Source organism: Arachis ipaensis, chromosome B5, assembly GCF_059453495.1.
Source record: "Arachis ipaensis isolate K30076 ecotype BB chromosome B5, ASM5945349v1, whole genome shotgun sequence".
Classification (NCBI taxonomy): domain Eukaryota; kingdom Viridiplantae; phylum Streptophyta; class Magnoliopsida; order Fabales; family Fabaceae; genus Arachis; species Arachis ipaensis.
Genome location: NC_142440.1, coordinates 19461081 through 19532529, shown reverse-complemented (window position 1 = coordinate 19532529; position 71449 = coordinate 19461081). Strand labels below are relative to the sequence as shown.

The 71449-nt window shown below is 33.5% G+C and overlaps 6 protein-coding genes across 14 annotated transcripts; 3 read left to right on the top strand and 3 right to left on the bottom strand.

The window, feature by feature from the left end:
• Positions 1-12926: 12926 nt before the first annotated feature.
• LOC148563525 (uncharacterized) lies at positions 12927-14235 on the bottom strand. The gene is made up of 3 exons (XM_088486841.1): positions 13849-14235; positions 13541-13717; positions 12927-13073 (listed from the first exon to the last, which is right to left on the bottom strand). Exons 1-3 carry the CDS (start codon positions 14233-14235, stop codon positions 12927-12929), a joined length of 711 nt encoding a protein of 236 aa, XP_088342967.1.
• Positions 14236-27411: 13176 nt separating this feature from the next.
• LOC107643216 (uncharacterized) lies at positions 27412-31017 on the top strand. Its single transcript, XM_016346805.3, has 6 exons — positions 27412-28012; positions 28763-28928; positions 29223-29399; positions 29492-29575; positions 30147-30228; positions 30322-31017. Exons 1-6 carry the CDS (start codon positions 27621-27623, stop codon positions 30756-30758), a joined length of 1338 nt encoding a protein of 445 aa, XP_016202291.1. The 5' UTR covers positions 27412-27620; the 3' UTR covers positions 30759-31017.
• Positions 31018-33731: 2714 nt separating this feature from the next.
• Positions 33732-39469, top strand: TZP (zinc knuckle (CCHC-type) family protein). Of its 8 annotated transcripts, none has more exons than XM_088488069.1 (8): positions 33732-33955; positions 34143-34270; positions 34832-35188; positions 35363-35485; positions 35668-37771; positions 38469-38584; positions 38730-38842; positions 39177-39469. In XM_088488069.1, the coding sequence occupies exons 3-8, from the start codon at positions 34867-34869 to the stop codon at positions 39282-39284; spliced, it is 2886 nt and encodes a 961-aa protein (XP_088344195.1). In that variant the 5' UTR covers positions 33732-33955; positions 34143-34270; positions 34832-34866; the 3' UTR covers positions 39285-39469. The 8 variants fall into 8 exon arrangements, with proteins under 8 accessions (XP_088344195.1, XP_088344193.1, XP_088344192.1 ...); XM_088488067.1 differs by having other exon boundaries at positions 33819-33955; positions 35665-37771; XM_088488066.1 differs by having other exon boundaries at positions 33819-33955; positions 34700-35188.
• Positions 39470-39839: 370 nt separating this feature from the next.
• LOC107643213 (gamma-tocopherol methyltransferase, chloroplastic) lies at positions 39840-43318 on the bottom strand. Its single transcript, XM_016346799.3, has 6 exons — positions 42740-43318; positions 42484-42653; positions 41471-41575; positions 40963-41166; positions 40764-40866; positions 39840-40253 (listed from the first exon to the last, which is right to left on the bottom strand). Exons 1-6 carry the CDS (start codon positions 43110-43112, stop codon positions 40150-40152), a joined length of 1059 nt encoding a protein of 352 aa, XP_016202285.1. The 5' UTR covers positions 43113-43318; the 3' UTR covers positions 39840-40149.
• A 2393-nt stretch (positions 43319-45711) lies between these two features.
• LOC107640298 (uncharacterized) lies at positions 45712-46689 on the top strand. The gene has a single exon (XM_016343832.1). The coding sequence runs from the start codon at positions 45712-45714 to the stop codon at positions 46687-46689; it is 978 nt and encodes a 325-aa protein (XP_016199318.1).
• Positions 46690-56107: 9418 nt separating this feature from the next.
• On the bottom strand, positions 56108-59758 carry LOC107643212 (gamma-tocopherol methyltransferase, chloroplastic). 2 transcript variants are annotated; one of them, XM_016346798.3, is made up of 6 exons: positions 59252-59758; positions 58996-59165; positions 57809-57913; positions 57302-57505; positions 57103-57205; positions 56108-56604 (listed from the first exon to the last, which is right to left on the bottom strand). In XM_016346798.3, exons 1-6 carry the CDS (start codon positions 59622-59624, stop codon positions 56501-56503), a joined length of 1059 nt encoding a protein of 352 aa, XP_016202284.1. In that variant the 5' UTR covers positions 59625-59758; the 3' UTR covers positions 56108-56500. The 2 variants fall into 2 exon arrangements, with proteins under 2 accessions (XP_016202284.1, XP_088345141.1); XM_088489015.1 differs by having other exon boundaries at positions 58996-59168; positions 59252-59735.
• Positions 59759-71449: the final 11691 nt, after the last annotated feature.

The following is a 71449-nucleotide window of genomic DNA, read 5'->3' as shown; positions in this document are numbered from 1 at the left end:
TGGAACTCAGCTTTGGTGGCGGGGACTTGTTGATTTTTGGTTTAGAGGTCTGAATCTTGTAAAAGACAAGTTTTGTGGTGTTTTAAACTTGGGAGAAATCGACCAAGGTATAGTTTCGGTTTCTAGTAGTTAATATATAATATTGCGTGAAAACTTAGGCTAGCTGCCATAAGATGGGCTTGAATGTTTTGAATTGTTGATTTTGGTGGATTAAATGTGTATATGTGTGCATTTGATTTTGAGATTGGACATGTGTATGTAAATTTAATGGAATTATGAAATATGATGATGATATGAATTGAAGAGGATATGTGTTGGAATTATTGTGAAGTTATTGAATGTGTTTATATGTGATGTAGGATGACTATGATGATGAGTTAAAAATGGAAAATTGATAATATAGGTGTTTGGGTGACTAATAAGTAGGAGGTTAGTATTTGGTGATGTATGTAAATGTTTGGAATTGAATTTGGTTGTGGTTTGGTTAGTTTTGGATTGAGAATTTTGGAAAACTAGAGGATTTGTAAGTTTTTGGTAAAAGCTGATTTTTTGCCAATTTTAGCTGGCCATAACTTGGCTTTTGGACTCCCAAATTTTGTGAAACTTGTTTTGAATAAAAATTGGGTTCGTGAAGTTTATGACATTTGAATAACAGACTAAAAATAATTTTTAACAAAAAAGTTATGCGCGTTTGAAGTTTGGTGTAAAAAATTGATTTTTGTAACTTAACAGCTTTTCTTAAAAACCTAAGGCATGTGTATGCGGAAGGCTCCACGCAACGCGATTTTTGGGCTCTGCCCAGCACTCTTACGTACACGGCACTGTTTTGCATACGCAACTTTGTCAATTTTTAAGCCATGCGTATGCAAGGGCTGGGATGCGTACGCATGACCATCCTGTTTTACAAAAGTGATATTTTTTAGTTTCTAAGTATTTCTCTAGCTTTTCAAACCTCTGTAATCCCTATCTAAGGTCCGATAGCTAGTCTTTAGGCTTCGAAATAAGAGTGAACACATTGAAGAAGTTAGATTGATATTGAGAGAGATTGTGGAGTGACGAATTGAGTTAATGATGAACTAATACTGTTGAATGAGGTAATGATGATGTGAATTATGTGAATAAAGATATTATGAATGTTGAAACTTTGAGTGACGATCGATAGCAATGATGATATTGATCGATTATGATAGTGATTATGGACGGAGTCAGATAAGATTACGAATGAAATGGATAAAAAGACATTGAATGTGATAGGTTTGGCAAGGACGGTGGATGATTCCGTTTGTCTATAATTTTTCTCTGGTTGCAATGGTGACATGGCACATATTCCCTTTAATAGCGACAGGGCACGTATTTCCTCTAATGGTGACAGGGTACTGTCCCTCTAATGTCAGTCGATGTGCTGAGTTATTTGTGCGCAATAGAGAGACAATGTCCGGGTTAGCTATCGGACATGTCGGGTTTAGCTGTATAACCGACAAATGAGCTCATTAGCCATAGGGCAGACATGCATCATATGCACTTGTATATTTTGTTTGAGTTCACATTTGTTATGGCTTGCCTAATTGTTTAACTGTAATTAACTACTACTTGATCTAATTGCTGTATCTGTTTTTTATATTTGTGTTTTCTTTGTTTGTCTTGTTTGTCTTGTTTGTGTTTGTTTCTGAGAGATCCCTCAGTGGTGGATGAGTGTTGAGGGTTGTTCCATTTGGCGATTGAAAGGTTTGCAAAGAACGGAATATGAAGTGTTATACTAGAATCTTTAGATATAATCACCCTAATTCTAGTTTAGTGCGAACTCTAGGCTTTGATCTGAGTTGTAGAAGTTTAGGATTGCCTTCGGCTTCCCAGATCCTTATATCTTAACTATTTGGGAACTGTTACCATACTGAGAATTCCCGATTCTCATTCCATACATATTCTATTATTTTTCAGATGAAGGACATGAGGCACCTCGCTGGACGTACTGGAGACTCTTTTAGAAGCGAAGATCTACTTTTGGGACTTTTATTTTATGTACTTAGCCTGTGTGTGCGTGCGTGTGTGCGTGCATGTGTGTGAGTATTCTCCACTTTGTATACACTTGTATTTTGTTCCTCTTAGAGGTTTACTTGGAGAATTAGAACTTGTATTTTCTTTTGATTTCCTTTTAGGTTATATATATATATTCTAGCCGGCCTTTGCTTCGTAGGTCGAGTTTAGAGCTTGATTATGTATCTTTGTATTTGGAATTCTATGTATGTTATGTCTCTTCTTTTGTTTTATGTATAAGCCTTCTATCTTAACACTTTTCAAGTGTGACGTTATTGTCTGGTCTTGGTTTGGCTTAACTTTTTTCCTTCAAGGCTCCTAGTTAAACTATTTTTCATATACGTCTATGTATAAATTTTGTTTTTAGAGGTCGTAGTGCCTCACCACCTTTGATTTACGAGCTAGGTGTAAATATCTTTATGGTAGGGTGTTACACTAAACAGATATTTGTTACTAGCAATCAACTATCACAAGATTCTCATGAATATTTAAGCTATTGTATATCACAAAATGCCTTTAACAGTTGTCTCTGAAGCAAAAGAGTTTGCAAGGAGGTCAGGTCTCATCGCTAAGAGGATTGATTGACATTTTTGGCATCAGGGGGTATTGTTTTCGTGTCTTCATGTGATCGATGAACTATCAACGTGAGTCATTTTCTGGAGCCGAACCTCTTCGACAGTTCGTTGGATGGTTCTGGATCTGTTGGTGACTGGACATTTTGCGCCCTTCTAGGCATCATAACGGCATGTTCAGAAAAGATTGAGAGCTTTTAGGTTAATTCCAAATTTATCCTTCACTCATGAATTTTCCCTTTTACCCCTGTCTTTTTATATTTCAGTTTGATTGGGGGAGGGTTTTATTTCTTATTAATTGTTACCCCTTTTATTTATTTCGTTATTCTTCTTCCTCTCTATTTTCTCTTTACTCTTTTTTCTCCATACTTGTGAAAACTGTTTCTTCTCCTTCCTTTCTTTCTTCTTCTTTTTCTCTAGGATTTTTTCTATCGTTGTGCGTGATTCTTCTTTCTGTTGCCATTTTTCTCCTACTATTTTTTAGAAAAAGGTACACACATCCTTCTTCTTTTGTTTTGTATTCTGCTTTGTATTTTACTTTCTATACATATGGGCATTATTTGCTTCGTTTGTTGTGTATAGAGGGAAGAGACTTGACCAAGAAAATTGGGATCCATTCTTCCCTATAGGGGGCGTCCCCGATCGTTATTACTAGGTGACTTTTGATATATCGAGGACGCCCTCTAGGTTGGATGAGAACGACCTACAAAAACTGCAGGACGAGGGTGCCATATGTGGCGACGGCGAGGTGAAACGTCAATATGAATTGGTGCTTCCCGGGGGGGACAAGAGAGTTTGCTACCTTAATTTGAAGTCTCCCCTGGTCCCCGATTAGATCTGGGTTCATGAACCTTTGTTACAAAGACCAGGGTTTGTTTTTCCTTCTCTGACTTTGTTTAGTCACTTTTGAATAGATATTCTATGGCGCCATCTTAGTTGCATCAAATAGTTGGGCGGTTATTCATACTTTTGAGTTGGTATGCGAATTTTTAGAGATGTCTACTCGGGTCAAGGTTTTTCTATACTTATTTCTCTGTACCATTCTGAACAAGGAAGGGAAGCATCGGAAAGGCTATGTGGTAATACGTTGAACCATTTAATGGCTGGTTCGAATAAAGTCCTTGGGAAGGCGTAACATTGGACTGCATCTACTGCACCTTCAAGGTTCATCCTCGCCTCGAACGCGATGATATGCTCTTGAGGATCTTTGGTACCGTCGTACTTCATGTCTATTGGTTTGTCGAAGTTTTTTGGTATTTTGACTCTCAAGATTTTCTTGGTAAAGGGGGTTTCCCTCATCACTACATGCTCATTTCTTCTCCATTTTGGGTCCCTTTGGGATTTTCCATTATTCTTGTCTCACCGATTGTTGGATTCCCGTGAGTAGTTACAATCTCTTCGTCTTCCATGATGCCTAATTGGAGATCTAGTTCTTTAATATTTATGGAATGCAGTCTGGGAGACCGCTTCACTTGTGTGCTCTACTTGATAGCGCTTATTGGTGGCAATTCTCCCTTCTAAAGTTTGGACTTGATGACGAAGCTCTTAAATTATATGATTCGTGGTTTTGCCTAGGTCGTCGAAAGACCTGCTTCTGTTTGATCTTCTGTCATCATCTCATGAATGCTGTCTTTGTTGGCTGGGGGTTACTTATGTGTGGATCATAGTAGGGGTGGCAATGGGGTGGGTATTGCCCTACCCGACCCCACCTCGCCTTATGATAACTTGCATAGAACCTGTTCTATTCCTACCCGTACGTAGTAAAAAGTTGAACCCTAACCCACTCCTATAATTATTAAAATCTAACAAATAAAATTAAATTTCAAAATTTATATAGCCATCATCACATACATAACATAAATTAAAAACTTAAATACGATACAGTATTATTAATTATTTTACTAATTATTTTATATATTACATATATTATATATATTCTACGACAGGTATTACCTAAATCCGACCTAGCTCTGCCTAAGACCCACCTTGCTAAAAACCCGCCCTACACCGAGGTAGGAACAGGGTGAATACCCGTAGGTTCGGATAGTGTTGTCATTCCTAGACCGCACTAGCAAACCTTCCATTTCCTTATGGGCCACCGTTGTTCTGAAGATCTTGTTCTAGAAGTGGTGTGTGATGGCTTTGGTTTTGGTGGTGATTTGATTCTGGTGGTGTCGGGAGTTGGTCACCAGCCATATCACCAATGTTCTAGATAATAGGCAGGAATCCTGCAATAGTGGATATGCCTGACAAGCTCTAGAATAGTGTGGGAGTGGTACCTGCAATGACACTCTAACACCCAAATAAAAAATTGTAGAGGTATAGAATTAGAGTTTTTAGGTGGGATGATCATACCTGAGGGAGAGTAGAACTCTCCTTTTATAGGATACGGATAATAACGTTTGAATTTTAAAATAAAGGTGGTTATAGACATGTGCTCCCTAAGGCTGTATTTGGTTGGTGTCCTCTAGACACAAAAATATAAATACAAACACACAAGTAGACATAGAGACAAGTATACATAAATATTTTTATCATGTTTGGTAATGATACATAGGACACAACTATCTAATTCCAATGTCTATTTTACCGCAAGTATAACCACCACCATCACCATCATTATCCCTTATTTCTACCATCAATGCTAATTTTTCAACCTCAATCGAAATCAATATCATCAAAAAAATTTAATCACTGGTTCAATAATTCAAATTAAAATTTGAACCAGAATAAAGAACTTCAATTATTTTTTAAAAATAAAAACTTATCCGAAATAAATAAAAAAATAGAAATGAAGATGAGAGGGATGTGATGAGGGTTAAAAAAATGACAGAAGCAAAGAAGAAGGTGTGCAAATCTAGCTTAAAAAAATGAAAATAGAGGGAGCTGGAATTGATCTGGAAAATGACGGCAGTGATGCAGTGAAATCCGTGGCGGTGACGCAGTGAGGCCGTGGCAGTGGCAACCTGCCATGGCGGGGATGGAGCGATGTGGTAACCTGTAACTGCGAGAGAAGAAGGCACAATGAGATGCAATGGAGGAGGAGGAGCGACAATTCGCGAAAGTGAGAATGGGACGACGTGGTGACCTTTAACTGCAGGAGAAAATGGAGCGACGCGGTGACCCGTAATCACGAGAGGAGGAGGAGGAAAAAGAAGAAGGTGGAAGAAGAAGAGGCTAAATGATGGGGATAAATTTGGAATTTGAAAAATATTAAGAGTATATTTGTTTAAAAATAAAATTTAAGTTGTGTTGTAAGTTAAATATTTGTGACTTATTATTTTAGAGAAACATAAAATACATGTATTTTATGTGTCTTTGTGTGTAACTGTATTTTTTCTTTTTTATGTCTCATCAAACAAATATTAAACGTGTGTAACTATGTCTAGACATGGATGCTTACCAAATAGGTTTTAAATGTAGAGGAGCTGACGTCTCATGAGTAATTGCATGAACTCTAGACTGACGGAAGATTAATGTCGGTTAGGAATTTTCACAAAAATAATCACATTGCAAGTATAGTTCCAAACCAACAAACAATCCTCAATCAAAGTTTAATTTGTTTGTCACAAGTACAAACCCCAATAAAAATAAACTGAAGTATTCAAACCTCGGGTTGTCTCTCAAAGAATTGCAGAGAAGTGTGCATATCATAGGTTATGATGGACAGTATTTTTGGGATTTTATAATAAGAGGCAAGAAAATAAAATGGCAAGAAAATAAACTAATAACTAAGAAAGCTCTTAGCAAGGAAAGAGAATTAGAAGTCCTATCCTCATTATCATCTTCGATTGTGATGGTAATTGTCTCTTACTTTCACTTAGTTAACCTCTAACAAATGAAGGAAATTCAAATGAGCAAAATTGACTCTAGTCCACAAGTCTTAATCAAGGATTAACTTTTGTGGAATTCAAGCCAACTAGCAATCCTCAATCACCAATCAACAAAAGAGTTTGATAACTCAAGAGTCTCTAATTACTCAACCCAAACCAAGAGTACAAAATTCTACGCTAAAACCAAGCCAAGCATTTTATCAAACATTTGGAAGGCATAAAATAAAAGTATAGAAAATTAACAAGAAATATAAAATCTATGACTTTCCAAACCAAGAAAGTAACAATAACAACTCAATTAAACAATAAAAGACATAAAAACATAAATTGTATTAATTGAAATTAAAATCAACAAAGTGCTCATAAACATGAAAGTAACAAATAGAAGAAATTAACAAGAAGAACTAAGAAAGCAAGGATGTAGTAACAAGAAATTGCAATGAAAACTAAATCAAGATAAGAAATAAAAGCTAAATCTAAGAGAGATTAACCTAATTCTACCCTAAATTCTAGAGAGAAGAGAGAGCTTCTCTCTCTAGAAACTTAACCTAAAACATGCTAAAACCAATTATGACTACTTTTGTCTTCCCAGCTCCATCCCCAACCTCTTGTCTTCATTTTCGGGCTTGAAACTGGGCCAAAAGCAGCCCAAAAATCGCCCCAAGTGTATTCCCTTTATTGCAGCATGTGACGCTCGTTACGCGTACGCGATGCTTGGACAAAGCTCCTGTGCACTCGTACGCATCAGTCATGCGTACGCGTTGGTTGGAAGATGGCATGATCACGCGTATGCTTCAGCCACGCGCACGCGTCGGTTCCAACTTCTCAAATCTTCAATTTCTTGTGTTCCTTCCACTTTAACATGCTTCTTTTTCATTCTCTATGCCATTCCTGCTCTATAAATCCTGTAATCACTTAACAAATGCGTCACGGTATCGAATGATAATAATAGAGGGTTAAAAATTAGTGTTTTTAAGGCCTAGGAAACATGTTCTTAGCTATAACACAAAATTCGGAAGAAAACTTAAAAATATGCAAATTATATGGATAAGTGTGAGTAAAATTGATAAAATCCACTCAATTCGATCTAAAATAAGCCATAAAATAGTGGTTCATCATAGACCGACCGAATTGGGCCAACGAGGTCGGATCGATGGTCAAGTCTAGAACACTTATAATCTTTACTCTTTGTAATATGAGAATTTATCGTGTGATATGGGAACCGATGAATGGTTTTTCTCTGCAATATTTATTCTATTCTATTTTAACAATGTGGATCAATTTGAGATTAAATTTTATCTTATTGATTTTTTAAAGTTTTAAGTTAAAAATAATAATATACCTATAATGTTAACATGGGAGGCAATTAATGAATCGGAGCATGAACATCTATTTGCTCTCTCACAGAGGAAAAATGTCAGTAAATATTTTCACAAAAATTATCGTGTTGCAAGTATAGTTCTAAACCGACAATTAAACCTCAATCAACGTTTAGATTGTTTGTCACAAATACAAACCCAATAAAATAATCGAAGTATTCAAACCTCGGGTCGTCTCTCAAGGAATTGCAGGGAAATATGTTTCTTATTGGTTATGGAAAAGTATATTTTTGGGGTTTTTGAAATAAGGAACAAGAAAATATAGATTGCGAGAAAAATAAATTAATAACTAAGAAAGCTCTTAGCAAGGAAAGAGAATTAGAAGTCCTATCCTCATTATCATCATCAATTGTGATGGTAAAAGTGAATTGCCTTCACTTAGTTAACCTCTAACCAATGGAGGAAGGTCAAGTGCATAAAATCAACTTGAGTTCACAAGTCCTAGTCAACTCATAATAAGAGACTAGCTTTAGTGAATTTCAAGCTAACCGGCAATCTCCAATCTCCAATTACCATTCAACAAAAGACTTTTGATAACTCAAGAGTCTCTAATTAACCAATCCAAGTCAAGAGCATAAAAATCTAAATTAAAATCCAACCAAGCATTTTATCAAACACTTGGAAGGCACAAATTAAAAGTATAGAAAAGTAATAAGAGAATGTAAAATCTAAGATACCCAATTGCAAGACAACAATAACCAATAATTAAAGAAAGAACAATAACATAAAAATATAAATTACATTAATATAAATCAAAGGGATCAAGAGTGCATCAACAATGAAGTAAACAAACGGAAGCAATAACAAATAAATTAAAAGAAGTAAGTTGCTAAAACAAACAAGAGTAAAGGAAAACTAAATTAAAACAAGATGAAAATCTGAATCTAAGAAGAAATAAGACTAAAACCCTAAAACCTAGAGAGAGGAGAGAGCCTCTCTCTCTTTAGAAAACCTACATCTAAAACCTAAAGTGTGTATGAATGAGAAGTGAATGATTCTCCTTTCCAGTTCCACTCTGCAGCCTCTAATCTTCACTTTCGGGCTTGAAACTTGGCCAAAAGCAGCCTAGAAATCGCCCCCAATGTTTTCTGTTTAATGCAGCACGTGATGCTCATCACGCATACGCGTCAACCACGCGTACGCATCGCTGGACTTTTCACTGGTCACGCGTAGGCGTCAGCCACGCCTGCGCGTCATCTCTCGAATGCACCAGTCACGCGTACGCGTCGCCCATGCATGCGCATCGCTACCAGATTCTGAAATCCTTAATTTCTTGTGTTCCTTCTACTTTTACATGCTTCCTTTCCATTCTCTAAGTCATTCCTGCCCTATAAACCCTGAAAACACTTAACAAACATATCACGGCATCGAATGGTAATAAGAGAAGATTAAAATTAGCGAATTTAAGGCCAAAGAAGCATGTTTTCAATCATAGCACAAAATTAGAAAGGAAAATGTAAAACATACGAATTACATGAATAAGTGTATGAATAATTGATAAAATACACTCAATTCAATACAAAATAAACCGCAAAATAGTGGTTTATCACTCTCGAAGCACTTAAAAATTTGTCTTATAATATATACTTACTGAACTAATATAATTGCATATAAGTTTCATGATGACTATTTATACGTGTTCATACCTAGCCAATGATACATAGATAAAGGAAAAACGAAATTCCGAGGATTGTTTTCAATCAGGTTGGATGGGTAATTTGTAAAAGCACTCCAAAATTTAAGTCAATAGTGTACTTGTTAAGAAATTTGAAATATGTTTACCTGTTTTGGAACCCTCATTTTTATATATTTTTCGTGTATTTATTGAATATTTATTGTCAGATATACGTTTATATTTTCTGCTAGCCATTTTGCCGACTTGGCATTGTATTTGCATTTTAAGTCTTTTGCCTTTTATGCGTAACGTTGGTAATGCCCTATTTATTGTAGTTAGAATCTTGCGTGCCCGTTACTTGTCCACAACAGTGCCCTCAACTTGGGCTTCATGATTTTGCGACTTTGTCATGTGTGCCCAAGTTTGATAGATCGGACCCTGTTCCTTGGGCCTTCGAAGGGGTTTCTTTTTGGGATTTTTTAGACGCCAAAAAATTCCTTTTGAAAAAAACTCCGTTCAATTTATCCAAGCGGTTTTTTATTGATTCTTGGTTCCTGAACCGTCACCCCTTCTCTCTCTTCTCTCCATCAATCAACTCATTTAATGAAGTATTAATTCCTTGAGAAGATAAACATTAGTTTCATTTCCACTTTCTTCGTTTTACCTTTTTGTTTCCGCGTTTTACTTCTTGGAGAGAAAACAGAGGGATTTCTTCTTCAAGGGATTTCCTTACCCCTTCTTACTCTCTGCTAAAAGTTTCCTGGACATTTGCAACCTTTGCTCCCTACCCTTTTCTTTTCACAGCGACTATCATGTTCAAGTAAGGGTTTTCTTTTCCTTCGCATTCTTGTATTTATTTTGCTATTTCTTATAATTTGATGAGGCGCATTCATTCTTAGAATATGATATCTTCTTGGGTCGTTTAATATTTTTTGGATAGTCTGAGTTGTTGTGATAGCTGTCTGTAGTGGGGGTACCACTGTTAGGTTTTGGTCTTTATCCCCTTGAAGGTTTTGATAATGTGTAAGGTTCTCACTTTGAGAAAAAAGGTTCTTATTTGGGAGACTTTTGGTGGCTTTAGAAAAGAAAATCTTCTTTTGTTACAATGGGAAAGAAATTTTTCTTTCGTGACATAGTGGTGGTGCCCTTGTAGGTATACCCGATATGCCGAGAAAGAAAGTGATCGCCTCTCGAGAACGGGTTGGGACATCATCCTCTAGACAGACTCCCCGACCTCCTCAACACACAGGTCGACAACGCTTTGATCCATACTCATGGGTTTCCGAGGAAATTAAATCTACTCCCTCCACTATCACAGAAGATGAGCTTGAGACCATGCGTGTTGCCGGGGCCATTTTTTATTCCGATTTGGGTAATCTATAAGTACTTTTCGTTCCTCATCGGGATGATCGGATTTGCCATTTTAATCATCATGCAAGCTCCCGCCCAGACTGATTGTGGATGTACAAAATTCTCTTTACTTGCCTAGGAGTCTGCCTTTTGTTTACCGACTTTAAACAAGATATTTTAAGTTACACCGGTTGTGCACCTTCACAATTGCACCCAAATTCCTGGGCTACCATCTGTGGTTTTGAATTATTATGTTCGTTCCTAGGATTGACTGCCACTTATAGGGCCTTTTTCTATTTTTTTACTCTAACAATGCCTTTCAGTGCCAAGGTCGTGGATTTATCTCTTTTCAAGGTATCCCTAATAGAAGAATTTTTACTTTTATCATGGCTTCAAAGAAAAGTTTTTTAAGATTGAAAGGGTAGAGAGGACTACACCTTTTTTCATGGCCTTGGAAGATGAAAAAAGGTTTAATTTATATTGGAATTTCAACGTGCCGTCCCCTAAGATCCAGTTACAGGTCATCAATGCTCCCGAGGTTGCGAGCATTCAAATGCTCTCGGAACTTTGGAATGACATGCTCATATCTCTACGGACTATTTTGGTCGATGAGCATGCTGCTCGGAACGTCGTTGGTAAAATCCTTATGTTTTCTAAATTTGCACTTTATTGCCTTTTACCGTTTTCCTGATTTCATTACCTTATTAGTTTAACCCCCTCCTTTTCCTTCGTTGTTGATATGGCTAGTGGTTTGAAAGTTATTATAGCTATAAGGAGGAGATTGACTTCCTCGGACGTGAATGATGCCATCAACCCGGGTAATAGTGACCGGGTTTCCTCTTCAGCTACATCGAGCAATGTTCCTCTTCCTCCAAAATTCAGCTCGGGAGATGGCCATAAAGTTCACGATGTGGAAGATGTTTCTCCTCCCCCTTCTCCTACTAAAAAGAAATAAAGGAGGGGTAAGAGTACTGTAGCTAAAACCCCTTCCTTGAATTTATTTGGTTGCATTCTGGAGAAAGAGTCCCAAGCTTCTGAATTTGTTGACGAGTACTTGCTGACTGAGAAGACCAAGTCTGGTTTAGCCAAGCTTCCCTTGGAGGAGACCCTGCCACAGGTGCAAAGAATGCTGCTTCGCTCAGCCACTTACATCAGGGATGTGGAAAAAGAAATTTCTATCTTCCGATCTGAAGTGTTGGAGCAGGAAAAGGATTTAAAAGAGGCTAGGTTGGAGGTTGAAAATTTGAATAGGTCTGTTAAGACTCTTAGAGAAGAGAAGCAAAGTATTGAGGCCAAATTCAAGACCTTGGAGGAGGCAAAGGCGACTTCCGTCATCAAGAAAGAAAAATATAAAAAGCAAATTTCAGAACTCATGCAACGAGTTGACGAGCTCTCCCTTTCGGTGAGGAAGATTGAGCAAGCTGTTGTGGACGTAGCTTTTGACATTGAGAAAAATATGCTTGACCAAATCAAACTCATAGCTCCTGACTTGGATGCCTCCAACGTCGGGGTCTTTAAAAAGGTGGTAGATAGGAAGATAGTTGATATCATTTGATTTCCCTTTGTAAAAATACTTAAGTCTTTAAGTCGAAACTTTCTCAAGTAACGTTTAATTTATGTTTTCCCATTTTAAGCAACCTTAGTCTTTGTTGCTTTTTGAACTTTAACTTAAATAGCTTTTTGCTACATTACTTACCATTTTGCTGGTTTTAATATCTGTTAGTTTCTCGCCCTTCTTAGCCTTGGTTTGGTAAAGCTTTTACTTTTCAAAAGTAGCTCAAAAGATAGCTTTTTAAAATCTGCCGCACTTGTGTTTCGTTAAATCAAATTAAAAATGACTTTTAAAAATTATAAAAAATTATAATAAACATATTTATAACAGTTTGGTAAAACAGTTTTTAAAAATTAAAAAAATTATAATAAACATATTTATAATGAAGAATAATTTTTTTTTTCAAATTCTTTAAAATTTCATATAATATTTTAAAATAAAATAATTTTAAATAAAAAATTCATAATAAACATAGACATAATAAATAAACCTTTTATTTTTTAACTTTAAAATTTTATATAAGTATCATAAAAAATTATTTTATCCTAAACATCATCACTAAAAATACTAAACTACCTAAATCACTATAACCTAATTTTTTCCACCAATCAAACTTGATGCTATATTATTTCGAACAATCTCCATAGTTCCAAGAAACTCAATTCCAACTTTTTCAACTTCATTTTCAGCTTCACCTTCATCGCCATCTTCATCTTCTTCTTCAAGCTCAACATCTATCTAGTCATATTTTTTAAACTTACGATCACTTGTAGAATAACGTCTAATGTAGTTATGCAGTACCATTGTTGCAATAACAATTTGAACTTGTTTTTTATAGCTAAAACTAGACATATCTAGTAAAATTTTTCATCTCTTTTTTCAAATTCTAAATGTACATTCTATCACGCTTTTAAGTAAAGAATGAGCATAGTTATATATTTCATAGTAACCAAAAGGTCCATTAACATGATGAAATTCTGGCAAATGATATGTTATTCCTTTGTATGGTCCTAGATAACCTATCTTTTCTGGATAGCCTGCATCTACTAAATAGTATTACCTGTATATTATTAAATGAAAGAAAACATGATAAGAAATTAAATCTACATATGTAGTATATAATTTAATCTTAAAGGTAATCAAGTATTACCTGGTGGAGGTTTTGGAAAGTTCAACTCAAATATACCAATTGCATATAAAAATACTCTTGTGTCATAAGTTGTCCCTTCCCAACCTGCCAAAGCAAAAGTAAATTCCATAACCAAATTACATGCAGCTATAACATTTTGGGTTGGAATTTTCTTTCTACCAATAAATCGAATTTGGTCTTCAACAGAAACAATCACTAGCACATGAGTTTCATTTATAGCACCAATTGCATCCTATAATTAACATAATTAGAGCATCAATTTTGCAAATAATATAAAGTAAATCTAATACCAAAACATGCAATGAAAGATAATGTTTTTTTATTATTTATAATATTTTTTAAAATAAATAATATATAAATTACCTTAAAGTGAGGCCAATATCTATCATCATTTCTTAATTTTGTAGGCACTTCTTTAAAATCATGATCCTTTGGTTGTATGATGTCTGTGGCCATTTTGCACACAGCTTGTAGCACTTCTTCAATTTTTTGACTTATTATTTCACCAAAATATTGAAATGGCTCCTTAATAGACTTATTTGAGTTTCCATCTCCTAGTACAAATAGAAAAATTGCTAGCATTTCTGCAGCACTTATTCTCTTTGAGGCACATAAAACATAGTTTGTTTCCAAATCATAGCATAGTCTTTTAAAAACATCTTTTTCCATCCTAAACATACTGCAACAACGACTATTATTCCCTTCTAATATCTCTTTAAGCCATCTGTTTTCGGTTTGTGTAAAAGTCATACATGATTTTTTATAGATATACTTAACATAATATTGTAAGACCAAATATGCTGTGGAAGTTAAAACTCGATCAAATTCTTGCTATTCATCATAATCAATTTTCATATTCCAATGCGTTGTATAATAGTTATATTAAAAGAAAGAACACAAGGATTAAAAAAAATTAGAATAATATATCTAGAAATGAAAGTACTGTAATTTTTATTTGCAATAAAAAAGAACAAATGAATAAAAAAGATCCAAGCAAATGAACGTAAACAGCAGACACAACTCATTGTCTAGTAATAAAATCTTAAAAGTTTTGTAAACAAATTGTTCTCCTTCTCCTCTTGATCATTCTTTTCATTCATTAACCATGCAAGTTTGACTTCTTTATGCTTTAAGGCAACGAACATCTCTCTTTTATCTTTATCCAAGAAAAGTCGAGTTACAAATGTATAAATTTATCCAAGTGGATCTATATCCAGTATAGCATCCAATTCTTCTATTATTTGAGTTATACTAGGTCCCAAAGTATCATTCTTATTGGAGCTCCTACGTTCCACAGTCTCACAAAGTCTATCAATTTGGTGTGACAGTTTTTTAGCACCTCCAACTTTTTTTTTGCTTTTTTGTTGGTATTAGCATTAGTGAAGTTTTCTTTTTTTTTTTTTCAATGTTTATAACTCTAGACTCAGGCTCTATATCAGAATCCTCCTCACTAACTTCAAGTTGTGTATCTTTCTCAATTGAAGAAGGAACTAGTCTGAAAGATGGAGTCCAAACATATTCTCTTGTTGCAGCTGTTCTTTGAAACATCCTAAACAAAGTAGCCTGAAAATCTGGATGAATTCCTTCTTTTCTAAATTTTTTAGCCTTTGAAATAACCTACATAAAATATTGATACTTGTAATAATTATATATATCAATGTGTATGCTACTATACTTATCAAACTAAGTCTAAAAATACTAACTGCTAATTTTTTATCCCACCATTCTTCACTTGCATCAATTATTTTTTTAGCAGAATCCTATCCAAGTTCAGTCTCGTTCTCTTTCAATTGCTTCCAATTCTTCCAATCTACTTTCAACTGATCCCATTTGTTTCTCAATTGTTTTCTATTATATTCTTTTTCCTGTGATTTTTGTGAATTCAGCTATCAATTATTTTCAACTTTTGGTATCAAAATGTGTGCCTGATTTGCTACCAACTTCAATACTTTTCACACACAAAGCACAAAATATATCTACTAGATTTTTGTTCCATTGTGCAACTTCTTTTCCATCATTTTTCTCTTCAAATGTGATCAAATTCATTATTGTATCCATCAAAACTTATCATATCATAACAAAAATTATTCCATAAGTTCATACAAAAATTGAAAGATTGAAAACAAAGTGCATCATAAATTTTTAAGTCAAATATCTCTAAATACTTGTTATGTGTTACATAATAATAAACTCCATAAAGTATTATTATCAATTAATAAGACTAATAAACATACAATATTACTCTATTCTAATAAGCTAATAATAATACAGGAACCAATTATAAAAACAAAAGAATAATAGGATAAATTAATTAATACTACTTGAAAAAAAATTACGAGAAACAATAAATTGATAACATGATCCATGAATTAAAATTTGGAGTTCTAATTGAATCAATTAAAAATTTATTTTGATACAAACTCAAATTTTAGAGATCGATAATTTAAATATTTACTTAATTTATTCTCTATACTAATATAAATAGAGTTATCATTGGTCAATAATAAAACTTGTATGTAATCCAATGTTAGTACTGGTACATTCATTACCCACCTATATATATTGGCTCACCTTTACAGATCACAAAACATGGGATACATATCTCAAGTAAACCACTCTTATGATTATATATCTATATTTACATATGTTGTTATTATAATTTTGACTAATGTTCATGCAGTTAGTGTAGAAAAATTTTATGATTAGTTTTCATAAACTAGGTCTCCCTCTTCACGTTTCAAAGAATAGAAAAAACAAACAAACATAACAGATCTACGAAAAAAATACAAAAACAGCTCACAAGCAATAATATAAATAGATAGAAGTTCATACCTAATATGTGATAGAGATGTATTTGTATTGGAATTTGTGAAGATTAGATTCAAAAATAAAAAATATATGAAAATTATGTTAGAATTTGTGAAGGTTAGGGTGAGAAATTAGAAATATATAACGATTTCAATGACAATATAATGGCAAAAAATATGTGCGAAAAATATGTACGGAAAAAAAAATAAAATTTGGTGTTAATAATTAATAAAGGTAATTTTGAATATTTATTATTATATAAGGTTATATTAGATTATTTTTCCTTTTGGTAAGCACAAGCCAACTTTGAAAAGCTCCCTCTTAGATGCTTTCAAAAGCACCCCTAACTTTTAAAAGCCGCAAAGACAAGCACTTGGGCTTTTTAATTTACCAAACGCAAAATGAGGGGCTTGTGCTTTTAAAAAGCACAAGCACCTCTTCAAAAAAATTTACCAAACCAAGCTTTACCCGTGAACGTGTCAAACAAGGGTTTTATTCAACTTTCCATTTAAGTTGACTTTCTTTTTAATCAACTTCCCATTTAAGCCGACTTTCTTATCAAAATAAGAGTTTAAAAGAAATTAAAAATTAATTATAATTTTACTACGAATTTTCCCTATACAAGCATGCTGGAGCCTCATTAAAAACCTATACTGGAAATGAATGTCCCTTATTCAAAGTAAAAGAACCTGAGAGATACTTTACCTATGTGTAGTATCTTTTGATTTGAAAAATACTACTTTGCCTATGGGTAGTACCTTTTTAAATGAATTGCATTCCATGATCTAGAGACCTCGGTACCATCCAGATTTTCTAACTTATGAGCTCCTTTCCCCAAATTTTCCTTGATTCTAAAAGGACATTTCCATGTTGGAGCCAGCTTCCCTTGAGTTCCTGATGCATTGGCATCGGCCTACTGTAAAACTAGGTCGTCATCTCAAAAACTCTTAGGTTTAACTTTGGCATTATATCTTTTTGCCACACAATGCTTAAGTGCTTGTTCGGTTAGGTTGGCCGTCTTCCTCACCTCATCGATGAGATCTAACTCCACATGGTTCTCAGTGTTTTAGAGGAGTAACCTCGGGTTAGGTTCACCGATTTCTACTGGTATCACTGCCTCCTCCCCTTAGGTAAGTCGAAAAGGTATTTCCCTTGTAGAGGATTGAGGTGTGGTACGATAAGACCACAATCCTGACCATACCTCATCAACATGCTAGGATCTCGGGAAGTCATCTAATTTTTCTTTAACCCTTTTAGGATTATCTTATGTACACCTTAACCTGCCTATTTTCCTGAGGATGTTCTACCAACACGAACACTTGACGTATTCCTAAACCAGTCAAGAACTGTCGAAACTTAGCATATGTAAATTGAGTTCCATTATCCATGACTATCACCTCGGAATTCCAAACCTTGTAAGTACATCTTTGCACACAAACTTTTGACATTGAAATGTTGTTATCTTGGACAGAGGTATAGCTTCAATCCACTTCATAAAATAATCAATTGCCACAATTAGAAATTTTACTTATCCAGTTTCTTGAGGAAAAGGTCCTAATAGGTCCATTTTCCATTTTGCAAACAGCCTTATCGGGATCAGGATACTAGTTCTTGCGGTGGGGCTTGGTAGAGATTACCATGAATTTGACATTTTTGACATTTTTTTACATACTCTGTCACATTTTTCATGATGGTAGGCCAGTAATAGCCTGCTTTAATCACCTTTTGAGCTAAGGATTTCTTGCCCATGTGGTGTCGATAGCACCCCTCATGTATCTCCTGTAACATATAATTGATTTGTTTAGGTTTTAGGTATTTAAGTAGGGGCTGTGAAATACCCTTTTGGTAAATTTAACCATTAATCATGGTGTATTGTGCCGATTTCAGGCAAAACTTCCTAGCCTCTTTAGGATCATTGGATAGGACCCCATGTTCCAAGTACAGACATATAGGATCCATCCAAGATGAAGTGAATTTAGACAGCAATACCGTGACATCGGCAAAGCTCATGGATGATTTTGAGAGTACCTCTTGAATTAAACTTCTATTTTCGCTACCCATTTTGGTGTTGGCTAGCTTTGACAAAATGCCAGCTCGGGTATTCTACTCTTGAGGCACATGTTAAATACCAAAATGTTTTAAAATTTGTAATTTCATTTTGTACCTTCTTCAAGTATATTTATAGCAGTGGATCTCGTGCTTGATACTCGCCATTGACTTGGGTAAGGAAAAACAGTCCTTTGGGTAGGCTTTATTTAAATCAGTGTAGTCAACACACATTCGTCATTTTTCATTAGACTTTTTTACCATCACTACATTGGACAGCCAAGTTGAATATGTGAGTTCTCTTATAAAGCCAGCGTCCAACAACCCTTGTACTTGCCTCTTAATCTCGTCAAACTAGTCTTGGGACATCTTGCGACGTTGTTATGGAACCGGTTTGTACAAAGGGTCGATAGCAACTTGATGAGACATGAAAGCGGGATCAATCCTAGGCATATTAGATTGTTCCCAAGCAAACAAATCAACATTACCTCTTAGTAGATTCTAAAGTTTTGTCTTCATCAGATAAGGCAGGCCTTTGTTGATGAATGTGTACTTTTCAGTTTCCTACCCGATTTAGAATACTTCTAAGTTGCCATCAGGTTCTGGCCTTGGTTTTTCTTGAACTCAGGAGTCCAGATCTACCAAGAATACCCTTGGTCGTATTTGCCTAGCCTCGGGTAGTATGCCTCGATGTGACACTTGTTGATAAACCTCTGCTAGCAATGCCACTAGTGGTGTGTATGTGAAAATTTTTCCTACACAAGGAACAACCGCCCCTGGGGTGCTTTGTCCCGAGTTCCCGACCTTACTAAGCGAAGGAGTTACGTTCTTCCAATTTGTCGAGACAACCTTGGAGACGTCCTCGTCCCTTATATACTCTAACGCAATCTGGTGGATCTCCTCCATATACTTCACATCTTTGAAAGTGAGATGCCTCCGGAAGTCGTCCTCGAGCAATCCTGCTATCAAACAAAGGCAAACAACTTTGGGAGTTTGGGTATTGAATTCTAAGAGCGCTTTGTTAAATCTGTCCAGATAATCTTGTATGCTCTCCCCAATTCTTTGTTCTATGCTAAGCAAAGAAATAGGGTGTTTGGCTTGAGTTCTTCTAGTGCTGAAGTGAGCAAAGAACATAATCTTGATATGGTGAAATAAGGAAATGGAACCAGAGGGTAGGATATTAAACCATACCATTGCTGGCTCAGAGAGTGTAGTCGGAAACGCTTTACATCTTATAGTATCCCCTACTCCCTCTAGGTTCATTCATGCTTCAAATGCATCTATATGTTTCTGAGGATCCGACTTCCCTTCAAACTTTAGATAAGTTGGTTTATCAAAATGTTTGGGTAGTCTAACTTGAAAGACATGCGAAGTAAACGGGGTCTGCCCCATGGTTACATGCTCCCTAGAATCTTTATATTGCCTTGGACTTGGGCTCCTGCTCGGAGTCCACTTTCATTTGGTTTGGGAAGACTGGGAGTTAGATCTTCCTCTCTTGCCGTGATCATCACGCTCCTTCTCGAGTCGGGGAGATCGTCTTTGCCGGTAATCATCTTCTCTTCGATATCCTCGAGACCTTTCTGGAGTCGCCCTTTCTCGACTGTACGATCAGCCTCTGGTCGTGCGACTTCGAGATCAAGTTCTCTGGGATTGTGAGCGTTCTTCCAGCTTTTGTTCTAACTCTTTTATTTTAACTTGCATTTCCTGCATCTTGTGGCACATTTCCCGCATGGCGCGATCACAATCCTACGGTCCCAAACCCACAATGTGGCATTCTCCAGCGTTATGCTCAAACCCTGGTGGTACTTGGTGTTCATAATTTGAATTGGGATTAGTTTCATGACTATCTGCATGAAGTGCTTCTTTGAGCAGAGTATCTGGATTGATGATTGATTGAATCTTGTGTTCAGCCATGGAATGAAACAATTTCGAGATCCCCACAGACGGCGCCAATATTCGTACTTAGTTGATGATACGTAGATGAGGGAAAAATGAGATCCCAAGGAGGATTTTTTTTTTACTAGGCTCGGTGGACAACTTGCAAAGGCACTACGAAAATTAAGTCAATAGTGCACTTGTTAGGAAATTTGGAATGTGTTTACCTGCTTTGAAGCCTCCCTTTTTTATGTTTTTCATGTATCCGTTGAGTATTTATTGTCAGATATACGATTATATTTCCTGCTAGCCGTTTTGCCGACTTAGCGTTGTATTTATATTTTAAGTCTTCCACCTTTTATGCGTAACATTGGTAACGCCCTATTTATAGTAGTCGGAATCTCGCTTGTCCGTTACTTGTCCACAACAACACGAATATATTTTTATATGAACATTATAACTTGATATATATAATGTTGAATAATTTAATTAAATATGTTTAATTATTTAACCATTTTCAATTATACATGAGAATTTGTCAAGTTTTTATTTAGCTCAGTATTTTATGTTTTGTGTTGTAAAATAAATAAATAAGAAAGAGAAAATAAATATAAAATAAAGAAGTGTAAATAGATAACTCTAGTATTAATATTCATCACAATTATTATCTCAATATAATAGAAATGATTCATATATATATATATATATATATATATATCGAAGCATGTAAAGAAGGAGAAGAGTGTTTTATTATTGTTGTGTATATTACATGAGGCTTAGCCTCCTATTTATATATGTACAATAAGTTTACATTTTCAAATTTCTTTAATGCACTTCATCTTTGAGAACATGAGCCGTCCATAGTAAATGGGCATCCACATCCGTATTCTTATCACAACACTCCCCCTTGGATGTCCATTTAGGATTATGCCTCGTTAAAACCTTACTAAAAAATCTAACGAGAAAAAACTTTAGTGAAGAAAAAAAGTATAATATCTTTTGTGATAGAGACTGCCTCATTAAAAACTTTATCAAGAAAAACACAATGAGAAAAAACCTTACCAGGGAAAAAGAGTATAGTCTTCCCCTCTTGTTGATATTATTTAATATCTCAAAATCGGCGCATGCAAATCTAATGTACCAATTTTTCAAAGGAGGATTTTGGAAGTGACTTAGTAAATAAATCTACCAGATTATCACTAGAGCAGATCTGTTAGACATAAATTGTTCTTTGATTTTGAATATCATGAGTGAAGAAGAATTTGGGAGAAATATGCTTTGTTTTGTCACTTTGATGTATCCATCCTTAAGTTGAGTAACGCATGCTGTATTATTTTTAAACAGAATAGTTGGAGCTATCTTATGATCAATCAGTCTACATGATGACAGAATATATTGGATCAAACTCCTGAGCCAAAAACACTCGCGACTTACTTCATGAATCGCTAGTATTTCATCATGAGTAGAGGATGTTGTTGCTATCGTCTGTTTTGTGGACCTCTATGATATAGCTGTATCACCATATGTGAATAGGTATCCTATTTGAGATCTTCCTTTGTGTGGATCAGATAAGTATCTTGCATCTGCATAGCCAACTAATTGTGACTTGGATTCATATGGATAAAACATACCCATATCAACTGTTCCATGAAGATATCGAAAAAATTGTTTGATTCCATTCCAATGTCTTCTGATTGGAGAGGAACTATATCTTACTAGTAAATTCACCGCAAATGATATTTCAGATCGAGTATTATTAGCAAGATACATTAGTGCTCCAATGGAACTGAGATATGGTACTTCAGGACCAAGGATATCTTTATTTTCTTCTTTAGGACGGAATTGATCCTTTTCCACATATAGAAATCTTACGATCAGGTGGGTACTTAAGGGATGTGACTTATCCATATAAAATTTCTTCAAGATATTTTTTATGTATGTTATTTGGTGAATAAAGATCCAATTTTTCATATGCTCGATCTACAGGCCAAGACAAAATTTAGTATTTTCAAGATCTTTCATCTCAAACTCTTCTTTTAGAGCTTTTTTTATTGTTGGAATCTCTTCAGGAGTTCTAATAATATTTAAATCATCAATGTACACAGCAATTAAAATGAATTGAGATGCAGATTTCTTTATGGAAACACATGGACTGATATCATCATTTTTAAATTCGTTTTTGGTCAGGTACTCAGTAAGACGATTATACCACATTCGTCCAAATTGCTTTAGACCATATAAAGATCTTTACAATTTGACTAAGTATAACCTGCAAATATTCATTGGATGGTTTAGATATCGTTACTCCTTTAGGGACTTTGATATAGATATCACAATCTAATGATCCATAGAAATAGGCTATTACTACATCTATTAGATGCATATGTAGTTTATGGTATGCGGATAAACTGACCAAATAACGTGATTGCATCTACTACAGGGGAATATGTTTCTTCATAATTTATATCGGGCCTTTGTGAAAAATCTTGTGCCACAAGTGAGTTTTGTAGCGTACAATTTCATTTTTCTCATTTCATTTTCTCACGAATACCCATCTGTATCTAACAGGCTTTACATCTTCTGGTGTACGGACTATAGGTCCAAAGACTTCACATTTTTCAAGTGAATCTAACTCATCCTTCATAGCTTCTTCCCATTTTGGCTAATCATTCCTTTGTCGACATTCTTCAACTGTTCTTGACTCAAGATCCTTACTTTCATGTATGATATTTAATGCTACATTATATGCAAATATTTCACTGACAATTATCTTATTTTGATCCCATTTTTCTCTTGTAAAGACATAATTTATCAAGATCTCGTCATTTTTACAATTTTTAGGTACCTGAACGTCTTTTGGCATCAAAACTATCTCAGAATTTTGGACAACTGCAGGTGTCTTTACTATGTCTTTATCTTTTTCAATAGGAACAGTATTTACCTCTTTTCTTTTCCGAAGATTTTTGTCTTTAGAACAAACAGGCCTACCACGCTTCTGACATGAATTTGTTTCGGTGGCCATTTGTCCGACTGAGACATCAATTCGGATTGGAGTATTTTCAGCTGGTATATAGAATTTAGTAATACTTTTGGTATCAGAATATGCATCAGGCAATTCATTTGCTATTCTTTGCAAATGTATAATCTTTTGAACTTCTAGTTCACATTGCCCTGATCGAGGATCTAAACACATCAAAGATGATGTATTCCAATTAAGTTCCTTTTCAAGAGGCTTATTCTCTCCTCCTAATATTAAAAATTTTGATTCATCAAAATGATAATCTACAAATTGAGCTTTAAACACATCTCTTGTTTGTATCTCAAGATAACTCACTATAGAGGAAGAATCATATCTAACATATATCCCCAATTTTTTCTGGGATCCCATTTTGGTGCGAGAAGGTGGTGCAATAGGAACATGTATCGCACACCCGAATATCCTCAAATGGAAAACATTTGGCTGCTGGCCAAAAGCTAATTTCAGAGAAGAGAATTGATGATAACTTATTGGCCTCAAACGAATAAGTGTTGCGGCATGTAAAATAGCATGCCTCCAAGCCGAGGTTGGAAGATTTGTTCTCATAAGTAAGGGTCTAACAATCAATTGGAGACATTTAATAAGTGATTCTGCTAACCCATTTTGTGTGTAAACACGAGCTACTAAATATTCAACGCTTATTCCGTTAGTCATACAATAAGCATCAAAAGCTTGGGAAGTGAATTCACCAGCATTATCAAGGCGAATTGTTTTGATTGGATTTTTTGAAAATTGTGCTTTTAATCGAATAAGTTGGACAAGTAATCTTGCAAACGCTAGGTTGCGAGAAGACAATAAGTACACATGTGACCATCTTGAAGATGCGCCTAGGACCATAAAATATCTAAAAGATCCACATGGTGGATGAATAGGTCCAGATATATCACCTTGAATTCTTTCTAGAAATTTAGGAAACTCAAATCTAATCTTTACTGGTGATGGCCTTAAAATTAGTTTTCCCTGAGAACATGCAGCAAAACAAAATTCACTAGATTTAAGAATCTTCTGGTTCTTTAGTTAATGTCTATGGAAATTTTCAATAATTCTTCGCATCATGGTTGTTCCAGGATGACCCGACTGATCATGCCAAGTTATGAATTCATTTGGGCTAGTAAACTTCTGGTTTACAATGGCATGTGATTCGATTGCACTAATTTTAGTATAATATAACCCAGATAAAAGTGAGGGTAACTTTTCTAATATAACTGTTTATTTAAATGATGAGCTATGATACATAAGTACTCATGATTTTCCTCATTCATTGTTTCAATATGATATCCATTCCGGCGAATATCTTTAAATCTCAACAAGTTCCTTAGAGACTTGATAGACAATAGTGCATTATTTATTATGAATTTTGTTCCTCCAGAAAATAAAATCATAGCTCTTCCAGAACCTTCTATCACATTTTTGAGCCAATAATAGTATTAACATATTCTTCTTTTGGTATAAGATGTGTAAAATATATGTTACTTTTGAGAATGGTATGCGAACTTGCACTATTCGCAAGGCAAACATCTTCACTATATGTCCTTACCATTTTTTCAAAGACAAATAATAATAATAATAAAATGGATAAAAGTATATGCACAATAAAATTATTTTCTTAATTGAAATTATTTTTCTAAAAAGTACTGTACATAGTATCATATACTAAAAATTTTATTATTATTATTATTTTAGAACTTGACAAATTTAGTAATTTTAAAATTCATAAACATAAATATTTTATTAAATATTATTTATATACATCATACTTGAAATTCAAATACACAGGGAATAAGACTTAAAATTTGTTTACATTATTTATTTACATAAGTACTGAACCTAAATATCAAACTTTTTTATCATTGATCAAATAACCAATATTTCCTTCAGGATCCTCAAAAAAATCAGATACTTTATAATAAGTAGTGTAATTTTTAGCAACATTCTTTGAAACAAAATTCGTCTCCTTTCCTTTGTCGCCATTTTTCAAGGATGCTTGATAAAGATCAACTAGATGTCTCGGGGTACGACAGGTACGCGACCAATGACCCTTTCCACCACAACAGAAATATTTATCCTCTATTGATTTATTTTGCCCACTATCCCACTTTTGGTGAGATAATTTCTTATGAACATAATTTTTCTTCCTTCCATAATTTTTCTTGATACCAAAACATTGACATTTACCTATTTTGGGGTTATGATTTGTAGCATTTGCTTCAGAAAATGGGGTGGCGCTAGTTGGGCGCGCTTCATGATTTTTTAAAAGCAATTCATTGTTACGTTCAGCAACAAGAAGGCAAGAAATTAGCTTAGAATATTTTTTTAAATTTTTTTGGTTTAATTACTCTGTTGGTCCTTATAGTTTCGTGAAATTTTCAATTAGATCCTTATACTTTTTTTCTTTTAATTTGGTCCCTGCACCAAATTTTTTTTTCAATTGAGTCCCTACACTTTTTTTTCCTTTTATTTGAGTCCCTACATTAATTTTTTTTTAGTTAGGTCCCTATACAATTAAACCAATTACTACTAAGAGGGACCTAATTGAAAAATAAATTTGGTGCAGGGACCTAATTAAAAGGAAAAAAAATATAGGGACCTAATTGAAAATTTTGCAAAACTATAGGGACCAACAGAGTAATTAAACCAATTTTTTCTCGATACTGCTACTGCAGGAGCACATTCGAGGCATGGAAGTTCGAAAAAATTTTCTCTAACATGTCATTATCAGTTATCTTTTCTCCACATAATTTCATTCGTGAGGTAATTCAGAACATTGTTGAATTATATTCATTTATGGATTTAAAATCCTATAGACATAAGTGCGTCCACTCATATCGGGTTTAAGAAAGTATCACTATCTTTTGATGATTATACCTTTTTTCAAGGTTTTTCCATAGATCTGCAGGATCTTTTAGTGTGAGATATTCATTTTTCAATCCTTCGTAAAGATGGCGACGAAGGAAGATTATGGCTTTGACTTTATCCTTCTGTGATGCATTATTTTCGGTCATAATGATATCTCCTAGATCCGTCGAATCAAGATAGATTTCGCCATCTAGTATCTATGATAAGTAGTTATTTTTAGAGATATTAAGAGCATTAAATTTAAGATGAGAGAGTTTCGACATAATAAAAATTTATTATTTGAGTCTTTCTAAAATTTAATCAGAGTCTCATACTGATAACATGTTGTAAAATAAACAAATAAAGAAGAAAAAATGAATATAAAATAAAGAAATGTAAATAAATAACTCTAATATTAATATTCACCACAATTAATATCTCTATATATATCTATCGAAGCATGTAAAGAAGTTAAAGAGTGCTTTGTTATTGTTGTGTGTATTGCTTGAGGTTTAGTCTTCTATTTATATGTTATTGTTGTGTGTATTGCTTGAGGTTTAGTCTCCTATTTATATATGTACAATATATTTACGTTTTTAAATTTTTTTAATGTACTTAATCCTTGAGAACATGAGCCGCTCATAGTAAATGGGCACCCATTCTAATCACAATATTTTGTTACTTTTGTAACAGACCATTAATTATTTTCAGAGATGAGGTTTGAAAAATTTTTTTTTTTTTGGGATGATGGTCTGAGGATGTGGTTAGGCTCAAGTTGGGTCTTGGCCTTTACTACGGGTAGCAAGCCTTTTTTAACTTCTACATAAAACAATCCAACACCTTCCAAAATCGAAACCCAACGAAATCCAAAAGACAAAAAAAAAAAAAAAACGGTTGCACACGTTACATAAAACATACACATAGATACGGTTAAAGAAGTCTTTCTCCACACGATAAAAACTAAACTAGTGCATGGAAGTCTTTCTCCGCACGATAAAAACTAAACTAATGCATAGATAATTAGATATAGATCTATTAAAGCTAGTTAATAGGCATACATAATCAAAATTTTCTTTAGAAAAAGTAAATTACAGCTAATCTAAACACCAACAGATTGTAGAAAAATCCCTCACTGCTTCACATGTACTTGACTTTGGGGTTAATCATTGAGATAAGGTTAGCGGGCTTGAATTGTCACCAACCTAACTAATCTTAAAACAAATTAAATGCGACCGCATCGACGGCAACGACCCTGCCACGTGGCACAACTTTCTTACTGTGTAAACCGCTGTAGTACTTTCTCTCTCCTAATCCTAAAAATAAAAAAAGGGAAAGAGATTATTCTAAGTCTTATTTGTATAGCGCGTCGTGAAGCAAAGCGTTGCGTTGCGTTTGTTGAAGGGAATGGAACGGAAGGAGCTGGTTGGGTGTGTCCTCTTGAGCTGCAACGACAGGGTTTCCATCTTCTGAAATTCCGTTACGATTTCGATAAGAGAGAGAAAGAGAGAAAGAGAGAGACAGAGATTCTTTGAAAATGGATGAACCTTTCTTCGATCTGGTTGAGTTCATGAAGAATCCCTCCATAACGGAGACATTCGTCGACATACTGCTATGCGCGGTGCCGATTTGGCTCGCCGTCATGATTGGCCTTGTCATCGGGTGGTCCTGGCGCCCGCGATGGACTGGCCTCGTCTTCCTCGGCCTCCGCAGCAAGTTCCGTTTCCTCTGGACGGCTCCGCCGGGATTCGGTGCCCGCCGACTCTGGTTCGCCTTCACCGCACTTTCCGCCTTCTCCATCTGCCGTACCTATTGGTTCAATCTCAAAGGCAAAGCCAAAGCCAAAGAGCAACAGCAGCAGCAGCATCCTTCCAAATCCGACGACATTGCTGAATCCAATTCCCCCAACGCTGCCAGAGACACTTCGAGGTGCCTCCTCAATTCTCCACCTCTTTTACTTGTTTGTCTATTTTCTACATTGTTTTTTAATTTAATTATTTTATGTCAATGCTGCTTATTTTGATACCTACTGCAAATTCGAAATTCAAGCGCTAGCTCGAGCTTTGATTTATCTGGTTTTGATGATGGTGAATATTAAATTAGGAATGCTTTCGTGAAAATTTGTATTACAAGGAAGGTGTATCGAAGCTCTCTGGTTATATCCATTTAGCAAGGGAGCAAGGTAGGCTAGGGCAAGAGATCCTCTACTAACAAACTGGAACGGGTATTTACGCATTAGGATAAGCCAATTGTTCTAGGGGATATATTTGTACTGTTTTCATGGACTATCCATTGATTAATTTACTGCTTATTACTGTATTTTGTTTTTTACATTTAGATTTTCAGCATTTCTAGGGAATAGTGTTTACTGTTAAGAAATTGATTGGTTGCTACACTGAAAACATCGAATTTTGCAGTGATTGTGTCTAGGCATTTTTATTTCCCCGATCGCTCTGTCCGTTAAATTGGGGGATTGTCTTTGTGTCGTATCTCCATCAATGTGACTATCGTCTTCTTTATTTACTGCGTCAGGAATTTCACAAATGCCCTGTAATAATGACCTTAATACTTGCTTGGTTTTAGTTATTGAATGGCTGTTCTACATATTTTAATTTTATTCATACAGGCATCATGAAACATTTAATTCACTTTACAACTTGGTTAATGCACATGAATTAGGTCCAGTGATAAGGCTGATGATAAAGGGCAGGATCTCGTTACACAAGCTGATTTGGAACATTTTCTTCATCTTCTAGAAGGGAACGACGGAGAGATGGACTGGCAAAGTTTTATGGAAAAGACAACACCAACCATGCAATACCAAGCTTGGCGTCATGATCCTGAGGTAGAATCTAGGTTCACTTTTCTGTCTCATGGATATTCTGCCTATATTATTGGTGAATTTGGATTTCCTTTCTATCGGTGCCTCTGTTGCCTGCTAGTTGAAAAAGGATTTATCTCGTTAATTTCTGTTCATTGTTTTAAAACAAACACCATAACCATACCATCATCTGTTGTGTGGATGATAATAATGATGATCAATACATAATTCTGTTCCATTTTCCATTACGTATTTCTTTCTGATTCTCTAATTCCACAGCAAAAATAAATCAGCATCTGATATTGGATATGCTAACAGAACGGTCCTACAATTTACCGGAGCAGAACTGTCTTTGAAGATGCAACCCCAGAGCTGGTGAGGGATTTTTTCTGGGATGATGACTTTCGTCGTAAATGGGATACTATGCTTGCATACTGCAAAATATTGGAGGAATGCCCTCATAATGGAACAATGGTTACTCACTGGATTAAAAAGGTATTTGGACTAAAGATCTTAGACTGTTTATGTCAAGCAAATGACGGTATTTGCTTTACTGATACCTTTTTTTTACCCCTTTCTGGGCCTAGTTCCCATTTTTCTGCAGCGATCGAGAATACGTTATTGCTCGAAGAATATGGCAGGCTGGAAATACATACTATTGTGTGACAAAGGTATGGTTGTGACACTGTTCCCCACAATTTCTGGAATCTTTTGGCAGTTTATTTCTGTTTCTTTTACCATAGCTAGTCTCCACACTACATTTTAGTATATTACAAATGCTTGCAAGATATTATTGTCTGCTACTTCTAATCAAGTTTCACAGTTTGGGTTGTTGATATGGTTTGAGCTACTATTTTGGGATAGTTGAAACTTGAAAGTATTCATGTCTACGCGCAATTGTTCATGAGACTTATCATTTTGATATCTCATGACATTTCTGTGTTTTTGGTATTTAGTGCCAGAAGTTTTCACGAATTAAGAATTCAATAAAGTTGCAACATTATAAGGTGCAAGAGATTGGCTTGGGACTTCAGTTTATCAAAAGAAATTTGTCTGGTGTTTCATTGCCTTTGCAGTTTTCATAACAGTTTTCCATCAAATGCAAAGACTGATTAATTTTTTCCCCTGCTTTCTGCACAGTGCATATGCTAATTTCATCTCACGACTTACCTAAATTTATATTTGTGCTGATTATTCTGTGTTAGCACAAGGTTTGTTACTCTTTAATCTTCAATGTTTTAGGGAGTGCCCTATGCAAGTTTGCCAAAACGTGACAAGCCCAGACGCGTAGACCTTTATTTTTCTAGTTGGGCAATCAAATCAGGTAAGAATTGTAAAGAACAATCATTTTTTGATGGTTACTTGTAATTATTGAGAGGTGATGGTTTCAACTGCTGATATTGGACGTTTGACACAGTGGAGTCTCGCAAAGGAGATGGTCAGCTGACTGCATGCGAGGTTACCCTCTTACATTATGAAGACATGGGAATCCCTAAAGATGTTGCAAAGTTGGGAGTCCGTCATGGGATGTGGGGAGCTGTCAAGAAATTGCACTCTGGAATGAGAGCATACCAGAATACTAGGAAAACAGACACTTCTCTGTCAAGATGTGCACTGATGGCAAGTAAAACAACCAAGATATCTTCAGAAACAAACATGCATTGCTCTGTGCCTGCGTCATGCAGAGAAGAGGAAGTGAAGGGTATAATTAATAATGGTAGACAAAAGGGTCATGGTATCGACTGGAAGTGGGTGGCTATAGGTGGGACTGTTGCTCTGGTTTTGGGTGTTCACAATGGTCCAGTTGGCAGAGCTTTGTTGTTGGGTGCAGGGCACAGATTTGCACGGAGATGAATAATCCAGATTCTGGTGGAGCTTCTATTTATCTTCCTTCTGAAGATTAATCACATTATATTTAGACTGGCATATTTATCCTATTATATTAAATGCTAGTTTTGTGGTTATTTTTTGTACCAGTTTCAACCTTGTTAGGTTCATGTGGCTCTAGAGCCTGAGAATGCAAAGCTGCGATAGTATGTCTTGGTTTTATTATTAATTATTATAATTGAAAAGAAAAAAAGAAGATAATCCACTTGAGAGCGTTATTATCAAACTATCAAAGTAGTTGACCCGACCTTTATGTGCTGCCGTGATTGTTTGCATGGTTTATCAAATAATCGAAGTGCTCTCGAACAAATGACGTTTTCGAGATTACTCCTGAGAGAAGGATTTCGAAGTTATGACAAAAAGACAAACAGATATTCTATTTTGGTCAATTAGTTAATAGCTGATATTATATGATTAAGTCATTTTGATAATTAAATTTAATTAAATTAATTTTATAGTTTAAAAATGATAACAAAATTTTAGTTTAAAAAAAAAGAAAAGAAAAAATACATAAAAAGAAGATGAAATATTTAATTGAACTTAATTACAAATTACCTAATATTTCTCTTTTGATCAAACGGTTGAGCTGTTTCTCCAAGTACATTTACTAATAAGAAATTCTGAATAGGATTTAATTAACGCGCCAAAACCCCTGCAGAATACAATGTCGGTGTCTGGGTTATTATGTCTTGTGGTTTTATTTGGAAAAAGAAAGAAGAAAAAAAAGACTCGAGGTTGATCTTTTGGGTAAGAGAAAGTACGAGGAGGTTGATCTTTTTGGGTAAGAGAAAGTAAGAGGAGTCAATATAATTAGTGTACAAGGTGTATAATGGAAGTATTTTTGAAATTAATATTAAATGATAATTAAATTAATTAATTAATTATAAAATTATTTCCAATTTTAAATACAAAACAAATAAAGATTCCAAACGGTTACAAACACCTCCCATTGGTCTCCCTCTCCCTCTCCCTCTCAATCCTCTCTCATCGGTGCCGCCTGGCGGAATCGCCAGCGCGAGAAGCGCTTCGCTGAAGACCAAGTTGTACCCTAACCCCAACAAAGAGCTTTAAAAGAGTGAGACGAACTGGTACGCAACGCGGTTCCCGAAGCCGAACTTGATGAATCCCTTAGCGAAGAAGAAGGCGAGACAGACAAGTCACGGGATCGGGTCACCAAAGCCTGAAAATGCCGCAGCGAATGGAAGGATTTTAGTGAGGATGGAGACACCAAATCCAAGAATGGGGACGGCACCGAAATGCTAACTCTTTCTAGCGCCGACGATGGAAGACCAGCTTCGACGTCCGGCAGTAGAATTTTCTGCACGTTCAGCCGGACGCATCGTCGGCACGAAACGACGACAGGCATGATAGCGGCGACGAGATGCATGTGGTAATGTTGCTGCACCTTCCGCCATTATCATTGGCCTGCTGCTGCTAGTAAAAGCCAGATACAAAAAGGCCAGAAGGGAAAAGCCATGCAGTGGACTGAGTAGTTGGGTAAAGAGTTGAGTCAAGTGGCATCTGATTATGACATGGGTCTTGCGATGATGAGGAAATGGTGGTGGTGAGAAGAAGGAGCGCCATTGTTGCCGTTGTAACATTGTTGGCGACGAGATGCATGTAGATGTTTATTTTTCATTTAAATAAGATGTTTATTCTTAATGTAAATGGGATATTTTAATGTATTTAATGATCAATTTAGGATGATCATTTTAGTAGGTATGCGGATGATTATTTTAATTTTTATGTAGATGATTATTTTGACTGGATTGAGTTTAGTTATATACAATTAAAATATGTTGGATGTTCAATTCATTAGGTATTTGAATGATTTTTTTTATTCTTAAGTGGATAGTTATTTTTACTAAGGGTGAGTGGTGTGTGACAAGTCAAGCAGCGAAGGTGAAGTGAGATGATTATTGATGAAGTTGGGGTGGCCGCCGGTTGAAAAAGAAGAGGATATTTGAGTGAAATGTTTTGGTAATTAGAATTTTGGATGGTTATTTTTTTGAAATAATTAATTAAATTTTTTAAAAATTTAAAATTTAAAATTGAGGAATTTAAATTTTAAAATTTGAAATTTGATGTGAAAGAACTCATCGAGAGTTTTTGAATTTAGAGTAATCTATAGAGGAGTTTTTATTATTTATCTCGAACTAAATAACTAGCTCATTGTATACATTGTCAAGATTTCTCATTGTCCTCTTTGGATAAATATATAATTTGATCTTTGCAATTAATACAAGACATTAGCTATCATAAAACTACTAATGTCAATAGCTTAAATTGATAGGAGAAAACAATATAAATAATTATATCTCTAATATTAAATATTTTTTTTAAGTTATCAATATAGAACATCACTTCAAATTAATTTTGATTATATTTTAATCTTTTAAGACTTGATTGATTTTATTTGTTTTTTAAAATACTAAAGTAACATCAAGTTCTAACTTTTCTAGATCCCATTCAATGTTAAACAGCATTAAAAAAAAACTGAGAAAAACTAACGTGATATTATATTAACCTTTTTTTTTAAAAATTATTTGACGTGTATGTTAATTTTCAATAGCCATTGAATTTGACAGTATTTTTATGGATTGAATTAATCTGATGTTAATATTTAGGAACCGAAATGCATACCTAAACTTCTTAAAATGTTTGCACATGCATGCAAACAAACGGAAGAAATAAAAAGTTAAACCAGAAAAGGTAAATAATTAGGTATTAATCCTTGACAGTTGAGAGAGCCTAAAATTAGTTAAAAACATAAAAACAAATGAGACTTTGAATCAAACTGAAGCTCAAACACAATACCTAACTGTCCTAATTGACTTCGCCATTTCATTAACAACTCACTCACATTTTGTTTTACTAATCATTAGAACCAACGTTCAGAACTACTTTAATAATGCTTTAAAGAATAGAAATTTGGTTCTCGGTGGAATGGAGTGTGCCACGTGGCAGATCCTCAACCTCTTAATTGCAGAAAAGGCAGAGACAGCTTCATGTAACAGTTTTATTATACTTGGACGTCTGGCTGCTAGAGAAAGAACCTTTCCACTCCATTTCTACTGCAACAACCTCATTCTCTCTCTCTCTCTCTCTCTCTCTATGGGTCCTTCTTAGCTTCTTTCGTACTTTGTAGTTTGTACATCCATACAGTTAGGTATTCTTTCCATGATCCACTTTATCTAATTTTCACTCAAACGCATAAACATATATATACTTGGTTTTCTCACTGTTTTGATGCCGAGTTATTCTCATGGAGAAACTTTGGATACTGGAAAAGTGTTTCCATTGAATTGGATTTCTGATTCTTCTAACTGAATCAACTTACTTCGGTTTCAGGATTTCAGCACAAGGCTTGGGTGATGGTGACCCAGTTTGTTGTCCGTAAATGGAGCTTTGTGATGAGGAAGAAGGATGTTAGAGATGAAAGGCATTCATAAGCTTGCACCTAACAAGTTCACCTTTCGGTATTCACAACCCTTGACATTTAATTTATTTTGATTTGAATACTTGATAACACTCTGTGCTACTTGTTTAGACTCCTAACGTGCTAAGTTCTAACAAAATTTATTGGATTAAACTTCTAAATGTAAAGAATCCAGCCATGCTTGTCCATCAAATCAAAACCAAAAAGAATTCAAATTTTCAGTTAATGGCTTTTGAACCAATTTAAAAATTTCCGTACGAAAAGGGCAAAGGTTCCAAAATGATGCATCTCAAAATTTTGATAAATGAGTAACCATTGATCAGGTCAATTGATTTGGTGCAACTATGTAAGGCTCATTATCATGCGGTGAGGCTAGTTGCCTCCACGTTTTTTACATTGTAACATATATCCTGCACTAAGAATTTTTATTTAAACAAGAAGGTTAATGTTGACTGTAATAATATTTCAGGACCTTTTTGTGAAGATTTTATCCTTCTGGAGATGAATGAAGAAAACGAGAATATAAAACCAAAGACTGATTTAGAACTCTTTCTGAATTATGCTAACCAGTGCGTTTGGAAAAATTTGAAAAATGAATCAGGTGCAGGTGCAAATGCAGCAGGTTCAAGAGTAGACATGACATATGCTGCCACTGACCCTCTATCTGAAATAGTTTGGTCTCCAGAAAACGGTTTATGTCTTAAGTGTGCCGATTCAAGCTTTGCCGGTAAAAATAGTTCTCTTTTTCAGGATGTTGGACCGAGCAGTATGGTTATCACTCCACCACAAATTGTAAACACTGATAAGCCGGTTGAAGATGTTTCTGTAAAACCTATAGCTATCATATGTACTGCCAAAGGTGATATTGCTGAAACAGATACTCATACTCCCGCTATGCATCCAACAAGTGATTCAGGTGTCATGCCAAAGTGTAAAGCCTCTGAAGAAAGTGATACAGGTGAAATTAACATCTTCTAATGCATCCTGTTGTTTCATATAGACAGGAAATTTGTTTTATTGTAATATTTGGATTCAAATAGGCCTTTCTGAAGGAAACAATAATACATCAGTTATCCTAGTTAGTTGCATAGTTTAACTGGGGATTCCTAATTTGCTTCGCGTCCTATACCAGGCTTGCCGAATGATCAAAACAAGAATATAGTGAATCATAATGAGAACAATGCTTGTGATGAAGCCAACATTGGAGCTGATAAATTATCTGGGATAGAGGGAAACAAATTTTCTGCTATTTCAGGTATTGCTGTCATCACCACTTCTCTAGTTCTGTGGTGGAAAGAATCTAGGCATCTCATGGTTTTGCCTTTGCTTTTTCTAAACTCACATGTTAAAGAAAGAAACATCATTGAAACTTTTTTGTTAAAGAAAAATGTGAGTTCATCGGTCTTAAGTGTATTCTGGTTCCTATTTTCCTAGCAGGTCAGGTTGACCAAAGGCCATTGGATGGTTCATTACCTCAATCAGATGCGGCAAAACCAAGCATGGAGCGAAATCCTTCGCCAAGCAGGTGTTCCCATGAAGACACAGCTAAAGGCTCTGGTGTTCCAGGGACTAATATAGCATCTTCCAGCAGAGGCCCTCTAGAAAAACTGGAATCAACTGCGGAGAATGATTTAAGAACTCTCAGTGGTGCTGCTGCTTGTAAGGGGATTAAAAGGAAATCTCCTGATGCCGAACTGATGCGGCTACATGATAAGACTCTTGCAGTTTTGCAGTCTCCATGTAATAGCAAAATTCATATGACAATAAACAAGGGAAAAGAGAAGTCCTTATCGGATGGGGGAGCAAATGTAAGATTATCAATGGAGGATGAGGACAGTCATTCAAGCGTTGAAAGCTGCAACAGCGGTGGTTTTTTCACCAGTTGTAAGAAGAGATGTCACTTTCAACAACAGTTAATGATTGGGAGTAAGAGAGTCAAAAAGCAAATCCAAGAAACTTCTGGTTCTAAGTCCTATGCTAAACAGGATAGCTCATTCATGAACTGGATTTCAAACATGGTGAAAGGATTTTCGCAATCAGTTCAAAATGAATCAAACATGTTGGCACTCACCCTGGCAAATCCAGATCATCAAAATGTAGCACCTGATGAGAGTCTTATTGCATTCAATGCCAATCAAGATCCGGAGCCAAAAAATACTGGATTCAAATCCATTTTTCAGGCCATATATTGTCCAACCTTGAAGAATGAGGTAGGAAAAAGAATGCCTCAAGTGGGAGAGGGTTGTGAAGATTTAGAGCCAGGCAACATGATGCATGGAATAGAAGCTACTCCAATAACCTGTTGTGCAGAGAACAATAAGTCTGAAGCATCTAGTGGGAGAGATAATGCCGGTCCATCCTCACAGCCTACAGTTAAGCCTCTAAGTTATTTTCACAGTCATGAAAGCATAAAAAATGACACAATGGAGAACAAAAATTGTTCCATCTTGGGCCTTAGCAAAGACAAAGAAGAAATGGTGTCAGATACATCTGCAACAAGACATAACACCAATAACACTGATAATGTGTATTCTAATCCTCTCTCTGAGAGAAAGGGAACAGATAACATCTTCAATAGAAGTGATGCTCTACGAAGTCTGTGGATAACTCGATTTTCTCCGAAACTTCCTGCCCCCTTGACTACTTCTGAGAGAGGTGGATCTCAAGTCCCATCAACTAATGTCTCAAAGCTTCCCAATTCCGACAAACATATTTCTTATTTAAACAACTGCAAGACTGAAGAGACAAGAGAACATTCTCCTGATAATGCAGAGGCTCGGACTGCTTTTGAGGAAGATAGTGATCATAAATCAAAGCACCAGTTCATCCCTTTTTCATCTTCTTCAGGATTCAGAAATTCAGAACCAATGGCTTCAATGTTTGCAAAGAGATTAGGTGCCATCAAACATATCATACCAACAAAAAGAACAGATAGTACCACACAGGTACATTTCTTTTGTCTGTTTTGTGGGACAAGAGGTCACCAACTTGCTGATTGCTCAGATATTGCTGAAAGTGATGTGGAAGATTTGCAGAAGAATGTAACTTCATATGGAGGATATTCACATAGAGGATTGGAAGAACCTCCTTGTTTGTGCTTTAAGTGTTTTCAGTCCAATCACTGGGCAATTTCATGTCCCACTTCAATTTCAAAAAGAAAACATGTACCGGAAGTTAAAGCCTTGGTCAATGATAGTTTTCCTACTGGCAAGCATGTTAGCTCCAGCAATGAGGGCAGCGCCAGACTCCGACCTGGTGGAGATGACCAAATCTTTTCCAGCCGTCCTATTGATGCTGAAACTGTTCACCAAGGAAAAAGAAGTTTCAACTTGAAGCGGAAATTGAATGAAATTGCCCCCTCCATGATTGGATTCTGTGCTTCACTCGAGAAATACTGTAGTTCAAGTACAGAGGAAAACAAATTCAAAGAAAATCCTATCATCTCTCCACCCAGATTGTCAAAAAGGCAGATTTCAAACATACCAAAAGGAATCTCTGAGGCTGTTAGAAGCCTTCGATTGTCCCGCACTGACATCCTGAAGTAAGTAATGCAAGCCAACTATCCTATGCTAAAGTCATTTCTGTATTAATACTAGTCATTGTATGGTTTTATGGTTCATGCATGATGCTAAAATGTTAAGGATGCAAGCAACTCTCAAGCCCAGTATTGGTGCTTTCTCATTGAGAGGGGAAATCTTTGCAAACATGAACAACTATTTTGATCTGGAATTGAAAACCATGGCTTGGAAATATTCATTGAGAATAATTATAATCCAACACTTAAAGGATATTTGCAATTAATCTTACACCGGCGAAAATGAAGCAAGCTAACTAAATCAGGAAGTTTGTTAACTCAAAACAAAATTTGATAACCGGATCAATCGAATTATTACACATACATCTTATCAACAAAACAGCAACAGAATTACCAGGTACAAAAATGTGGGTATGAATCAAAATTATACTTTAGGATGGAACAACAGATGAATTAGAATGCTTATAATCTCCCTATAAAACATGTATATTCTAGTAGCCTCTATATTGGTAGTATTTCTTATAGTAAAGTATTCACTGACAATAAATGGATTAATGAACATAACAGGATTGTCTAAATTATATGCATAGAGAGAGAGAGATGAATGTTTGTGATAAGTTTCCACAATTACGGTATCCTGTTGCTACTTATAAGACTAGTGAATCTTTGCAACTTCAATTAACAGAGTGCACTTTTGCATCAGGTGGATAAGCGGTGACCGGTCAATATCAAATCTTGATGGATTTTTCTTGCGGCTGCGGCTTGGGAAGTGGGAAGAAGGGCTAGGAGGAACTGGATACCACGTGGCATCTATAAACGGTATAAGTAAAATTCTCTGCATGATTTATGTTTTATGTCATGATTACTAGTCTTTGGTTATCTTCTTTTTGGCTTAAAAACCATGGCTGCTGTTTTTACGTTTGTTTTTTGGTTTCTCTTCTTTCTTCTTGTGGTGTATCAACAGAGGGCCATGATCAGAGTTCTGAGCAGAATACAAGAAAGTCTCTCTCAGTGAATGTAGGAGGCATCAAGTGTATGGTTGAAAGTCAGTTCATATCCAATCATGATTTTCTTGAGGTAATAGCAAATCAATCCTTTTACAATTTATTTCCACTGAACAATGACCATAAATCAGTGATTGATGCAACTGTAAAATACATAGTATCTCTCTAAGATGATAACTAGTCCACATTGCATCTAGTTCAGTCAGAGGGTCTCATGCTTGTTTATATCTTACTGAGTATTAAACAAAGTTTGCTTTCTGGTATTAATATGGATGAAGACCTATGTCCTACTCTTTTCATTTCATTAATTATGCATGTGATTGCAATGGCAACTCTTAATATCATGAGCTAGTAATTTTTTCATCTGCTTGAAATTCACGTGATCCTGGTGCTCTTCTTCATTGTAGGAAGAAATCATGGAATGGTGGTCCACCAAATCAGAAGCTGATACTGGGGTTCCATCTGAAGAAGATCTTATACAAAAGATTGAAAGAAAGAAACTGTTAGGCCTCTAGGCATGATATAGTTATTAGAACCACGCTGAGTATTATTAAGCTTCTCTTTTCTTCATTTTCTTATTCAATTAACTGTATATCAAAAGGAAGTTTAAGTGTTGAAATGTTGCTAAACTATCATTCTTCATCTTATACAAAGTATATCTCAAGAAATGAAATTAATACAAATATACAATTTCTGTATAGCCGGAAAGTGCATCTGTTAGTTGTTCCTTGCATGTATGTGAACATGTGCCTTTTGTTGAACACAGGCATGTCGCACCACTGATTGTACTTAGTGAAAGGATGGCGCACGTTTATACTGTTTCAGTATATTTTATAGTTCACAGTTTTACACATTCCTTTATTTAAGTATTACACCATCTGATCTTATCTTTCATTCTATCCCACTTTTAATATAATGACAGATATATTATTGAGATTATAATAAAATAATTCACATGTTTATTCCAAAATAGGATCTCTCATTTTTCCTTTTTTTTTTTTTTTTTGCGTCGATGTTACTTGACCTAGGCATTTATTTTTATTTTTATTTTATGCGAATCTTATCACAAATATAGCAAGCATGCAGAATTAGAAGTAATGGTGGTAACAGAAAGTAGTAATAGTACTAATTTCTAGTCCATGTGCTTAAAGAAACTAACAAATAATTGCTTTAGAGAAGCCATATCAGCAGCTGTCAGCAGCTCTGAGACATTGTTGTGAGACTTCTTCATTCTTCACAACCATATCGTAGTTTGTTCTCACAATATTTTGTGTCACTGTTGCACGGCCGCTTCTATGTCTTACTTAATTTAAACTACAACAAAAAAAATGAGATTTTCAGAAGCCCGTTTAATTCTATCATAAACTGATCTGCCCCCTCTTATTCAGGCTTTCTGCACGTAATGATGGCAAACTTAATTAGATCCTTCTTGAATCCTTCTATCATCAATGGCATAGCCAAAGCTCCTTTTATGGTTTTCAATCCTGCTCAAAATAATTCAAAGAAATTCAGCCTAGCAGCAGTATATATTATTCAATGGCAATGGATTTAACGAAAGCATTCTTGAAAAAAAAATAGCAATTTCAGAGGCACAAAATCCATCTATTTTTAGTTTATTTTATTCATTCAACCTCGTTATTCACTTCCCCGAACTTGGAAGACCCTAAAATACCACTAGAGAGAGAGGTGCAACAAATTAATGTCAAATGTAAATTCGATAGAGAAAGAGATGCAACATCTTCGACTTTTAATATGGTTCACACTTCACAGAACATGTAGACCAACCAACTCCTAGAAAAACAGATATTCAGTTCCTATCATATAACGACAAGTTGCAACTATTGTTATATTTATTATTTAATTGAGCATACAGAACAATATTTTAATAGCTACATATTTATATACAGAATATAATATAGAGGTTGCTAGCTAACTAAAGAAATACTATATAATTTTCAAAGATCTAGGTGTAAACAATTACTAATAGCACTTACCACTGCGCAAGAGTGAAGTAAGACCCTTCCATGATAATGCTGACCGTATCACCGCGGGCCAGAATGGAGCAACATAAGGAGACCAATCTTCTGACTTGATGTCCTGGCAAAGCATGGGGATAGGTTAAGTTACATATTAAATTATTTGAAGATCTCAAAGGGTCCATCTTCAATAATTGGACTTGGCTAAGTAATTCACCTGTAATGATAGGGACTCAAGCAATTTAACGTAATCAGCAGTTGAGCACCATGCTGGAAGATAGAAAGCATCACATATCTTCTTCAAGTGTTTTTCTTCCCATGGCTTTAGGGATTCTTCATCAGGGCCAAGATCTCTGTGGCACCATGTTACTATTATTATGGTGGCACCCGGTGCAGCTACCCTGGCCAACTCACTCACAAACTGCAAGTGGGGAGATCAGAATCAAAAGGGAAGAGAAATAGCATTCAAGTTCATTATTCTCCTATGCAAAAACGATGTTTGCTTTGATGGATATCATTTTAAACTAAAATTTGTACGTATATTTCAGTGATTTTATTTTATCTTATTCAAACAAAATTTATTGTCTCAATTTTGCTTTTGAACATCAATTTTGTTTCAACTTAATATAATACTCCCAAAAGTTAAATCAAATATAGAAATAAATATTTAGTTAGTGTTTAATTAAGCTTGCGTCAGAGAAGATAAATAAATGAAGTACAACAACCTTGGCTTTGTCAGGCATGTGTTCTCCACTTTCCATGGACCAAACAAGATCGAATTGCCCATCGGAAAATGGTTGGTCTAAAGCATCTGCCACTTGAAACGAAACCTGTACAAGTAACTCCATTAATATACATCAAAACTTGGATTGAGATTTTGATCTCCAACAAATTTATTGTTCTGAAGTTCCAGAATTAATCTCGTCACACATATTGGTCCTCTCTTTGCTCTTAATAAAACAACAATTAATTCCTTGTCCTCTTCAAAATAATAATGAAACAACCAATTTGATGACTTTCAAAGTAGTAAAACTCTGTTTAAAACTAGTGTTCAATTTGAAATATTTTGTGCTTGTTTGAAATGTTAAGAATTAGAATTCATTTGAGAGGTGATTTTTTTTTGTTTTAAAACAACTAAATATGAATTATTTAAATTCCTTTGAGAATTTTAATTAGTATTTTTTTAATAAATTTTAGCTAATATGATAAAGATATCAATTGTAGTTTCAAAAATTCCATATGCTTTAGTTATTTCAAAAACTTAGAAATGAATAGGTACCGAGACATTTGAACTGCCCAAGTAAAGGACAGTTACAAATAATGAGAAATTAAAAGTAATGACATTCTACATAACGTTAGAATTCCATTTTTTATTAGTTCATAGTAATTAATATATAGAATCAGAGCAAGTGATTGTTGAAATTCACGCGAAAACATACACTTTAAATTTGAAAAAAAAAAGTATGCATTGGAGTACTAATACATATCATGCATCTGATCATTTACAAATCAAACCAAGAGGAGTTTGATTTTCAAATCAATTCTCACACCCCCTCAAATTAACGGTAATGCTAAGGAGATAAAAAATAGTCAAAATTTATTTTATTTAATAATCATTAATTATTACAATAATTAATAAATATTAAATAAAGTAAATTTTGGACTATTTTATATTAAATGTTTTACAAACTCCATCAAATTGAATGTTTACTAAAATAGTAATAATAGATGAATCAACCTTGTTGGCCAAACCCTGAGAAGCAGCAAGAGCATTAGCCCTTTGAGCTTGAACAGGACTAAGAGTAATACCCACGGCAGTAGCTCCAAATTTTTGGGACAGATACCTTGAGCTTCCCCCAATCCCGCATCCAACATCCACTATCTTCTTCGGCCATTTCCTCTCATCCTCTGCTATGTAAAGCAACACACGCACATCAACCAAAACTCCATTAATTAGTTAAATTAATAAACAAATAAAGGAAGTGAGGATTGACCTAAAGGAATAGAAGCAAATCGAAGAGCTTGTTCGATCATTCGGATCTGAGCAGCACGATGATCGGAGAGGGAGACAGTAGAATCGGGAGGGTAAAAGCCATGGTGCATGTGGTCTCCCCAAATATTCTCCCAAATACCAGAGGATTCGTCGTAGAATTCGGCAATACCTTTCTTAAGAACTCCATTCTCGTCAATCACCGGCGGATTCTTCCGCTCCAACTCCATTGCTCTGGCGGAAACAGTTCTGACGAACGAAGAAGAAGAAAGAGAGGAAGAGAACGGGAGATGCCGTTGCGGCGGTAGAAAATTGCGACTGCAAATTTGAGTATTAACAGTTTTAAAGGCAATTGTAGTAGTTGCCGATAAAGCCATGTCCCTGTAATTTTTATTATTAAATATTATTATTACGCCAATTTCTATGCTCTTCTATGGCTCTGACAAGTGACAATCACAGTGGCCACTCTGTTCCATACAGGTCTAGACGAATAGATAATGATAGTCCAATACAATGTTTGTCTATGAGCAGTGAAGAGTGGGGACTACTAATAATTACTTGTCAACAAATACTGTTCATACAAATAACAAATAACAACGAGAATAGATAATAATTCATTTAATAAACAAATAACAACGAGAATCTTGAGAGAACAACGGTAGCTAGAAATGTCAAAATAATACACTAAAAAATCTTGAGAGAACGAGAGAAGGGGTGGAAAATACAGGGAGTGGTAGACTAGGAAATATGACACCGGCAGACATTTCAAAGAGAGAGTTATTTCAATTATTCAGCTGGATGGGATGCATCAATGATATATATTTATCCCGGAAACAGAAAAGTGAAAATATATACATGATTGCTTTCGTATAGTACACAACGAAATGAGGGACATTGAAAGCTATTGTGGAAATGAATCGACAGAGACTGAGAGGTAAGATTGTATTCGTGGAAGAGGCTAAGTACAGAAGAATGCCGGGCGCAGCTAACATAAGCAATGGACGTGCAGAGGAGGACAAGCAAAAAATCGTTACTTGGCAGCCACGTAGAAAAGTAGATCAGAATGATTCTGTGTCACCTGGGAATGAGCTACGGAAGAAGGAAGTTGACAAAGACCCGCATAGAAATGGATGGACGAAGAAAGTGGAAGTAGCAGTGGCAACAGAGAATTTGGATTGGTTGCAGAGGAGTCTAGTCGGGGGCACGACCAAAGCTATTAACTTTGGTTCTCTAAAGGAAATGATTGCGAAGAACGTGCCTAATGTTGTTCAAGTGCGAGAAATGGGTGCATACAAAGCACTTCTGACCTTTGATAGTGTTATGCATGCTGACGAAGCTTACACCTTTAACATGAATAGCCTCTTGCATTTGTTCCATAGAGCGTGGCGGTGGGAGGAGTCGAAACATAGTGAAACTCGAAGGGTGTGGCTGGAATGCTTTGGGGTCCCGTTGCATGCTTGGTCAGTTAACACGTTTAACACGATAGGAGGCCAATGAGGTGAAGTGGTTGGATGTGCCAGAGAAACAGAAGCGTGTAGCTCTTTGACTGCAGGTCGTGTGCAGATTGATAATTGGGAACGGATGTGATTCAAGAGTGGGTTCATGTCACAATTGGTACGGGAGGTTTTGATGTTCTGGTGAAGGAAGTTGGACATGAGGCGTGTAATCTACTTTGCACCGGAAAATTTGAGGGTGAAAGGCTAGGTGTACAAGGGAACTCCAATAGCATAAGGAACAGCGCCGGTATGAATAGATGGCAGAAGCATGAAGAAGCTTCATTGCATGAAGAAATTCAGGACGCAGAGCGGTTGATGATGGTACCACGGGGTGAGGAAGAAGACAAGGGTAGAATTGTAATTCCAGACACAATTTTGAATGAATGGAGTAATGACTCTGCATATCTTAATCGTGGGAAAAGCGGAACGTATCAAGCATTTACTAAAGATAATTATGATTCGCATGATTTGGGGGAAAGAACTGTTATGATTTATGAGGAAGGTTCAGAGAGAACGGTAACATGTGAACTAAATGGGCTTGGAAGGAGGTCCAATAATGCAAAACAAAAAATGCCTTGCTTAAGAAAAACTTGGGCCAGCTGCAAGAATAGGACTCAGGAGGACAACCTGGATAGTTTGGGCCCAATACGCAAGGTTTATGCAGATAGGGTTCAGGGGCCCGTGGGGGATTATCCGGGTCGGATCCCGATTACGGAAGCGGGTCACCTTACTCCTGAGTGTGTTTGCGCAGGAGAAGGACGCAGCGAGTTCGGCGGTATCTCCTTCGGTGGTAGTGCTGTCGCGATCGACGGGGATGGTCACAAAGGGGATGGGCTCGGTCTGGATCTGGGGAGCCGGTTGACTTGCGATGGGGAGGACCACCTCCAACCCAGCGTGAACGATGCTGTTGATGACGATGGGAGTGATGTCAGCGGCGGGGACGAGAGGCTTGTAGCTGCGGTCGCCCTTCAAGCTTGTGGCGGCTCTGACCAACAGGTAGCGGGAGTAGCTCCAAGTGGCGAACCTTTTGTTTTTCGCAAGGCTAGAGGCTTGATCTTGAATGATGGTGACACCAAGGGGAGGCATGGGTAGCTGAGAGCCAGGACGGAAAATGATACCCTGAGAAAACGAATGCCTGCTAGGGATCAGTGTTGTTTGCAAACAGGTAGGAGGATGGCCTGCAGTCATGTTGAGGATGCCATCGAGGGGGATGACCCGGGCATGAGGAATTTGGAAACGAGGTGGAAGCCAGTGATAATCAGCAATCCAAAATGGAGGAGCAATTGTTAGAAAATAAGAAGACCTGGGAGCTGGCACAAGAGTCAGGAGCGATATTATACAACGAAGAAGATGATATTATGGCAATTCTTCAAGCACAGAACGAAGAAATAGCTCGTAAAAGAAAAGTGGCAAAGCAGAGAGCAAAAATGAGACGATGCAGACCCAAACATACAAAACAGGTGTGTAAAAAAACTTTAAAATGATATTCAGTTCATGGAATGTTAGGGGGTTAAGGGGAGATGGAAAGTTGAAGATGGTGAAGGACCTAAAGAATAAACATAGGTTACAAATGTTAGGGTTGATTGAAACTAAAAGGCAGATAGTGACGAGATTTGACATTGCAAGAATATGGGGACAAGATAGTACAGGATGGGAATATGTAGGTTCTGATGGTGCATCTGGTGGACTGTTGCTAATGTGGGATGAGGTGGTGTTTAAGCTAAATAATTGCTACAAGGGAGAGAGGTGGTTGTGTGTTGAAGGAGTAATATTAAAAAATAGTTTCAACTGTGCGTTTATCTTGGTATATGGTGCACATGATAGAGATGAGAAGATTCATGTGTGGGAGGAGTTGAGCTATATTGCGGGGTTATGTCAAGTTCCTTGCTATTTTATGGGAGACTTTAATGAAATAGTTCATGTAGAGGAACGGAGAGGTACTACTGGGTTATCACCGTCTGCGGAAAAGTTTAAGTTTTGGATACAGGACATGAACTTAGTGGATTTGCCACTCACTGACCGGAAGTTTACATGGTTTTGCGGCCTTTCTTGTAGTTGCATAGATAGAGCTTTCGTTAGTTTGGAATGGCTAGAAGAGTTTCCAGAGGCACATCTGCAAGGTGGACCAAGGGGTTTGTCTGATCATTGCTCTATAATAGTGGAGGGTAGGAAGCTGAGAGGAGGTCCGAGGCCATTCCAGAGCCTTGATTCGTGGTTTACGCATGAGGGTTTTCTCAGGATGGTTAAGGAGGAATGGAGATGTTTGGGGGAGTTACAGTTCACAAATAAATTGAAGGCTCTGACAGGCCCGTTGGGCAGATGGCATAAGGCCAATTTTGGTGACAGAGATAAGAAGATTATAAAGTTTGAGGAAGAGATCAAGAGGATTGATGATATGGTTAGCAATGGAGTGTATGATGGAACGCTGGAGGCTAGAAGAAAGGCGTTGGTTAAGTGATGTGAGAGGTAGTATGTGAGAAAAGAGGTACATTGGAAGCAGATATCTCGATCTTGACACGTGAATGATATGGACAGAAATACAAGATACTTCCATAATATAGCCTCAACAAGAAGGGAGAAAAATATGATTGATACTCTGGTGATTAACGGCAGACTGGTTAGGAATCAGGCTAGAATAAAGATTGCTATCAGAGAGTTTTACAAGGATCTATATCATCAGGAAGACTCTCCTATTATGGGGTTCAGAGATGGTCTGGTAGTTCAAATAGGTGAGGAGGATGCTACGGCTCTAGAGGTGTGTGTTGCCGTTAGCTGAGGAGATCAGAAAGGCTGTGTGGGATTGTGAGTCATCTAAGGCGCCAGGTTGTGATGGATATAACATGAATTTCATCAAGATATGTTGGGATGAGATTGGGTCTGAGTTCACGGAAGCAGTGATGGGATTTTTTCAGACATCCAGACTACCGGTGGATTCCAATATTACTTAGGTGGCGCTAGCACCTAAATTCATAGGTGCGAAGGAGATTAAAAACTTGCGCCCTATTAGTATGGTGGGGAGTGTGTATAAGGTTGTCTCAAAGGTGCTAGTTCGGAGATTGAGATCAGTGATGGCAGCATTAGTAGGAGAGACTCAGAGTGCGTTTGTACATGAAAGAAAAATCCATGGTGGGGCGCTTATTGCGTGTGAAACAGTTAACTGGCTTAAACTGAGGAAAAAAGAGGATGCACTAATCAAGCTTGATTTTCAAAAAGCATATGATAGGGTCAAGTGGAGTTTTGTGAACATCGTGCTGCAAAAGATGGGGTTTGGACATAAATGGAGAGCGTGGGTTATGGAGTGTGTAGATACTGCGTCTATGTCGGTGTTGATAAACGGTTCACCGTCTAAGCCGTTCAACATGGAAAGAGGTTTGAGACAAGGTGACCCGCTTTCTCCATTCTTGTTTGTATTGGTTGTGGATGTGTTGCATCGAATGATTGGAGAGACAGTGAGGAATGGACGTATATCACCTTTGCTAGTTGGCAGAGATAGTTTAGCGTTGTCACACCTTCAGTTTGCTGATGATACTATCCTCTTTTGCCCACCAGAAAAGGAGACTATTAGGAATTACCAACGGCTTCTGCGGTGCTTCGAGTTGATGTCAGGACTGAGCATTAATTTTGATAAGTCCAGCTTGATTCTAATTAATTGTGAGGAGCAGTGGGTCGAGCGTATGTGTAACTTGCTGGGTTGTAATGGGGACGCCCTCCCAGTTAATTACTTTGGAATCTCTCTAGGAGCAAATCCGAGGTTATTGAAGACATGGAAGCCTATAATAGATAAGGTGGAGGAGAAGCTCAGCTTGTGGAAAGCTAAGGTGCTAAACAAAGCTGGGAAGTTGGTGCTTATCAAATCAGTGTTAAATAGTTTGCCAATATATTATTTGAGCTTGTTCAAGATGCCGAAAGTTGTTGCTGAGAAATTGATCTCTTTGTAGAGAAGATTTCTATGGAGTTCGGAAGAGGGTAGAAATGGTATGGCATTAGTAAGGTGGGAAGTGGTGCAGGTGCCGAAGAAACTAGGTGGGTTGGGAGTTGGGGATGCTATGGTTCGTAACACAGCGCTGTTGTTTAAGTGGTGGTGGCGGTTTGCAAAGGAAGAGTGTCCACTGTGAAAGAAGGTGGTCTGTTCTTGTAATAATCTGAACCCCAATGTGTCACTATCTACTAAAGTGCTGCCTAATAGAGGAGGACCATGGAAGGATATTTGCCAGTTGCAAATCATGAATCAACACTTAAGGGATAAGATGGTTGCAGGCTTGTCCATGGAGGTGGGTGATAGGCGTAGGACTCGCTTTTGGGAGGACGTATGGTTGCTTGGTGGATCTTTGAAGGATCGCTTTTCGAGACTTTTCTCTGTTTCAAACCAATGTGGATCTGTTATAGGGGAGTGCGGGTTTTGGGATGGGTTTGAGTGGATTTGGAACTTCCAATGGAGGCGAGAACTCTTTCAATGGGAGTTGGAACTTTTGAGTCAACTGCATGAGGCTTTGAGACCTGTGAAATAAGTACATAACAGAGAGGATAAAGTGGTGTGAAAATATGATAGGCTAGGTGTATTTACAACTAACTCATTTGTGTAGGTGATGCAGGAGGAAATGCTCCCAGAGGAGGTAACTAGCTACAGCTTCACTAGGACTGTTTGGAAAGGGCTGGTTCTACTAAGAGTGGAGCTGTTTGTCTGGTTTGTTCTGATAGGAACCGGTTTGGAATCATCAGTCAGGATGATATTATTTGTGTTTTTTGTAATAATGATGTGGAACATGTACATCACTTGTTTCTAGGTTGTGCATTTGCTTGGCAGGTGTGGAGTGCTTGGATTTCAGCCTTTGGCAGACAATGGTCTTATTCGGGATCGATGAAAGAGCATTTTCTTAGCTGGACAAAAGAACCAAGGAGGATGGAGGAGCGTAATCAAAGGCTGAGGTGCTTCTGTGCGATAGTCTGGAACATATGGCTGAAAAGGAATATGAGGATTTTCCAGCACACAAGCAAAGGTGTTGAAGAAATTATCAACATGACTTCGAACAGTGCTAACGAGTGGAGCGGTGTGGATCCCTTTAGTTGTTGATGGCTATGTCGGAGATGATATAGGGACCATTTTTGTGTTGTGGTTTTTGTTAAGATAGTTTTGGTTTGTGTGATTCTGTTTGCTCCACTTTTATTGTGTTGAGCTGTTTACTTTAAAAAAAAAAAAAACAAATACTGTTCATACAATTGAATGAATTGACTCAACAGCCTAGATGTTTTCGAGTTCAACCTCCAGGACTCTCTATTTAAATCCGCACCCACAACCTACATCACTTAATTACCGTACTTAAAGAAATGTAAGTTTTAACTCATTTTAATTAGTAGAATGGTCAACTCACTCATTCAAGTATTAGAATTTAAATTTTATTTTATATGTAATATTTTATTGATTAATAATAAATTATTAAATTAAATTTAAATTTATTTTTAATTTATCAAAAACAAAATAAATCGAGCATATGTTGTGCTCATTCTTTCACTGTAGTTTAACGTAGACAAATATAAACCTTCTTGGCTACTCATCTTCACTACCGGCTTCATTCGCTTTCAACAGTAACTATAGCTAGGCATGAGGCATAATCTCCACCACAAGTACATGTACGTCCTTGTAATAATAATGATATTAAATCATATTGACTTTTGAACTTAAAATTTTGATTGATGAAAAAATGACACTTTTCTTGTTTCAGTGAAATGTTTAAATAATAACAATAATAAAATTTTATAAACATAAATACATGTTATTTTAATTTAAGATGGTGTATTTTATATATATATGAGAGAAAGAAAGGGTTAAATGTTGTTGATTAATTAACGATGATAGAGGAGATCTTAAATCCGGTAGGATTACAAGTAACGTAAAGTGTTGCTGAAAAGTGTAGACAATAGAGTTATGATTGGTAATGAATATGATAGGATAAAGTTTAAACTCTACTCTAATTTTATTTGTAAGTTAAAATTTTTATTAAAATTTTATTCTATTTTATTCATAGATTGAAAATCTTTTAACCATAATCTTATTCGTATTCTAAAGTTTCAAATTTTATTCTATTTTATTCTATCTGTAAAAATATTAAATTTTTTAAAGTAAATATAAAATTCAATCATTTCGAATTTTATACATATTAATAAAATAAAAAATAAAAAATTAATATTCTAAATTACTAAATTAACTAATTATTTTAGTAGTTACTTATTTATTATAAGTCATTACATGAGAGAAATTGTAGGTTTAACTCTCATCTCGTTCACTATATACTTAATTTTTATAAAATATGAGTTATATATGGATGCGAATAGAGTAGGATAGAGTACACCCTAAATTTATACCCTACCTAAACCAATTTCTACTTTATCCATAACGAATCGGATAATCTACCATATTCGAACGAGTTAAGCCGAATTAGATATCTGCAAATAACGTATGAATTGTCAGTTCTAAATAAAATTTCGCTTTTCATGGCGAAAGGATTAAACCACAAAAGTATGGCCATATTACAAATTTCCATTTAAAAAGAGACGTGTAGGAATTTTTTGTTGTTATAAAATCTCTTAATTAACAATTTAGCATATCTTGATGGCCGTACACGAAAAAACAGATTTTTAAGAATTTATATTTAGAATAAATTAAATTTTTTTAAAAATATCAATAAATTTTTTTAAAAATAATATATCATATTTATTATTTTAAAAAATTTTGTTACATTTTTTTTAAATTAATCAATTTAAAATGTAAATTTTTAAAAATGTATTCATTATTTTATTCTAAAATAAATTGAGTCCCACCAAAACCAGAGCACGTTTCTCGTGTGCTATCGTGAACGCCAAATTGAGTCCCACCTACATTGTCTTGCTCTATGCCTTATAAACACGTGTTGTCCTTTTCCAAATTTTAAGTTACATATAATAAATAATAATAATAATATAATTTAGGTTAGATTTAGATGAATTGCAAGGTTTTGAGAACTAGATTCGTTATTAAATTGTTTTAGTCATTGATTTATTAGTTTAATTGGTTCAATTGATAGTTTAACAAAAAAAAATATTTTAAAATATAATAATAAATAAATTATAAATATATAAATATTAAGTTGAGGGTATAGAATAGTATAAAATTTTTTTAATAGAGTAGTGAATTATTCTTTTAGAATAACAATTAAATACACATTGTAAAAAATTAACATCAAAATACTAATAATAGTTTAAATACTCAAATTTTATTTTTTACAAATAATTCATATATTGAAGATGTAAATATATGGTACTTGGATAATGTCTATAGTCAGTGGTGGAGTTTGAAAAAAAATTTTAGAGAGACCAAAAATCTTAATAAAAAATTATATAATAGTATTTATATTAAAATAAAATTTATAAATATAATTATTTTATTTTTAAATTTATTATTAATATGTAGGATTATATAGGGTTAAGATTAACAAAAAAATAAGTTTGATTTTGATTAATAAAAAATTTTGTTTAGGTTAATAAGTCAATTTGATTTTAAATAAAAAATTAATTTAAAAAAAATTAGTTTTTGCACATAAAAATCTATTTTTGTTTAGAAAACTAATTTTTTATCTAAAAACTGATTTTTCTTTTTAAAAAATTGATTTTTTATTTAAATGATATAAAATCAATTATAACTTATAAATTATTTTTTAACATTTTAAAAGATTAATTTTAAAATATTAATTATTCTTTTTATCTGTCAAAACTCAAAAGTCTCAATATTAATTATTTTTATTATTACGTTTATTACAATTTAAATAACATAATACAACAAAACAAAGTCTTAAATTTCTAATAAAATAAAATTATCAAAATTTATTAATGTAAACAATGTTATACTATAATGACATTAAATTTGTAAAGTTGATTTAAAAATAAAATAATAAATTTTTATTAATAACTGATATTACTACTAATTATATTATAATTATTTTTTATTCTAAAAATAAAATAATGCATGAAACTGTATGAGAAGCTAAATATAATTTAGTGTTAATTCTATAATGATATTTAATTTGTAACGTTGATTTAAAGATATGTCACTTGTTATTGATTTAAAGATATGTTATTTGTTATGTCAAATAGGATAGGATAAAAAGTTTGAAAGAATGGTGAAAATGGACATGAAACTCAGATACATAAATTGAAAGTATATCAATTTAATCAAACAAACTAATTTTATTTTTTTTAAGTAGAATTACTAATATTTTTACAAAAATTTTGGGAGACATGGCTCCCTTGCCCACACAAAGCTCCGCCACTGCCTATAGTAATCATATGTTTAGTAGAAAGGAGTTATTTTTTTCATTAGATGATTTAGTTAAACTATTATTGAAGTTTAGTGATAGTACAAAGATCTCTATCGAAATAAAAAGGGCATATATCAATTAGATTTAAAAATAGTTCTCTGAGTTATATTTCTGATGTTTTCTATGCTTCTGAACTTGATTACAATTTGCTGAGTATAGGACAATTATCTGAGAAGGGATATAAGATGAAAACATATCGTAGATATTACACTGTGTTTGACAACAACGGAATGTTCATAGATAAAACAAAGATGACTTCAAACAGAATGTTTCCATTGAAAATTCAACATTTTAATCTCTCTTGCATGAGTTTTATAATACTTTATCATAGCTAGTTGTGGCATATGCGGTTTGGACATTTTCATTTTTCTAGTCTAAACTACTTATCAAGAAAAAGACTTGTTTATGGGCTAACACGAGTTTTGTTCCTAATTGTGTTTGTAAGATTTGTCAATGGAAAAAGAAGCATAGAAATCTATTTCCTATAGAAAAGTCATGGAGAGCCAGAAAATTACTTGAAATTGTGCATTTAAATCTTTATTCTATTGAAGTTTCAAGTAATAGTGGTAGTAGGTACTTTTTCTTTTATTGATGACTTTAGTAGATATACATGGGTATATTTTTTGAAGCAGAAATCAGAAGCATGTGATATCTTCAAGACATTCAAGGTGTTTATCGAAACAAAGTAACTATAAAATCAAAATTCTCATAATAGACAGGGAACAAAATATCTTGTATGTTCAGAATACTTTAAGCAACACAAAATTCATCACCAACTAATAACCAGATATACTCCTCAACAAAATGGAGTTACTGAAAGAAAGAATAGAACCATCATGAATATGATCAGATGCATGCTCAAGTCAAAACAAATGTATAAAGAGTTTTGGGCAGAAGCAGTCGCAACAGCAGTTCATATTTTAAACAAGTGTCCAACAAAAAGTGTTCGTGATAAAACTTCAGAGGAAGCTTGGAGTGAAAAGTGACCTTCCATTCATCATTTCAGAGTCTTTGGGTGTATCACTTATACCCACGTGCCAGATCAATTAAGGAAGTAGTTAGATGACAAAGGTGAAAAGTGTATCTTTATCGGCTATAGCACAGACTCAAAAGCATACAAATTGTACAATCCAGAAATAAAGAAAGTAATCATCAGCAGAGACGTGACGTTTGGCAAAAAAGTTATATGGGACTGGGACACAAAGATAGAAAAGTAGTCGATTGTAATTTTAAATACATGTGATGATGAAGAAGAAAGACAACCAAACACAATTGAATAACCAGAATCATCTAGAATACCTCAAAGAGAGCGCTGACTACCTGCTAAATTAGCAGATTATGAAGTTGGCAATGACAACGATCCATTCGATGAAGAAATCATAAATTTTGCTCTAGTTTCAGATTGTGTGAGCCGTTGAATTTTGAAGAAGTCTCTAGAGACAACAATTGAAAAAAAATAATGGATGAGAAAATTCATGTCATTGAAAAGAATGATGCATGAGAGCTGATAGATTTACTAGCAGATAAGAAGATGATTCGAGTAAAGTGAGTTTATAAAACTAAGTAGAAACCCAACGGTGAAGTTGATCGTTTTATGGCAAGATTAGTTGCAAAGGAATTCAAATAAAAGCCAGGTATCGATTATTTTGAAGTATTTATTTCTGTTGCTAGATTAGACATTATTCGTATGATTATTTCACTCTCGACTCAAAATAAGTGAAAGATACATCAAATAGATGTTAAGTCTGCGTATGCTTATTTCACTCTCAGCTTAAAATAAGTGGAATATACATCAAATGGATGTTAAGTCTGCATTTCTAAATTGCACTTTAGAAGAAGAAGCGTACGTTGAGCAATCTGCAGGATATGAAGTTCCTGAAGAAGAAGATAAAGTTTTCAACTTGAAGAAAGTTTTGTACGGGTTAAAGCAAGCACTAAGAGCATGGCACAAGAAGATTGATTCTTATTTCACTCAGAATGATTTTAAAAGATGTCCATTTGAACGTACACTTTATATCAAGTTCATTGAACCTGGAGATATCTTGATCGTGTGTCGTTATGTTCACAATTTAATCTTTACTAGCAATAATTTGAAGATAATTGTAGAATTCAAAAAGGCTATAATAAAGCACTTTGAAATGACGGCTATGGGCTTGATGTCTTATTTTCTAGGCATCGAAATTCTTCAAAAAGGATGATAGAATTTTCATTTATCATAAGAAATATGCAGATAATATTTTGAAGAAATTTCAGATGGAGTATTTAAAGCCAGTTCCTACTCCAGTTAAAGAAAAGTTCAAGTTGTTGAAAGAAAATAAAAGAAGAGCAGTAAATCCTACTTATTAAAAAAGCTTGATTACAAGTCTGAGGTATTTAACTGCAACCAGACCAGATATTGTATTTTGGAATTGGATTGCTTAGCAAATTTATGGAGGAGCCTTGCACTAACCATTTGCAAGTTGCAAAATAAATTCTTTGATATATCAAAGGTACTTAAAATGATGGTATTTATTATAAAAATACTAATGAAGTAAATATTGTCGGTTACACTGATAGTGATTGGGTTAGAGATATTGAAACAAGGAAAAGTACTTCAAAATTTGTATTTCATCTTGGTTCTACAGTAGAAGCAAAATATATAGCAACAGTAAGTTGTGCACCACAAACAGTTTGGAGAAGAATTTTTAAAGAATTGAACGAGAAACAAAGTACTCCAACAACGATATTTTGTGATAACAAGTAAGCTATTGTACTTTACAAAAATCTAGTATTCCATGGGAGATCAAAGTATATTGATATACGGTTTAAAAAAAATTAGAGAATTGGTAAATGAAAAAGAAGTTGTGATCGAGGATTGTCCTACTGAAAAACAAATTGCAGATATATTTACAAAGCCGTTGAAGACAGAATTATTTTACAAGTTGAAGAAGATGTTTGAAATGATTAATTCTGTAAATTTAATTTAAGGGATGTTAATTAAAAATTTTAAATCAACTTGTATAATCTCATATGAATTAAAATTTTTATATGGATTAAAATCTTCATGAAACATAGTTAAAAAATTGAAAAAACAAAATTTTAGTTGAATACCATAATTATCTATTTACTAAAAGTTAATTGTATTGAAAATTTGAAAAATTATCGATAATATTCAAAGAGCATTTGCCAACTAAGATATTTGGTTATTAAATGATGACAGAACCAAAGTTTGCAAGCTGAACGAGACACTTTGCTTCCTAATACCAGTTATCTCTCAAAGTTATTAGAAAACACTAACACTTGAAAAGTCAAAGCAAGCTCTACAAGTTTCATTAATCACCGCCAATATATACAACTAATTGTTAAAAATTATTATTTTAGTACTAAAAATTGTCTATATAAAGACACCTATATCTTATGTAATTTATGTTTCTAAAATGAAAGTATGTTATGAGAATTGAGAATTATTTCTTCATTTTTTTTATTTTATGAGTGTTAGTAAGTTAGAAAGATGAAAAATATGATAATACCATCTATGTGAGTGAGTAATTTTAGGACCAATAAATTGTAGCTATTATACTTACATCTAGACATTTATTTATATTTTTATTTTATGCGAATCTTATCACAAATATAGCAAGAATGCAGAATTAGAAGTAATGATGGTAACAGAAAGTAGTAATAGTACTAATTTCTAGTCCCTGTGCTTAAAGAAACTAACAAAAAATTGCTTTAGAGAAGTCATATCAGCAGCTGTCAGCAACTCTGAGACATTGTTGTGAGACTTCTTCATTCTTCACAACCATATCGTAGTTTGTTCTCACAATATTTTGTGTCACTGTTGCACGGCCGCTTCTATGTCTTGTTTAATTTAAACTACAACAAAAAAAATGAGATTTTCAGAAGCCCGTTTAATTCTATCATAAACTGATCTGCCCCCTCTTATTCAGGCTTTCTGCATGTAATGATCGCAAACTTAATTAGATCCTTCTTGAATCCTTCTATCATCAATGGCATAGCCAAAGCTCCTTTTATGGTTTTCAATCCTGCTCAAAATAATTCAAAGAAATTCAGCCTAGCAGCAGTATATATTATTCAATGGCAATGGATTTAACGAAAGCATTCTTGAGAAAAAATAGCAATTTCAGAGGCACAAAATCCATCTATTTTATTCGTTCAACCTCGTTATTCACTTCCCCGAACTTGGAAGACCCTAAAATACCACTAGAGAGAGAGGTGCAACAAATTAATATCAAATGTAAATTTGATAGAGAAAGAGATGCAACATTTTCGACTTTTAATATGGTTCACACTTCACAGAACATGTAGACCAACCAACTCCTAGAAAAACAGATATTCAATTCCTATCATATAACGACAAGTTGCAACTATTGTTATATTTATTATTTAATTGAGCATACAGAAAAATATTTTAATAGCTACATATTTATATACAGAATATAATATAGAGGTTGCTAGCTAACTAAAGAAATACTATATAATTTTCAAAGATCTAGGTGTAAACAATTACTAATAGCACTTACCACTGCGCAAGAGTGAAGTAAGACCCTTCCATGATAATGCTGACCGTATCACCGCGGGCCAGAATGGAGCAACATAAGGAGACCAATCTTCTGACTTGATGTCCTGGCAAAGCATGGGGATAGGTTAAGTTACATATTAAATTATTTGAAGATCTCAAAGGGTCCATCTTCAATAATTGGACTTGGCTAAGTAATTCACCTGTAATGATAGGGACTCAAGCAATTTAACGTAATCAGCAGTTGAGCACCATGCTGGAAGATAGAAAGCATCACATATCTTCTTCAAGTGTTTTTCTTCCCATGGCTTTAGGGATTCTTCATCAGGGCCAAGATCTCTGTGGCACCATGTTACTATTATTATGGTGGCACCCGGTGCAGCTACTCTAGCCAACTCACTCACAAACTGCAATTGGGGAAACCAGAATCAAAAGGGAAGAGAAATAGCATTCAAGTTCATTATTCTCCTATGCAAAAACGATGTTTGGTTTCATGGATATCATTTCAAACTAAAATTTGTATGTATATTTCAGCGATTTTATTTTATCTTATTCAAACAAAATTTATTGTCTCAATTTTGCTTTTGAACATCAATTTTGTTTCAACTTAATATAATACTCCCAAAGTTAAATCAAATATAGAAATAAATATTTAGTTAATGTTTAATTAAGCTTGCGTCAGAGAGGATAAATAAATGAAGTACAACAACCTTGGCTTTGTCAGGCATGTGTTCTCCACTTTCCATGGACCAAACAAGATCGAATTGCCCATCCGGAAATGGTTGGTCTAAAGCATCTGCCACTTGAAACGAAACCTGTACAAGTAACTCCGTTAATATACATCAAAACTTGGATTGAGATTTGATCTCCAACAAATTTATTGTTCTGAAGTTCCACAATTAATCTCGTCACACATATTGGTCCTCTCTTGCTCTTAATAAAACAACAATTAATTCCTTATCCTCTTCAAAATAACAATGAAACAATCAATTTGATGACTTTCAAAGTAGTAAAACTTTGTTTAAAACTAGTGTTCAATTTGAAATATTTTGAGCTTGTTTGGAAGGTTAGGAATTAGAATTCACTCGAGAGTTGAATTTTTTTTTCTTGTTTTAAAACAACTAAACATGAATTACTTGAATTGCTTTGAGAATTTTAATTTTTATTTTTCCAATAAATTTTAGCTAATGTGATAAAGATATCAATTGTAGTTCCAAAAAATCTATATACTCTAGTTATTTTAAAAGACTTAGAAATGAATAGGTACGGAACATAATGATAAATTATTAAAACACAGTTACAAATAATGAGATATTTGAACCGCCCAAGTAAAACACAGTTACAAATAATGAGAAATTAAAAGTGATGACATTTTACATAATGATAGAATTCCATTCAAAAGCTTTTTATTAGTTCAAAATAATCAATATATAGAATCAGAGCAAGTGATTGCCGAAATTCACGCGAAAACATACACTTTAAATTTGAAGAAAAAGTACTCACAGAAAAAAATGCATTAGAGTACTGATGTATATCATGCATCTGATCATTTACAAATCAAACGGTAATGCTAAGACAAATTAATAAATTTACAATAATTAATAAATATTAAATAAGATAAATTTTAGACTATTTTTTACTAATTTCTTTTGATTACCAAACATTTCTAAAATTTTAATTCTATTCTATTAATATATTAGAATCATTTCAAATTAAAGAATTAAGTTTTTTTTGTATTAAATTAAAATAATTTCAAACCATAGAATTAAATTTCAAATAAAAATAAATTCTTATTTTAGCAAAAATAAAATTCATTTTTTTTTGTATTAGATGTTTTTCAAACAAACTCTAAATCTAATTAAATGTTTACTTAAATAGTAATAATAGATGAATCAACCTTGTTGGCCAAACCCTGAGCAGCAGCAAGAGCATTAGCCCTTTGAGCTTGAATAGGACTGAGAGTAATACCGATGGCAGTAGCTCCAAATTTTTCAGACAGATACCTTGAGCTTCCCCCAATCCCGCATCCAACATCCACTATCTTCTTCGGCCATTTCCTCTCATCCTCTGCTACGTAACGCAACACACGCACATCAATCAAAACTCCATTAATTAATTAAATTAATAAACAAACAAAAGAAGTGAGGATTGACCTAGAGGAATAGAAGCAAATCGAAGAGCTTGTTCGATCATTCGGATCTGAGCAGCACGATGATCGGAGAGGGAGATGGTAGAATCGGGAGGATAAAAGCCATGGTGCATGTGGTCTCCCCAAATATCCTCCCAAATAGCAGAGGACTCATCGTAGAACTCGGCAATACCTTTCTTAAGAACTCCATTCTCGTCGATCACCATCGGATCCTTCTGCTCCAATTCCATTGCTTTGACGGAAACAATTCTGAAGAACGAAGAAGAAGGAGGAGGGGAAGAGAGCGGGAGATGCCGTTGCGCCGGTAGAAAACTGCGACTGCGAATTTGAGTATTAATAGTTTTAAAGGCGATTGTAGTAGTTGCCAATAAAGCCATGCCCCCTGTAATTTTTATTATTAAATATTATTACGCCAATTCCTATGCTCTTCTATGACTGACAATCACAGTGGGCACTCGGTTTTATATAGGTCTGGAAGAATCGATAACGAATCCAGTCCAATACAATACTTGTCTATGAGTAGTGGGGACACTTAAAAATTTTAGATATAGAAATAGAATAAGTGATATATTTTAATATTATAATTTTTGATATTTTTTTAAAATTGAGTTTAAAAAATTAAAAAAATTTAGAGTATACGTAATCAAATTTCTGTAACTCTTAAAAATTAGTCTAATTTTAATTCTTTAATTTAAATCATTCCATATTTTAAAAAAAATTAAAGTAATTCACAATTTAAAAAAATATTATTGTTAATTTAATATTAAAATAAAAAATGTGCAAGTGGGGACTACTAATAATTACTTGTCAATAAATAATTTTGTCCTTCAAATTCTTCGTACAATTGAGTGAGTTGACTTTGATATGCTAGATCTTTTCAAATTCAACCTCCATAGCTCCTACTTAAATCGGCATCCTCAACCTACACCACCTAATTACAGTGACTAAGAGGGATTTAAGTTTTAACTAATTTTTATTAGTAGAGTACTCAATTCACTCGTTCAAGTGTTAAAATTTAAATTTTATTTTGTATGCAATATTTTGTTGATTAATGATAAATTATTAAATTAAATTTAAATTTATAGTAAATTAATTTTAAATTTTTAATTTTTAAATCACGTTGTATAAAAAAAGTATCAATAGAAAAAAAATTGTTTAACTTTGAAACTCTGTAAAGTTAATAAGATTTTAGAAAAGAAAATTTTTCTCTATTCAACTTTGAAATTCTGTGAAGTTGGATATTTAAAAAAAACCACAAAACAGTCTTTGATAATCATCTCAAAAACAACGAGATCCTTGACAAAAATAAATCTAACCCGACCCCTGATAATTACTTCGAAAGGACAACGAGACTCCTGACAATGTTGTTTTTTTTACACAGGAGCTAATCAGTCCCAAAAAAAAACAGGACCAGATTATGTGTTTTTTTTTTTTGGAAGTCTCGCTGTCCTTTCGAGGTAATTGTTAGGAGTCGGGTAGGATATTCACTCAAAAAAATCATAATGATCATGATATTTCCGAATCATCAAATATCTTACCACAATGATCCGAGAAGAAATAAGAAAGAGTTACCATAATTTAGAAAAAGATTATGCTATGCGTACACCAAAATCAGTAAAATATGTTATTACAAAAATTGGATGAGGTGGTAAAAATAAACATAGCTAAAAATATTCAACAGAATGTCAAAAATCCAATAGTTTGACTATGTCTCAAGATATTGAAAATAATACCTGGAGCAACATAATGTAGAAGAAGTTGTTAATCAAACATTGAAGAGGAGTGATTTTCATATTGAATCTACCAAACGACTTCGTTTTGTTTCACCATTTTCTAATTTTATTCAAGAAGCACAATTGCCTCAAGCATGGAAAGCTCCCAAGGCACTTTCTATATTTTATGGAGAAGGCAATGGATCCACAGTAAAACATGTAGCAAGGAATACTTTTGAAATTGGTCAAATTGCTGCTAAAGTACTAATGAATACCTTAAATTAAAATTTTTTTCTTTTTCATTGGCCAAACATGCATTTACATGGTTTTTTACTCTCCCACCAAATTCGTTCTTGGTAGAATTAGAAACAAAATTTCATGAACAAATTTTTAGAGGAGATATAAAAATTAGTATATGTGATTTGTGCCAAGTCAAACGATCTTGAAATGAGTCTGTTGACGATTACATAGTTCGATTCAAACAAATGAGAAATAAGTGTCCCATTTTTTTTCCTAAAAATGAATTTATAAATTTGGTGGCAGTGGCACATGGTTTCAAGTTTTCTATTTGAGAAGAATTAGTAGTCAAGAATTTTTCGATTTGCCTCAACTCGCTGAACGAGTAAGACAAATTGCAAAAAATAAAAGAAGAAAAAAATAATAAGAGAAGAGAAAAAAAAGAAGAAAGAAATTTTTGAAGATGAGATCGTTGAAAATATTGAATATTATTAAATATTTATATTTTTTTCCTTCTAGTCGAAAAATAAATATTTAAGGGCATTTTTTAGATTGAAAATAAATATTTTCTTTGATATGTATGTAAAATTGGCCATGAACTAATGGAGAGCAATTTGGTTGAAATTCGACATATAATGATTGAAGAAATCATGAAGACGTGTTGAATAATATACTCAAAAAAAGTACCAGTTACATATCTCACAGAAGTTACAACTTATGTACTCTGAAAGTATAACTTGTGATGAGTTTGGAAAACTCTAATTTAATTTTGATGATGAACAAACATTATTAAAATATTTAAATTACAAAATTATTAATCTGACTTTCACATAACATATGTTAATTAATAATTTTGTGATGCAGGTTTTTAATTGGGCCGAAAAATAAAAATGTTGCTAGCCCAAATTAAAACCAACAATCAGTCTTGCTACATGTTTCCTATTATGTGGCTGAATTGTTGTATTAATGGGCCAAGCTAAATGTTATTGCAACCAAGCCCATATCTAATTTTGATGAATGTTTTCCTATGCTTGATCCGTTACAAAACTCATCAGGAAAGCAAATGTTGCAATTGGGCCAGAAATTTAATAATTATAGCAACCAAGCCCAATTCCATTTGAAGATGAGATTTCCTCATGCTTTGTCCGAATCCATGAAGCAAAGAAAAAGCCTCAATGCTTCCAACGGATTTCATTACACCTCTTAGAAGGATTTCAAAGCTAATTTAAGCATTGGGAATATAAGCAAGTGAGAGAAGATTGATTTGACTAAAGGCATCATTGCTACACGCCAACTATGGGAAGCAAAAGCAAGCTATTTTCAATTAATTAGTTTAACCACTTTGAATTGTTTTTTCTTCAGATTCTTTCTTCTCTCTCATCTCTTTCTCTCTTCGGTTATTACACAGGAAATATTGGCAGCCATGGAAGCAAAAAATGAGCTACCGAAAGGAAGAGAAAGCAAGCCTAAAGACCATCACAATGATGGCAAGAAAATATACTAAAATAAAAATGAGCTGTGGCTGAGATTGTCACCAATTTTGGATAGATTTGGTGAGGTAATCTTGGCTTCTCCATGCTCAAAAAGGAAGAAGAAGATCACGGCCAGCCAGGGAGATTCTTGAAGCATGGCTTGTCTTTGATTCTGCTCAACCACCACAGGAAGTAGCTAGAGTGGCGAAGAGATGGTTGAGGCAGAGATTAAAGCAGATGAAGTCATTATCATCATGAAGCATCAAAGGCCAGAAATCCATCTTGGAGAGCAAGCCAAGGATGGAGAGCTCGGATTGATGAAGGGTGATGATCAAGAAATGACTAGAGGTAATTGCATGTTGGGTTTTGCATTGTTATCTCTTCTCTCTCTATGTGGCCGAACCGGTTTCTTGAAGGAAGAAGAAATTGGCTTGGGTTTTTGGCTTCAAGTGTGGAGGCTTCTCTCTTCTATAAAAAGGGGGAACAGCCACTGGTTGAAGCAAGGAGTTAGAAGTAAGCAGTGAGAGTGCAAGGCACAGGATTCTCAGAGCTACCTAAGCTTACATATTTTCTTCTCCTTCAATGTATTCTGTTTAGTATTTTTCTGTTTAATTTTGTCATGTCTTGAGTCTCATGGAAAAAGGCAAACAGTGAGATTTGTATGAAAAAGCCATAGAGCGGAAAAAGGCAGAGAGTGCAAAATTAAAAGAAAAAGCCATAGATGTCTTAGAGTTCCTTTGTTCATCTATGTTGTGTTTCATGATTCTGTGGGAATCCTCTTGTAAGTTGGGTTAGCACTTTACAGTTTGTAATCAAGTTGATTATAGTGAAATTCCATCATTGTTGCGATGGAGACTGGATGTAGGCTGCACTGCACTTAGCAGCCAAACCAGGATATATCTGGGTGTAATCTTCCTTCTCTCCTACTCCATTTCTGTTTTCTACTGGAGCAAAAACCAAAAATGTCTCGTGCCAAGTGACGAGACAAAATGAAAATGTCTCGTGGCTAGGGACGAGCTAAAAACAGAAAAGTCTCCTCTAAATCTAACAAGTGTTAGCAAACAAAAATGGGCTAAGATTCAACCCCCCTTCTCTTAGCCACTGAAATCATCAACTTGCGTACTCTCATGATTATGCAGAGGTTACAACTGGTCAGAAATATGAACAGTTATATTTAGTTATTTGGAAAAAATAAACTTCTATTAGGATTTTATTGTAATTTTCTTAATTATTAAAATTCTCTGGTTTTAGAATTAGAATAAAGTCAGAATCATTTGGCAAATACTATAAACATCCTAATGCTACCTGACGCAAACGGATTCATAGCGAAAACCAAAAGGTCAGAATCAGTTTCTCTTTACTTTTTATTGTACTCTTCTTTTCCAGTTCTCATTCATACATTTAACTTTTACCTTTAGTTTCTCTTTTCTCTTCATCTTATTCAGTTTCTTTTATATCTTTTCCTTCCTTTTTTATCTTAAATTTTTTATTGACATTATTTTTGGTTTGAGAACCCACGGAAGAGGAGTAGGTTTCGTTCCTAAACAATTAGATATCAAACTACCATCAATTTGCTAAAAATCGACAAAATAAAACCGTACTAATTTGAATTTGATTGATTCTATTTTTTACAAATCACTAGATCGGATTGGATTTCGAATCTATTTTTCATAACTGATCAATTCAAACCGCATAATGTATTATAACGTTATTATTTTATTATTATATTTATAATTATATTTATAATATGTTCAATTTGTTATATATTTTTATAATATTCATGTATTATTATTATTATTATTTAATAAATTTTTTATGTTCAAAATATGATTTATTTATTTATTTTAACTAACTTATAATTTTATTTTTATTGTTATGTTATCGTTGGTTTTTAAGATATTATTGAAACTTATTACGTTATTGTTAGTTATTTAAAGGGCAATTTACTTAAATAAATAGAATAGAGAAAACGTTTACCTAAATGTGCAAAACTGGTTCTTGTTACCTGCATGTGCAAAAAGCCATTTCTATGTAATCCGTGGCAACCCACCACGGTTTCAAAACGTGCATAAACCGTGGCAGGTCCCAGCGGATTATGGCCAAAAGATATAGAGTGTAAACCGTGGTAGGTCACCACGGTTTACTAAGGAGAGATGGCGTGCATAAACCGTGGAGAGTCACCACGGTTTATGAAAAAACTTGTTTGCACATAAAACCTTGTGGGTCACCACGGTTTATGTGTGGTAAATAATGGCCAGAAAACCTTGTTAATTTTATGTCCAATAGAAAATGAATTTATTAGCACAATAAATTTATGAGCAGAATCTTAAATTAGGTCTTATCAACAACAGCTTTTTATAATAGAAAGAGTACAATAGAAAAAAAAATCAGATAATACTAAAAAAATGATTTTTATAGTGCTTAAAAAATTGATGTCTATTTACTAAAAAATAAAAAATTAATATTTAATTTAAAATGATGAAATTTAATAAATTTAAAATATTTAAAATTTGTTATGTAAAATAAATTAAAAAAAAATTAGACTCCAATAATAAACACCATGAAATTTTTGGATTTTTTTCTATTATAAAATAAAAAAATATTTTTAAAAATAAATTACACTAATATTAATGTTTGGAATCTGTGTTTTTATTTTTTATTTTGAGTTTTTATGAAATTTTCAAAATCTTAAGACGAACTTATAAAAACTACTCAAAAGTTCGTTTAAACTTAAGGTGACCTCTCTCATTATATTCATCTTTATTTTTTTATTTATAAAATAAAGATTCATTACACTATAACATATTAATGAGTACAATAAAATAATTACTTGTTAATATTAGTATATTAATATTCATTAACATGCTTATTGATTAAATCTTTTATATAGATTTAATAAATTCACATATAAGTGTATATTGATACATTAGTATTTGTTAAATTTAAAATAAAAAATATTTATTATATTATAAGAATATTAATGAGTACTCTAAAAAATATTAATAAGTAATTATTTTATTATATTCATTAATATTTTTTATAGTATAATAAATATTTAAATATAGTGTAAAATGAAAAATAGGGATAAACATAATGAAAAAATAATTGATAATACATGTAAAAAATTTTATAGTATATATTAGTCAATAATACATAAAGAGAACAAAAAAATTTTATTATAAATATTCAATAGAAATAGATGATTTTTTTTTTATAGAATGTACTATATAGTGTGTATTTATTAGGCTGCCTTTGTTTTCAACAACAAAATAGGATGAGGCACTGATGGACAGAGACACAAAATTTTGTGTTCTTGTAATTCTGCTTGGTGATAAACTAGAACAAATTATGAAAATCTAATTTATTCTCATTTTTTTCATTAAAAAAATTTAAGATGAAAAATATAATAATAAAAAATATAATTATAAAAAATTAACAAGAATAATAAAAAAAATAAAAAATAAGTTGTATCTCTTTGACATAAAATTAACAAGGTTTTCTGGCCATTATTTATCACACATAAACCGTGGTGACCCACAAGGTTTTATGTGCAAACAAGTTTCTTCATAAACCGTGGTGACTCTCCACGGTTTATGCACGCCATCTCTCCTTAGTAAACCATGGTGACCTACCACGGTTTACACTCTATATCTTTTGGCCATAATCCGCTGGGACCTGCCACGGTTTATGCACGTTTTGAAACCGTGGTGGGTTGCCACGGATTACATAAAAATGGCTTTTTGCACATGCAGGTAACAAGAACCAGATTTGCACATTTGGGTAAACGTTTTCTCTATTCTATTTATTTAAGTAACTTGCCCTTATTTAAAATTTAATGTTAAAACTTGTTATATATATTTAATTTTTTTTAATTTACAAAACTGTAAATCCAATCCATTCTAAACCGTTTGAAATTGGATTGGATCAAATTTTTTTAAAAAATTATACAATCTAAACTGTATTACAAATAAAATTAGTGTCTGAATCGAATAATTTTTTTTACTCAAAACTGATTCAAACTGCGCTGAAAACACCGTTGGTGCTCATTCTTTCACCGTAGTTTAACGTAGACAAAGACAAACCTACTTGGCTACTCATCTTCTAAGTGTGTGGGTTATTTGTCCTATTCAATTTTAGTGTATATATATATATATGTAACATCTCCATTTGTTTTCATTGTTATAATTTGTTTGTCTTCACATTAAAAGAAAGTTATTTACGTCACAGAAAAAGTATTAAATACTAGAGAAAATGACAGCAACATATTTAAATAATATTATTCTTTTTTTATTTTTAAAATTATATTATTCTTTTTTACCAAAATTAAATAATATATATTTTAATTTATTTGACTAAAATATTTTTTAATAATATATAATTATAGTGATTATTAGAGTATTTTAACTAAATAAATTAAAATGTATATTATTTAACTCTTATGAGAAAAAGAAAATGTATATTTTAAAATAATAAAAGAAAAATATTATTTAAACATTCCACAAGTGAGAGAGAAAAATTTTGTACTAACTACTAACCAATTAATTATTTATTCAAAAATATAAATAAGCCTAGTAATATTCCATTTTTTTTTTCGGTTAGGAGTAATATGTCCATTAAATTCATGCAGGGATGCTGTACTGTGTTTGCGTATGCAATTGGAATATCCAACTTAACCAAATCAAAATCAACGTTACATCTTAGCAAAACAACATATCGATTGTGTGTTTTAGGTATGGGGCTGAAACCCTGGCGGCTGAATAATGACATTGTAATGTGGTCCAATACCTAACATCGTAGGATCGTACTGGGCTATGGGCTTAGATACTGGGCTGGTCCATCATCTTAACTCAAAAGTGGTTTAGGCTCTATCAATGCAGACAAATCAAATCATTGTTGTCGGACCGCCAGGCTTGGTTTAGTGGCAACAATGTTTGCCTTGCAAAAAAGTGCACCGGTTCAAATTTCAGCTGAAGCTGGGTCTTGATTAAGAACCCATACTATTCATAGTAGTGTCTGTGAGTATGTTATATGGATGTGTGAAATATAAGTGTATTGTCTAAAATTAGAGGCTGTCCAATCCGCTTGACAAAAAAAAAATTATTGTTGCCAATGAATTTTAATTCAAATGACATATCTTTCCTTCTCCACCTCAAAGGTCTAGGGTTCAAACTCTAGAGATTGCAATTGAAAAAAAATGTAATAAAAAATGTGAGGAGTGTGTGAGTGTGTTGTGTATCTAGGATTGGAGGTTGTTCAATCCATTGGGGTACCTAGGATTGTGAGGTTGTCCAATCCATTGACCCAAAAAAAAAAAAAATCAAATCATTGTTATCATTGTATTATTCTACAACTAATTGTATTCTATTGTCAAAAATACTGATATGACACATTCTGATACTAGTATACATATTTTTCTTTTCTTAATATTTTAGAAAAAAAATATCTCTTTTATAATTATATAAAAATCAACATTTAATAAATATTATATTAATTATCAATATTCTAATTATACTAATTATCAATCATTATAATATAATGGTAAATTATACATAATTAGCATTTATATGATATTTATATTGACGCCAAACATAATGATATGATACATTCTGGTGTCAATATATATATCTCTCATTTCTCAAATTATTTTAAAAAAATATTTTTTTTATAATTATATAAAATCAACATTTAATGAATAATTACACTAATTGTCAATCATTCTAATTACTAATTATTACAATATAACTAGTGTATATTTTCGTACACTGTACGGGATAATTGATAAAAATATATAAATTTTTTTATTAAAAAAATTAAACAAAAGATATATAATAATTATTACTATAAATATTTTATATAGTTATAATTAAAATCAAAATTTAATTATTTTTAATGTTAAAAATAATTAGTATTTGTCTTAACTGATTTGGATTGATTGAGTGGTCATCTCACTGTACGGGAACATACACTAGTATAAAATATATATATATATATATATATATATATATATATATATATATATATATATATATATATATATAATAGGTAAAAAATTTAAATTAAATTCATTTATTTCATTTTCTTATTTATTATTTATTAAATAATTTAATATTTATTTTGGTCAAATCAAATAATTAGTATAATTAATTATTTATACTTAATGTTATTTATTTAGTAGTATAACTGAAACATATTAAAATATCAAGAATAAAACTAAAACTAAATATTAAGAATAAAATTAAAAAATTTATATTTACTATTTTATAAATTTTTTAAATAAAAATAGGAAATAATATATTTATAAATAAATAAAAATTATTATTAAAAATTGAATATTCAAATAAAACAAAAATAAATTATAACTTGTAAAAACAATTTATAAGATTTGTTACACAAATATTAAAATGTATGAACCGTCATGATGTCACAATACGAATACAAATCATATAATATAAACAAATGTATAAAAGTAAAAATAAAATCTTCAAACTCAATCAATGTAACAATAAATGAAAATTTTGTTATTTATCTACTAAATGCGGTAGTAAATACTGGACAAAATAAAATCATATTTTTATAAATATATTTATACATAACTAAAAAATTAAAAACAAACACGCTAAATAATATAGAGCATCAATAGTAAAATATAACCTAAAAAAGTTACTTAAATTAAAAAAGAACATGCATGTGATGAATTATAATAAATCTATATATGAGGAGTAAAAATAAAATTAAAAATTAAAAATAAAATAAAGAGAACAATTAAAAGAAGTAAAAGAAGGTAAAATAAATAATGTGTGAAATAATTAAAAGATGTATCGTGATAGAAGATTAATATAATCAATGAATATAACAGATAAAGGAGAAAAATTAAAATACGATCTCATTGAACAAATTTTAAGAAAAAAATTTTGAAGAAAAACCTATTAATCAACTTTTATAAAAATATTATAACAAATTTAAAACGTCTTTAAAAAATAATTCTATTAATCAAAATACATAAAAAAAATAATTGATATAAAACAAAATTATAAAAATATTTAGCAAAATTAAGATAGAAAAAATAAAAATAAAGAAACTACAAACATTACATCCGAAGCACAAAATAAAAAAGAAAAATAAATAGAAAGCACATTATAATTATATATAATTAAAATATATTATTGAATTATTAAATTAAAGAAATTGAATTGATGTCTAAAAATAATTACTAAAAACAATAAATTCTGATGACTAAGAATAATAAATTAAACTAAAGTTGGTTTGAAAATATTATCTGAAAATATAAGAATCATAAAATATATAATATAGGAGTATATATACATTAATAACAAAATAAAATCGTAGCATATAGATTTGGAATCCTTCAATATTTTTAAATGAATTAAATGAATTTATTTAAAAATAATAAATATTCATTCACTACAATGATTAATATCCATTTTATTTACTGAACCGTACTAATAAGAGAGCAATTAAAAAAGAGTAATTCTTGGCATACAAGCGATTAAGGCTTGTAAGCCTTACAAGTTCAATTAAAATTAACGCTCAAAACACGCTTCGAACCATTCTTCTTCTTCTTCGTCTTCTCCTTCTTCTTTTCTTTCGTTTCTTGCCTTCTCTTTCTCCTTCTTTTTCTTCTTCTTGCTGCACATTCTTCTTCCTCTTACTCTTCTTCTTCTCCTTTTCTTTCGTTTCTGCACGTTCTTCTTCATCGTCTTCCTCTTCTTCTTCATTTACGTTCTTTCTCTCTGTTTTATCTTCTTTTTTTTTCGATTTTTCATGGTGAAATCGTTTTTGAAGAAGAAGAAGCAGTAGAAGATGAGAATGAGAAAGAGAAAGAGTTCTGAATTATGCATAAGATGTATTTTAATAAATTTTGGGTGTATTTCTTTAAATCCTTTGGGTGTATTTTCTGTAATCCTTTGGGTGTATTTCTATAATCGTTTGGGTAAATTCCTGTAACCGTTTGGGTATATTTCTGTAATCATTTTGGGTGTACTTCTGTAATCGTTTGGGTGTATTTCTGAAGTTCCATTATCTTCAAAAGGATTACAGAAATACACCCAAAGGATTACGAAAAATACACCCAAAGTATTTAAGAAATACACCCAAAATTCGTTGCATAATTCAGAACTCTTTCTCTTTCTCCCAATCTTCTGCTGCTTCTTCTTCTTCAAAACGATTTCAAAGCTTGATTTCAGAAACTATGAAAATCGAAAAAAAAAACGAAGAAGAAGAAGAAGAGGAAGAGGAAGAAGAAGAAGAGGAAGAGGAAGAGGAAGAGGAAGAGGAAGAAGAAGAAGAACCGTTCTGAGTGTAGCGCTTTGAAAATAGGAAACGTTGAATAACGCATTAAAAGGCCTAGTAACTTTTAAGACTTGTAAGTCAAAAAGACTTGTATGTGTAGCACTCCTCATTAAAAAATATATGTGACCAGTTTAAATAATTTATTTAAGTATCTATTAATTAATACAAAGTATAAACTTGTTACCTTCTCAATAATTAATACTCGTTTTATTTAAGCATCAATTAATTAATACTCATTTAATAATAATAATAATAATAATAATAATAATAATAATAATAATAATAATAATAAAAATAAATTAAATAAATTCATTTATTTCATTGCCTTATATATTATTTATTAAATTATTTAATATTTATGTGGTTTAATGTATCAAACAAAATTTTAAATAATTTAATATCTATTCTAATTAAATTAAATATTTGATTAGTTATGATTGATGTAATTTAATGAATCAAATAAAATATTAA

What these genes read in the sequence shown, in the direction of transcription:
- LOC148563525 (XM_088486841.1), bottom strand. Translation starts at nt 14,235, where the DNA reads ATGACTTTTACACAAACCGAAAACAGATGGCTTAAAGAGATATTAGAA. An exon ending in GATATTGGCCTCACTTTAAG is followed by an intron (nt 13,718 to 13,848) that starts GTAATTTATATA and finishes TGTTAATTATAG; the next exon opens with GATGCAATTGGTGCTATAAA. An exon ending in GGACAACTTATGACACAAGA is followed by an intron (nt 13,074 to 13,540) that starts GTATTTTTATAT and finishes AAATATGACTAG; the next exon opens with ATAGATGTTGAGCTTGAAGA.
- LOC107643216 (XM_016346805.3), top strand. Translation starts at nt 27,621, where the DNA reads ATGGATGAACCTTTCTTCGATCTGGTTGAGTTCATGAAGAATCCCTCC. An exon ending in GCTGCCAGAGACACTTCGAG is followed by an intron (nt 28,013 to 28,762) that starts GTGCCTCCTCAA and finishes CACATGAATTAG; the next exon opens with GTCCAGTGATAAGGCTGATG. An exon ending in TTACTCACTGGATTAAAAAG is followed by an intron (nt 29,400 to 29,491) that starts GTATTTGGACTA and finishes TTCTGGGCCTAG; the next exon opens with TTCCCATTTTTCTGCAGCGA.
- TZP (XM_016346801.3), top strand. Translation starts at nt 34,732, where the DNA reads ATGAATGAAGAAAACGAGAATATAAAACCAAAGACTGATTTAGAACTC. An exon ending in CTCTGAAGAAAGTGATACAG is followed by an intron (nt 35,189 to 35,362) that starts GTGAAATTAACA and finishes GTCCTATACCAG; the next exon opens with GCTTGCCGAATGATCAAAAC. An exon ending in TCCCGCACTGACATCCTGAA is followed by an intron (nt 37,772 to 38,468) that starts GTAAGTAATGCA and finishes CTTTTGCATCAG; the next exon opens with GTGGATAAGCGGTGACCGGT.
- LOC107643213 (XM_016346799.3), bottom strand. Translation starts at nt 43,112, where the DNA reads ATGGCTTTATCGGCAACTACTACAATTGCCTTTAAAACTGTTAATACT. An exon ending in CTCAGGGTTTGGCCAACAAG is followed by an intron (nt 41,576 to 42,483) that starts GTTGATTCATCT and finishes TTACTTGTACAG; the next exon opens with GTTTCGTTTCAAGTGGCAGA. An exon ending in TACTTCACTCTTGCGCAGTG is followed by an intron (nt 40,254 to 40,763) that starts GTAAGTGCTATT and finishes TATTTTGAGCAG; the next exon opens with GATTGAAAACCATAAAAGGA.
- LOC107640298 (XM_016343832.1), top strand. Translation starts at nt 45,712, where the DNA reads ATGATATTCAGTTCATGGAATGTTAGGGGGTTAAGGGGAGATGGAAAG.
- LOC107643212 (XM_088489015.1), bottom strand. Translation starts at nt 59,624, where the DNA reads ATGGCTTTATTGGCAACTACTACAATCGCCTTTAAAACTATTAATACT. An exon ending in ATTTGCTTCTATTCCTCTAG is followed by an intron (nt 59,169 to 59,251) that starts GTCAATCCTCAC and finishes TGCGTTACGTAG; the next exon opens with CAGAGGATGAGAGGAAATGG. An exon ending in TACTTCACTCTTGCGCAGTG is followed by an intron (nt 56,605 to 57,102) that starts GTAAGTGCTATT and finishes TATTTTGAGCAG; the next exon opens with GATTGAAAACCATAAAAGGA.